General features: G+C 42.6%; 2 protein-coding genes across 2 annotated transcripts; both read right to left on the reverse strand.

Moving 5' to 3' along the window:
- Positions 1-33,884: 33,884 nt before the first annotated feature.
- On the reverse strand, positions 33,885-36,306 carry LOC121396894. The gene is made up of 2 exons (XM_041572509.1): positions 34,749-36,306; positions 33,885-34,081 (listed from the first exon to the last, which is right to left on the reverse strand). Exon 1 carries the CDS (start codon positions 36,304-36,306, stop codon positions 35,389-35,391), a length of 918 nt encoding a protein of 305 aa, XP_041428443.1. The 3' UTR covers positions 33,885-34,081; positions 34,749-35,388.
- Positions 34,552-39,578, reverse strand: LOC121396895. The gene is made up of 2 exons (XM_041572510.1): positions 38,595-39,578; positions 34,552-36,356 (listed from the first exon to the last, which is right to left on the reverse strand). The coding sequence occupies exon 1, from the start codon at positions 39,501-39,503 to the stop codon at positions 38,712-38,714; it is 792 nt and encodes a 263-aa protein (XP_041428444.1). The 5' UTR covers positions 39,504-39,578; the 3' UTR covers positions 34,552-36,356; positions 38,595-38,711.
- Positions 39,579-72,089: the final 32,511 nt, after the last annotated feature.

Genomic DNA, 72,089 nt, shown 5'->3' on the forward strand with positions numbered 1-72,089 from the left:
ACTCTTGATCATATTATTTTGTTTCTGTTCTTGCCCTGTACAGACATTACAGTATCATAGAGCCTAACTGAGCCATTGCATAGGTTTATTTCTTATGTTTGGGGAACTGTTAGCGACGTATGTAACTAGCTCTAATAGGAAAATGTGCAGCTATACAAGAGCAAGGTTAAATGCATCGTTAGATATAGAAGCATAAACAGAGCTTGAACCAAATGGTCTGCAGATGGAACATAGCCTGCCTGCAATTAGTCCTGATAATTAGATGTAGATTATGAATTTCGACAGTGTCATTGAAGAGAGCTTCAAAAATATAAACAGCGAGTAACAGCTGTCATCAGCTCGGCAAAACCCATAGGGGCAAATTCACTAAGCGCCGAAGCGCCGAACGCTAGCGTTAATTCGCTAGCGTTTGGCATTTTCGTTACTGCGCAAATTCACTAACGAACACTGGCGTAGTTTTGCTAGTGTTACTTCGCACCCTTACGCCAGGCGAATTTTCGCTAGCGACATAACTACGCAAATTCACTAACTTGCGCAGTGTACTGAACGCTACCTTTTACGCTAGACTTCCTTCGCCACCTCAGACCTGGCGAAGCGCAATAGAGTAGATAGGGATTGTTTCAAAAAAAGTCAAAATATTTTCTAAGTCCCAAAAAAACACTGGCGTGTTTTCTACATTATGGGTGATAGGCTGAAAAAGAGCGAAAAAAATTTGGGGGCTCCCCTCCTTCCCCCCTACATTTCCTGACTCATGGCAACTTACCTAGACAGTGGGCACATGTGTAGGGCAAAATAAAATTTTTATTTGATGATTTGAAGGTTTTCTTGGCATTTGTAGTGCTGATACGTATTCCTCCATTGAAATTTGAATTTGGCGCCGTATGCAAATTAGCCTTCGCTAGCGTAATTTCGCTTTACATAGCGAATCAATGCTAGCGCAACTTCGCAACCTTACGCTACCCCTGAGCACAACTTCGGATTTTAGTGAATTTGCGGAGCGCTGGCGAAACTACGCCTGGCGAAGTGCGGCGAAGCGCGGCGAAGCGCGGCGAAGTTGCGCCTGGCGAAACTACGAATGTTAGTGAATTTGCCCCATAGTGTCAAGTCCTAATTTAAATGTCCTTCATAGAATTGCCACATTTCATTCTCAGCAAATGGCTCTTTATTTTATTTTTTGTGAAGTATGTTAAATTTATTACATCCATCAAAACTAGGGCTGTATTCAGTTATCCATTTCGTTAACAAAACATTTCATCTCAGAAACGCCAGCTGATTGCACAAAATAAACCCATTTTCAGCACTTAGTTATATCATTCACTTATCTAAATCATTGCATTTGTTTGCATATGGTTTTCTGGCTCATGTTACTATAAACAGGGGGCCTTATAATGTAAATACCAGGGATGCTTGCTCTGACATGTATTGTATGTATAAAATCCCATCAATGGATATTGGTCCTCATTTATAAATCCAATGGGGGTAAGTACTGGAACCCTAGGGGTGCAAAGTGTGACCCATCCACAGAGCAATTACACGCATGGGATTTCAGTAAAACTTTTCAGCTTGTGCTGAATCTAACAAGTGGAGCCCTAGTTATCAAAGGTCAGATTTTAGTGGCTTTAGAGGTTTTTGAAACCATGACTAAGAACTTTTACCTGACAAAGTATTAGTGTTTTTTTAAAGCTTTTTTTAATAAAAAATAGAAAAACTACAATTTTTTAGAGATTTGTGGAAAAATTTACCCCATAGAGCACAATGTTGTAGGCACAACACAGTTCTGTACCTAATGCGTGCAATAGGCTCCCTTATACACTGCACTTTGTGAACTGCCTCCCTCTACTTAGATGGCTTGTTCATCTCTGAGTTAATTTTGCCTCCAATACAGATTAATTATATCTTAGTTTAGATCAAGTACAAATATGTTTTATCATAACAGAGAAATGCTAAATTATTTTTGGGTTATTTGGATTTAATGGAGTCTATGGGAATTGGCCTTTCTGTAATTCGGAGCTTTCTGTATAAAGGGTTTCCAGATAACGGATCCCATACCGGAACAGTACAGCCATATATTATAACGTGTAGAACCTAAATGTGCCTCTGACTTCCATTGCCCCGAATAATATCATTCAGGCTTCCTGTATAAGTGACCATGCATATTGACCATAGTTGGCCTAAATGTGAGCACCTAGACATGCCCAAATGATACATGTAATGTATATTAGTACATGTTTTTGATGATGTATTAGTTTTATACAGCGTCAGACTGGCGCGGTTGGGGCCCACCGGGTTCTGAACCTCGGGGGTCCCCCCACGTATGCGCAAAAGCCGGTGCACCATGCGCATGAGCGAATGGCAGACACACCGCACGCATGCACGAAAGACAGGCCCACTGCGCGCATGCGCTAATTGCGAGCACACTTCACTGCACAAATTATATATGTTTGTTCGGAGGCCAATCTAGGATCGGGGCCCACCAGGTTTTTTTCCCGCCGGCCCAGTCCGACCTTGGTTTTATATACCTTTTCTACACAGAGCATTCTAGAAGACAGATACCATATCTGTATAACATCTAATATAAAAGGGTTTTTTAAAATGCAAAAAATTATTTTATGCTTATTCTGCATAAAATTATGATTTTTTTTTTGGCATTGTACAGATTGGTATTTTATTTTATCCTTGCCATTAGAAAAAAAATAATCCCAGATGCAAAGTGAATCGAGTGTCAAATTTCGCTAACCATGAAATCATATTTGGAGCATTAAATACACAAGAAAGTGTTTTTGTTGGTTGAGGAAATGTTCCTTTTGGGACAGTATTTGCATGCTGCAAAGGTCAGGAATTGCCCTGCTGTCATTGCCTACTCCCCTGTCATTGCCTAATGTATTGCTTTAATTGCTTAAGCAAATGGAAAGTTTTCCCTTACACCCACAATTTCTGATTTCTCTCATCTCTCCTCTTTCTATTAATGTCTTCTGTAATTCTTTTCACACTCCTTTTCTACCACCTACACAAACCCCTGTTAAGCATTAATAATTCTTGTGGTGCCACTGTATTTCTGTAATTAAAGATTAATCCCCATTTTTGCAGTCCACTCCAGCAGTGTAAACACTATATACCTCGACCTCTCAGGGAATACCTACATTTATTTTAGATGAATAGTACTACAAAGCGCATTGTAGGTAGAAATGCAGTTGGTGTCATGTTTTCAAATTACCCTGTATGTAAAGTATACATGCATGAATTTTTGATGGCAGTCAGTTGTCTTGCAGAAACAAATGAATATAAGAAGATCTGCTCTACAATGGTCTGATCTCCTCCCTTGTGATACTGGTGCCTAAGTAGTTAGGTAAATACCCACTGCACAAACCCAGTAGTGATGTGCAGGTCAGGAAAAACTCAATCGCACCCGACCCTAACCCACAAAACCTTAACCCACACTGGATCCTAACCCGCAAAACCTTAAAGGGATACTGTCATGGGAAAACATGTTTTTTTCAAAACACATCAGTTAATAGTGCTGCCCCAGCACAATTCTGCGCTAAAATCCTTTTCTGAAAAAAAAACTGATTTTTTTATATTTAATTTTGAAAATCTGACATGGGGCTAGACATATTGTCAGTTTCCCAGCTGCCCCCAGCCATGTGACTTGTGCTCTGATAAACTTCAGTCACTCTTTACTGCTGTACTGCAAGTTGGAGTGATATCACCCCCTTCCTCTCCCCTCCCCCCCCCAGCAGCCTAACAAAAAAACAATGGGAAGGTGATCAGATAACAGCTCCATAACACTAGATAATATCTGCCCGGTAGATCTAAGAATAGCACTCAATAGTAAAAAGCCAACGACACCATAAAAATCATGACAGAATCCCTTTAACCTGCACTCAACCCTAACTGGAAAAATTTGCCATTGTAGGACCTGCACCAAACCCATACACTGGTCTTCTTGTTCTGTACGCTACTTCTGTGCATGCCTCTGATTCCACGAAAAGGAATATTTGGAAGCAGTGGAGGAGTGTACTTCCCCAGTCTGACCCTCACCCAACCCTAGCCTGTAATGGCAGGACAAATTTAAACCCAAATCCACCAAACCAGTGGTCAACCTGTGGATCACTGTAGGCTTCAGGTCAACCCCCACATCACTAATACCCAGCCGTGTAAAATCATAGGCTACATACTGTTGTTTCTCAGGCTCGTTGTCCTATTACAAGCTAACATGCAGTTGTTCCTAGAGACAAGGTTGATCCACCCTCATTTTTATCGCATTTCATGACATTTCCGTCCTGATCTTGGGCATACTTTATCATAACAACAGGAGAAATATTTGTAAGTGGCCAGTCCAACTAAACATCCCACAACCATAACACATGTTAAACTATTTGATGTGCAGTATAGTTTCTTTTCAGCACCTAAACTACTTGACAGAAAGAGTATTTCTTACATTTGTTACATAGTTAAGTTGGGTTGAAAAAAGACCATCAAGTTGAAAAATAAATGGATTGTTTTTTCCTTCACTCTTGAGGTGTGATCCCCCTAAACTTATAAAGAGTAATCATGACTCCTTTGTATGCAAGACAGCACTGGTAATGATGAATGTTCCTTGTCTAGCAGCACAGGTTCTGCTGCAAACTAATCACCAGTAGGTATGGAATCCCATATCCAGAACCCTATTATCCAGAAATATTTCAGTTCTGGGAAGGCCAACTCTCAAAGTCTGATTTAAGCAAATATTTTTTTTAATGATATTAACATTATATATATTTTTCTCTATAATAATAAAACAGTACCTAGTGCATGGTGGTAACTAAGCTATATGAATCAATATTGGTGGCAAAACAATCCTTTTGGGTATTTTTAATGTTTAAATGTTTTTTAGTATGGTGGTCCAAATTACGGGAAAAAAAACCCTTAACCATAAAGCCTAGGAATTCCAGATAATAGATGCAATACCTTTACAATTAAAATATTATTAGGGTTTCTAATTTTGTTTTAAAATATAGGTTTTGCATAATTTTCAGTATGTATACACAGTGCCTTGCAAATGTATTCAGACAAATTCTGCAGAAATACACAGAATCCAGGAATGAATTTCAAATTATTGCAAAGCCAAGTTTTTTTTTGTGTAGGTTTCAGATAAACCAAACCTGGAGCCTTAAATAATGTGACTTAAAGTTTTGGACAATTATAAATATGCAAATTAGGGTCCGTATTTGGTCCATTAGCTGTCTGAAATTTTTTATGGAGAATTTAGCTCACACTTGGAAAACAACAAAGGGAGTTACAAATAAACAACTTACATACAACTCACACTTACAAACAGAGGCTATTACAGTAAAATACTGTGGTTTGCTTGACCTTTATTAACATTTAGCTTTAATAAACCACCTGCAATACTATGTTAAGACAAACATTTGTCTCCATTTCCATTTAATAAGCAAATGTATATGTTTCAACTTACATACAAATTCAACATAAGAACAGACCCTATCTTGTACATAACCCGGGGACTGTCTGTATGTTGGAGACTGTATAAGCAACAGGGCCTTATCTGATAACTAACTTGTAAAATTGCAGTCTATGGGATGTGTTTTCACTTTAGATTTATTAATGTGGCAACAAAGTAAAAAAATAAATAAATGAACCACAGCTAAATTGTAATGAGGTCATTTGTATCGGTAGCAGCAAATAGTGAGCAGACTTGGCAAATAAATTAAAGTTTCCCCTTTGAAAATCTAATTATATATGAACTTTGCAAAAAAAAACATTTACCTCTAAAGGAAAGGAGCCAATGTTCTTATCTTAATGGTACTACATACTGATTATCCATACAATAGGGATAAGCTCCAATAATTACTAGGCTACCTCCAAAAGTAATTTCTTAGGGGCAGATTTATCAAGGGTCGAATTTCTAGGGTTAATAAACCCTCGAAGTAAAATCCTTTGAATTCGAATATCGAATTCGGAGGATTTTAGTGCAAATACTTCGATCGATCGTTTGAATAAAAATCAAACGCTTTTAATCGATTGATCAAAGGATTTTTATTAGATCCTAAAAAACTTAGAAAAGTGCTGGGGAAGGTCCCCATAGGCTAACATTGAACCTCGCTAGGTTTAAACTGGCGAAGTATGTAGTCTAAGTATTTTTTAAAGAGACAGTACTTCGATTATCGAATGGTCGAATAGTCAAACGATTTTTAGAAAAAACGTTCGAATCGAAGTCGAAGGTCGTAGTAGACTATTCGATGGTCGTATCCAAAAAATTACTTTGAAATTCGAACTTTTTTTCATTCAAATCCTTCACTTGAGCTTAGTAAATGTGCCCCTTAGTGTACAGAGCACTTCTCCCAGCATATGTAGTGATTCTGGTACCAATAGCAATCATTATCTGCTATGTTTACTGGCTATAACAATGTTCTAAAAAGAAATACCAAGAAAGGGAAGCGTGGTACAGAAATATTTTCCGGTGCTGTCTTTTGCATTACTGGAATATTATACTGGATCTCTGTCATGTTGGCTCTCACACAAGGAATTTAAAGCATAAAAACCAGTAGTAAGATACCAGCAGACCCGTGATTTTTTTTATAAAGCCTGCTTAACATATTAAAATGCTTTGTCAAAAAGAGGAAAAATGATGGCGCTAGTTAAAATATAATTTTTAGATACACAATGTTCTCTCTCTTATTTCAGAAGCCATCAACCAAGTTTTGCCTCTCTACATTGGCCAGTGTTAAGAATTAATTTATTTCCTTGCTTTAGAAAACTTTTTTCTCACATTTCTCCCAAAGTACTTTTCCCAGTATTTTCCAAAGATATTTTTACGGTCTATAAAACTTGTGCTGTGTAATAGGCTGCTATTGACAGTAACATGAGGAAAGGCAGTAAATATCGCACATATAGTTTAAACATAACCCTTTATTAAATATACAGCAGAGTAAGTAGATGTGTAGTGGCCAAGGCTCAATATTGCCAGTTCTACCAGTATGATACACAGGGAGAGCTGGCAAGATGCGGCTGTGGCGCAGTGTAGAATAATAGGTTCCACACAGAACTGGCCCAATAGGGGCAGACCAGGTTTGTGACTGGGGTCAGATGGAAGAGCTTTAAAATCAGCACACACGGGGCAGATTTATTATGTGGTGTACGTTTTTTTATTATGAGGGTACGTTTTTTACACTTTTGACTTCTCCTTAAATTTTATTACAAAGGTCTCATGGTGTCAAATAAAGCACACATTGGTAAATTTGTCATTTATTTTATACAGCTTTTTATACCGTTTTTTTTGGCAAATTTTGTTTTACACAGCATAATAAATATGCCCCTACAGTACATTCTAGAATTCTTTAAACCTTGGAAAAATGATCTTTGCAGCCCATATATAAACTGGTGATATGTGGGTCAGGATTTCCCTGACTCGCACCTGACCCTAACCCTACCTGAGCTTGTGCCTGCCCGCATCTGACTTCCGGTTGCTTTTATAGACCCACGCCAACCTGCCCCGCCAATGATGTCACAAAAGGGGCGGGGCGAACAGGTGCAGCATCTATAAAAGATGAACCCGTCGGCAACCAGCATATGACGGTGGCGAGCGGGGAGAGCAGGAGAAGAGCTCAATCCGCACCTGCTACCCGCAAAGAACAGTGCGAGGTCGGCCCGGACCTGCTCGACCCACGGGTCCCACGGGTTTCGGGCCGGCCCACACATCACTAACATAAACAATTTTAGAGAGAATAAGAATATATATTTACGATTAAGTATATTTATAGTAAAATGATGCGGGTTGAGTTGCTCCTTGAAATAATAGTACCAATATGGTTGTAACGGGTATGAAAAAGGCAAATTTGCTAAATCAGTTCTTTACTTCAGTGTATACAGTAGAGGAGTCAGAGTTTCCAGACTCACCTCATAGCTGCACTGTTGGTTCAGCTCAGTCAGTGGCTTCAGGATACGCTTCATAATGCTTTACTAAAAATTAATGTTTGCAAGGCACCAGGGCCAGATGGAATACACTCCTGGGCTCTAAGAGAGGCTCTATTTCTGATTTTCTCAGACTCGCTTTCATCTGGTATGGTACCTATGGATTGGATGATGCTGGTGACATTCCTATATTTAAAAAGGGATTATGATCTCAGCCTGGCAACTATAGGCCAGTAAGTTTGACATCCATGGTGGGTAAATTATTTGAAGGCTTATTAAGGGATCACATTCAAAATTTGTCTTGGTGAATGGCATTATTTGCAGTAATCAGTAGGGCTTTGTGAAGGATAGGTTATGTCAGACAAATTTTATTGCTTTTTATGATGAGGTAAGTAGGATGCTGGCAGCGGGGGGGGGAGCAGTTGATACTGATCTATTTGGCTTTTGCCAAAGCATTTGATACAGTGGCCCACAAACAGAGATGCACTTATTTGGCTAGGTTACCAAATGAGCAGATCTCTCCCCGATATACCCACCTTGAGGTGGGTGACAGACTGATTCGAAAGTGGACCCTAGGAGATTCAGACTGAGGACTGCATCAATGAACCAATGAGGTCCTTGATCTGAAGGCATTTTTAAACCAGGCCAATCGACATCTGGCCAACATTCGGCCAGATATCAATCAGGGGAAGCTCGTTGGAGGGCCCTATACACTGCCCAATAAGCTCCCGACTTAGTCTGTTGGCAGCTTATATCGGTCATGTGCATGGGGGCTTAGGGGCTTAAAGGAAAACTATACCGCTCTAACAATGTAGGGCTCTATAAAAAGATATTGCATAAAACAGCTCATGTGTAAAACCCTGCTTCATGTAAATAAACCATTTCCATAATAATATACTTTTTTAGTAGTATGTGCCATTGGGTAATCATAAATAGAAAATTGCCATTTTAAAAAATAAGGGATCATATGATTCATGGTGCACACCAAACAAATTACACTTTTTAGGTCACATGAGCCAATTAACAGACAGAGTTCTGTCTTTTGCTTCTTCCTTCTTCTTGTTACAGTTAGAGCTGTAGTATTTCTGGTCAGGTGATCTCTGAGGCAGCACACAGACCATTACAAAATGGTGGTTCAAGGCAAGAGATGCAAAAGGACAATATTTACTTAAATATAAATATACACCAGTTTGATAAGATTCTTTAATATGCCACTTAATTTGATATAAACTATCTATTGCTTAAATATTCATTTTGGGAGTGTCACTTTCTTTTAATGAAGTCGTTTGCACATGGATAGGAAACTGGCTACAGGATCAGGTACAGAGGGTAGTTGTTAATGGTACATTCTCTACTTGGAGTAAGGTTCTTAGTGGGGTCCCTCAGATTTCTGTATTGGATCCACTTTTATTTAACATGTTCATTAGTCACTTAGGGGAGGGTTTAGTAAGTAATGTATCGGCATTTGCAGATGACAAAAAACTATGCAGCCCAATTAATTCCATCCATGATGCAGCATCCTTGCAGCAGGTTATTGACAAACTGGGAGGCTATGGGGCAGACAAGATTAAATGCTGATAAATGTAAAGCTATACATACCAGGTTTTCTATCAAACAGGAAAGATGGGCAGGTGGGGGTGGAACATTTTAGATGTCAGTCAAGAACCACACCCACTCCTCTCTGCTCAGATCAGAAGCTGACATTCAGTACTGGGCCAAGTTAATCAGATTCTCATTCATGATAGTTCACCTTTAAATTGAAATGGTTCAATTTTTAATTGATTATATTTAGAAAACGTCTAATTTCAGTGTGATGAAGCTTAAATTAAATTTTCATTTCCGTGATAGTTCCCCATTAGCTTTAAGAAGGGATTGGATGACTTTTTAAGTAAGTACAGGGTTATGGAAGATAGTTCATAGTACAAGTTGATCCAGGGATTGGTCCGATTGCTAAGGATTTTTTTCCCCCTCTGATGCAACATGGAGAACCTTTTGAACATGTGAGCATCATTCAGATGTAAAAGGAGTTGGGGAGCAACACATGCATGAAAAACTTTCCTGGGGTGCCAAATAAGGGCTGTGATTGGCCATTTAGTAGCCCCTATGTGGATTGGCAACCTACATTGAGACTCTGTTTGGCAGTACATCTGGTTTTTATACAACCAAAACTTGCTCCCAAGCCTGGAATTCAAAAATAATCACCTACTTTAAGGCCACTGGGAGCAGCATCCAAGAGGTTGGAGAGCAACATGTTGCTCAAGAGCTACTGGCAGGCTATATATAAGTATAAAAGTTTGAACTTGAAGGATGTTTGTCTTGTATTAACCTATTTTACTATGTTATGATGTAAGATATGTATTCAACATAATGCAGCTAATTAGAAATAAATTGGGGAGACATCGACCTAAGATTTTAGATTGGTACCAATAAGTGTATTTTTATTTTCACAGAATTTTAAGACTAAGAATATTTTGTAAAATGTATAGATCAAAGCCAATGTATGTAGAGCATACCAAAATATAATATAAAAACACAATTGGGTCAATTTCGTAAACTGAATTATTTGTAAACTCCTTATTTCCATGCACACCAAATATGAAAATAAAACAATCATGCAAGAGTGAGAAACCCCAACTTTTCGGAACCCAGTCCTATCAAGCGGAATTCGATTCTTTATCTTTTTGTAGTTAAATAAAGCAATTTATATTTTGAATCTATATATTTTCATTTAGTCCTAAACATATCACAGTCCTCTGAAGATTTCAACTCTTTTAATATTTTAATATGTCAGCCCTAACCTTAATGGTTCAACATTGTGCACCACTTTTGACAATTTTCCCTACTGTCTCTTCCAGTGGTAGGTTCATTGTCGATTTACCCACGTTGAATTAATTTTTGCTTATAGTATTGACTTCTAGTGACACCATGAGACTCGCTATTGCAAAAGGAAGGGATTTACTGTAACACTTTTTGCTCAGGAAGGAATGCATTTAAGGTCTGACTACTCTGCATCCATTGTTATAAACTAGCTTATCTTACAATTTATCATGGTAGTGTTAATAGTTTTGCTGCATTAGCAGCTTCGCATGGTCTGTGTTTTACCTCCCTGTCCTCCTTTATAAAAAGTCCTTCTCCTGATTCTCAGGTGCATGATCACGAAAAAAAAAAAACAACTTTGACAAAACTTCTGCATTTTTTATTCTTGAGCTCTAGCATATATAAGAAAAAACATGGACTAAAAAGATGTATTTTATCAAGAAAAAAGGAAAATTGTTAGACTTGTTAATTATCAACAAGATGGAAACTCCTGACTTTTTTCAAAAACATTTCCACTGATTTCTATAGAAACTCGGCAGATTTTATTCTCCCAAGTTTTTTAATGCAACTTTTTGGAATGTTTCAATGTAATAAAAGGCAAATATTTAGGGGGCGGTCCTTAGCCATGGTGGAGACCGGACGCAGATCTTAAGAGCTCCGTGAAGGGATCCTTGCAAACCCGACTTTTAGCAACCTGCAGAGCTGATTGACGGCTATCGGGACATTATTGAGTGACTTCACGCTATGGGAAAGCGTGGTACTAGATCGCAACGCCACACCATGTCACCATTTTTACAGAAAACTCCGGGCCGTGGCGCACAGTCTAAATCCAAAGATGGCGCCGACTCTGATACTGCTCCTCAGGGCTCACCGCGCACCGACGCTTCCCCCTCGCAATCAGTGAGTATGTCTCCTTCACTCACTCCTCTACATGACTCCCCACAAAGATCCCCTTCTGACTTAGCTGTCTCGCAACACATGGAGGGCCAGTCAGTAACGCCACAAATACTGGCGGATCAGTTGGCGCACCTACAGAATGCCTTAACCTCCACCATCACACAGACTGTAGCTGCGGCTGTTAATGCGGCAATTAAGGAGGTTCAGAAAGAGGTCACCGATCTTGGGGATCGTACTGACAAACTGGAAAATTACACTGACGACATAGCACAGCGCCTGATGTATGTAGAGGAAGACAATGCTGCTCTTAAGGAGGAAGTTCTCCAACTACGTGACGTGTGAGGATCTGGAAAACAGGTCGAGGAGACAAAACTTAAGGTTCAGGGGGATTCCTGAAGAAGTCTCCCCGCCTGACATACCAGGCTATCTTAAAGATCTCTGCTCCCATATTTGCCCGGACTCGCCATCTGATATCTGGCAATTCGACAGGGCCCACAGGTCGCTAGGCCCTAAACCTTTGGCGCCGAAGCCTCCACGTGATATCATCGCCTGTTTTCAATATTTCCAGGGCAGGGAAGCCATTCTGGCGAAAACAAGAGCAACACAGATTCTGGGGTTTCGCAACCACAAAATCCAGATCTTCCAAGACCTTTCTCCAATCACTCTAGGCAAAAGAAGGGAGTTACGTCCTGTCACCCAGACGCTGAAGGAGCATGGCATACTTTACAGATGGGGTTTCCCATTTAAATTAGTTGTCACGCGAGCGGGCCAGTCCTATACCTTGCACAATCCACGGAATGGATCTCGTTTTCTGAAAGCGCTTGGCCTTTCGCTTAAGGAGGTGACATCTCCTCGCAAGGACTCCATGCCAGAGGGGCCACTACCATCTCTTGTCCCCCAGTGGACCAAAGTCCTACGGCAGGATTCCTCGCCAAGACTGGCCTTAAGCCCTTCGCCTCCTCGAGACGCCTGATCACCCTCTTCGCGGTGCTTTTCCCTACAATACTAAGAAGATGGGAACTCAATTAAGTCACGAATTAGCCTTGTGTGGATCCTTTGGAGTGGAGACTCTTCTATTTCTCTACCTACTTGGCCTGCGACGGATCCCGCAGGGCTACGGATCTTCACCCCTCATCGGAGGTATACGTTCTACCTCTCACAGGTTCTAGACTTAGTGTCAGGGCCTTAGTTTCATTGATTCTGTCAGTTGAGAATTCTATATTTGGCTATAGCCGTAAGGGTGAAAAGAGAATCATCCTTTAGTTGTTTAAAGTGCTTTACTAAGTTTCTACTTAATTGATATTTTTTTTATTTTATTATTATTTTTTTTTTTATTTTCTATGTGTTCTACTATGACAATGTTTCTTAAGTGCTGGATCCTTACCTTGTTGTTTCAATTTATTCTGCATATTGTCTTGATTTGTGACATGTTTACCCACTTCCGATTCTTTGCTTCTGGAGGATTCTGGATGTTTATTTTCCATTGGGGGGAGACAGGGGCCTCTGGTCGACTGATCCTAGGGTTCCAAAATCCTGGAAACTATGTGACAGCAGGGCTCATTTTACCCTTAGATAAGTATGGCTAAATTGGTATCCATAAATGTAAAAGGCCTTAATAGCATCCATAAGAGGTACTTGGCCTTAAAGGAACTCAAACACTTGCGAGCAGACATTGCTTTCATTCAAGAAACTCACTTCCATAGAGACAACCCCAGTAAACTTATTTCTAAACTTTATCCCAGAGCCTACTATTCCTCGGGCCCCTATAAGAAAGCAGGGGTTGCTGTCTTTGTGCATAAAGATTGCCCTTTTTTGGTCGACCAGACTCTTGCTGACCCACATGGTCATTATTTGATATTAAAAGGCAGGTATGCTGATGTACAAGTGTTATTGGTTAATGTGTATTCACCCAACAGAAAACAGATTGGTTTTTTGCGCAGAGTGATTTCCCAACAGTTTGATTCTCCATATATGATCATGGGGGGTGACTTCAATCTGACATTCTCTCAGGCGACAGATAGATCAGAGCCCTCCCCTGACCAGGCAGCTCATAATATATCCGTGTCTTTTAGGCAAATTATTCGACAGTCCCAACTTTTTGATGCTTGGCGCACTAAACACCCTACGGACAGACAATACACATTCTATTCACCCACATATAAATCACACTCACGTATTGATTACTTTTTCATTTCTTATCCTTGCCTTCGTTTACCGTATGATTCTGATATTATGCCGATCACCTGGTCAGATCATGCTCCGATAATCCTGGTTCTGGATTTAGTTAAGCCCCTACCCCGGGATACTCACTGGCGCCTCAATGAGTCAATCTTACATGACAAAGAAGTGTTTTCTTAAATAGAGGGCTACTTGAGGGAATACTTCCAAATTAATGAGGGCTCAGTTGACTCTCTGGCCACTTTATGGGAAGCTCATAAAGCTACAATACGGGGCCGCCTGATAGGTCTAACAGCACATAAAAAGAAAGTAGCTAATGCCAGTTATCTTACACTTCATAGGCAGTTGAGGGACCTAGAAACGCAACTTAACTTTGGGCGCACCGATCCCTTATTGATGAAAATTAACAAAATTCGTAAGGAATTGGCTGCCCTTCGGCAACATCAAGCTGAAAAAGCTATAATTTGGACGAGGCAGCTATTTTATGAGAAGGCCGATAAACAACACACCCTTTTGGCAAGAAAACTTAAAGACCAGCAAGTTCGGTCCAGAATTACTTCTCTTACGCTGCCCTCTGGGACGCTTACGTACAACCCAGACCAAATTGGCTCTCAGTTTCATGATTTTTATCGCAAATTATACAATCTGTCCCCTCCTACAGAGGATAAGGATCGCCACTCAGCGCTTATCGCTCAGTTTTTAGCAAACCTCAACCTTCCGGGTCTTACGGAGGTGGACCTAGAAATACTTAATAAAGACATTTCCATGGAGGAACTATCCACCACACTTAAACATATGCCCAGTGGCAAAACCCCTGGCCCGGATGGTCTGACTTACAAATACTACCAGCTTTACCAACATATTTTGTCGCCATACTTATTGCAGCTTTTTAACCGATATCTCCATGGTGACCCTATTCCCTCCTCCAATCTGACTTCCTACTTGACCCTAATACCCAAAGAAGGGAAAGACCACACGCTGTGTACAAACTACAGGCCAATAGCGCTTTTAAATTCCGACCTTAAATTGTTCACTAAAATTCTGGCAAACCACTTAGCCCCACTACTACCTAACCTTATTAACAAGGACCAAGTAGGTTTTATACTGGGTCGGCAGGCAGGGGACAACACGAGACGCACCATTGACCTGATTGAGCTGCTTCAGAGACGTAAGGAAAGCTCTTTAGTGCTTAGTTTAGACGCCGAAAAGGCATTTGATAGGCTGGACTGGACGTACCTGTTTGCCCTATTGCAACACTTAAATTTCTCAGGCCCTTACTTGGTTGCTTTGCAGAGTTTATACAGCTCCCCTTCTACTTACCTTAAACTCCCGGGGCAGTCACGCAGACCCATCCCGATCCATAATGGTACTAGACAGGGCTGTCCCCTTTCCCCCTTGCTCTATGCCCTTAGCATAGAACCTTTAGCAGCAGCTATACGTACTCATCCGGACATATGGGGAGTCTCAGTGGGCACAGCACACTACAAAATTGCCCTTTTTGCAGATGATGTCCTGCTCACATTGACTAACCCCCGTATCTCCCTCCCAAACCTTCACCAGGTTCTTGACACCTACAGCAATATTTCAGGCTATAAACTGAACATTCACAAGACGGAGGCACTGCCTCTTAATATGACTTCTGGGGTCTTGGAAGCTTTGAAGCCAAAATTTAATTACAGGTGGAGGGTGGACTCCCTATCCTATCTGGGGACACAAATTGCAGCCTCTCATAACCAACTTTTCAATCTTAATTTTAAGCCGCTTATGGAACAGATGAAGACCTCTTTTTTGAAATGGACTAGATCCACTATTTCTTGGCTTGGGAGGATAGCAGTTATAAAAATGTCCATCTTACCAAAGTACCTCTACTTGTTTGAGACACTGCCAATCCATATCTCCCCTAAAGTTCTTAGAGACATTCAAACTCTATTTCACAACTTTGTATGGTCCTATCGGGGTCACAGGGTCGCCAGATCAGTGATGATGACTGCACACTCGAGGGGTGGCCTAGGAGTCCCTAATCTTCTGAAGTATTATGAAGCTGCACAGCTGAGACAACTCTTGGTGTGGTCAAGTCTCCTGCCATATACTACTTGGGGCTGTATTGAAAGTTCTGTGGCGGATGAATGTCACCTCAATGCTCTTATATGGGACTCTGCTTCTCTTACTCGGATCTCCCCAAAAGCCTTATCAGCTACGAGACTGACTTACTCCATATGGCTCAAGGCCAGATACAAACACAAGCTGATTTCGGTTAGATCTCTGTTGGTTACTTATCTGAAAAATCCGGCATTTCAACCGGGGACTGATCCTTCCTTTCATGCTAAATGGTCTCAACTCGGACTCTTCACTGTCAGAGACCTTCTTGACCCACTAACTCGCCAGATTTTGCCCTTTCAAGTACTCAGAGACAAACATCCCCAGACCGACATTAAGTGGTTTGAGTACCTCCAAGTCCGCCACTTTCTCACGCCATACGTCTCACATGCCAAGGCAAACTCTCCCACTACTTTCGAAATAATTGCAGCTAATGGGCTTCCCCAGAAAGGCCTTATTTCCAAAATCTACAATTTATTGACAGTCTCTTAGGCATAGCTATATGGATAAGTGGGACCAAGCTCTCCCACAACCGATACCGGCTGATGACTGGCCCCTGATATGGGACAATGTCAAACGGATGGTCGTGGGTGCCCGTCAAAAGGAACAGATATACAAGGTATTGACTTGCTGGTACTATACGCCTGTAAGGCTACATAAGTTATTCCCACAATCATCACCTCTGTGCTGGAGGAACTGTGGTTCCCACGGGACTATGCTACATACTTTCTGGGGCTGTCCAATAATTCAACCGCTTTGGGGTGAGGTGGCACACCTTTTAGGCCAATTGTTGAAGCGACCCGTTGCAATGGACCCTGTGACCCTGCTTTTAGGCAAACCTCTGCCCAAGCTACGTAAATGTGGGCAAGCTTTCGTCAATCAGATTCTGACGGCCACTCGTCTGGCGATATCAGCTAAATGGAAGAGCATCACGCCACCGAGTCTTACTGAGGTACTTAATAGAGTGAATGCTAATCGAGCTTTTGAAATGGGCATAGCCCACATAACCGACAAAATGGATCGGTTTCTGAGGACTTGGGACATTTGGATACTGAGTGGATTGGCCACTTCCACCCCACAGGGTTTCCACCCTCCACCTGCCACTTAATCGGGGAAGATTAGGGTTGAACGTGTTACCTTTGTCTTTTGTCTTTATTTTTATTATGGTTTTCATATCTTTATTTGTGCTATCTTCTGCTGTTGGTTGTTTAGCTGCATTGAATGTTATATAGATGTATAACTTATGTGAAGCAAATAAAGAATAAGTTACAAAAAAAAAAAAGGCAAATATTTAAACATCAGGTATAGTTTCTCAAATATATATATTAGAAATATTTATATATTTAGAAATCATTCCCTCTGTGCTTCCCCTAATTCCATTTTCTTTTTGAATGGTGTTACAATGGGTCTCTTATAGTTCTTTTTCTTGCAGAACATATATTTCCCCTTTAAGGGAAAAGCTGTTCTAAAATATTCTCTGAAAATGAATACATTTCAAGAAATATCTGTGCTCATATGCACGCAATTCTTAGAATTCTAATAACTCTAGTACACTTGAAAAAATTATTTAGGAACCAAACCAGACAGGAACAAACATATGGGGGCACATTTACTTAGCTCGAGTGAAGGATTAGATGGAAAAAAACTTTGAATTTCGAAGGTTTTTTGGCTACTTCGACCATTGAATTGGCTACTTCGACCTTCGACTACGACTTTGACTTCGAATCGAACGATTCTAACTAAAAATCGTTCGACTATTTGACCATTCGATAGTCGAAGTACTGTCGACCACCTACTTCGCCACCTAAAACCTACCGAGCACCAATGTTAGCCTATGGGGAAGGTTCCCATAGACTTTCTAAGTATTTTTTTTGCGAAGGAAAATCGTTCGATCGATGAATTAAAATCCTTCGAATAGTTCGATTCAAACGATCTAATGGTTCGATCAAACGAATTGCGGTAAATCCTTCTACTTCGATATTCAAAGTCAAAGGATTTTACTTAGACGGTCGAATATCGAGGGTCAATTAACCCTCGATATTCAACCAATAGTAAATGTGCCCCAAAAAGACTGTATTTATAACAAGAGCAGCCACCGAGGATTTTTTTGTGTAATGGAGACTCCCACCTAGAATTTCAGCTGCATGCTTTAACATATTTTTATTTTGTTACTTTAACTGAAACCTATCTTTTAAATGCCATAAAGCGAGCTTGGCATTTGCAGCACACATGCAAAAATGAGCTAAAGGCTTTTAGATATGCTGATAATAGAAATGGGTTTCTAAATAAATCCTGAATCATAGATACAGTAACAGGTAACAGTGTATGGCCTTCAACAATAATACAGGTATATAGATATATATATATAATATATATATATATATATATATATATATATATATATATATAGACAAATACAAGATTCCTCTGCACTCAACCCATTATCAATATATTTAAGACAGCGACATTTTGTGCATACTGCTACTGAAAAATGCCTTACCCTTTAAACAAAACAGGGATTGTTTGTCCATATATTGCAATATATTTAAGCTGGCCAACTACGTCAAAGTCATCCCATATCTGGCCAGTCCTATACTCAATTTTCATCTGATTCATTAAGAATTCTATGGTTTAATTATACATTTTATAAAAGGGACGAATACGTTTTACCTGCAACTTGCTAGCTGCTTTCAAAGTAAAACTCCCAAACTTGGCTGCCCTTTTATTAGACACCAGAGGGATCACCTGACTATAGTTGGAGGGGGTGGGAGCTACAACATGGAGCTGGTCACTGCTTCTGTAGAACTATAACAAACAAGGGAAAGTTGTGCTCACCACTAGTTTTTAAAATCATTAGGCGGGGGTGCAATGAGGGTGTGACCACAAAAAACATATAGACAAATACAAGATTCCTCTGCACTCAACCCATTATCAATATATTTAAGACAGCGACATTTTGTGCATACTGCTACTGAAAAATGCCTTACCCTTTAAACAAAACAGGGATTGTTTGTCCATATATTGCAATATATTTAAGCTGGCCAACTACGTCAAAGTCATCCCATATCTGGCCAGTCCTATACTCAATTTTCATCTGATTCATTAAGAATTCTATGGTTTAATTATACATTTTATAAAAGGGACGAATACGTTTTACCTGCAACTTGCTAGCTGCTTTCAAAGTAAAACTCCCAAACTTGGCTGCCCTTTTATTAGACACCAGTGGGATCACCTGACTATAGTTGGAGGGGGTGGGAGCTACAACATGGAGCTGGTCACTGCTTCTGTATAACTATAACAAACAAGGGAAAGTTGTGCTCACCACTAGTTTTTAAAATCATTAGGCGGGGGTGCAATGAGGGTGTGACCACAAAAAACATATAGACAAATACAAGATTCCTCTGCACTCGACCCATTATCAATATATTTAAGACAGCGACATTTTGTGCATACTGCTACTGAAAAATGCCTTACCCTTTAAACAAAACAGGGATTGTTTGTCCATATATTGCAATATATTTAAGATGGCCAACTACGTCAAAGTCATCCCATATCTGGCCAGTCCTATACTCAATTTTCATCTGATTCATTAAGAATTCTATGGTTTAATTATACATTTTATAAAAGGGACGAATACGTTTTACCTGCAACTTGCTAGCTGCTTTCAAAGTAAAACTCCCAAACTTGGCTGCCCTTTTATTAGACACCAGTGGGATCACCTGACTATAGTTGGAGGGGGTGGGAGCTACAACATGGAGCTGGTCACTGCTTCTGTATAACTATAACAAACAAGGGAAAGTTGTGCTCACCACTAGTTTTTAAAATCATTAGGCGGGGGTGCAATGAGGGTGTGACCACAAAAAACATATAGACAAATACAAGATTCCTCTGCACTCAACCCATTATCAATATATTTAAGACAGCGACATTTTGTGCATACTGCTACTGAAAAATGCCTTACCCTTTAAACAAAACAGGGATTGTTTGTCCATATATTGCAATATATTTAAGCTGGCCAACTACGTCAAAGTCATCCCATATCTGGCCAGTCCTATACTCAATTTTCATCTGATTCATTAAGAATTCTATGGTTTAATTATACATTTTATAAAAGGTACGAATACGTTTTACCTGCAACTTGCTAGCTGCTTGATGATTTTAAAAACTAGTGGTGAGCACAACTTTCCCTTGTTTGTTATAGTTATACAGAAGCAGTGACCAGCTCCATGTTGTAGCTCCCACCCCCTCCAACTATAGTCAGGTGATCCCACTGGTGTCTAATAAAAGGGCAGCCAAGTTTGGGAGTTTTACTTTGAAAGCAGCTAGCAAGTTGCAGGTAAAACGTATTCGTCCCTTTTATAAAATGTATAATTAAACCATAGAATTCTTAATGAATCAGATGAAAATTGTGATTAGAGCACTACTGGTCTCACCTCAGTAACAATATCTGAGAATCCGTGGCCCAACATACATACCATCAATCACTTTTCCCCAGGAAACTGGGGACCTTTTTGTCACCATACCACATATCCCCCCCCCCCTCTGCTCAAGCCCATAGGGCTGAGCACAGTATGCCACCAATGCATGTACCCTGGAGAGAGCATCTGCATTCCCTTGCATCTTTCCAGGTCTATGTTCTACTGAGAACTTGAAATTTTGAAGGGACAAGAACCATCTGGTGACCCTGGCGTTCTTTTCCCTATTTTGGGCCATCCATTTAAGTGGGGCATGGTCAGTGACAAGTTTGAACTGCCTCCCTAACAGATAGTATCTCAAGCTCTCCAGTGCCCACTTGATGGCCAGGCACTCTCTCTCTACAATGGCATACCTGCATTCAGCGGGGGTTAGCTTCCTGCTTAGGTATGCTACTGGGTGTTCTTCCCCATTCACTACTTGTGACAGAACAGCCCCTAACCCAACTTCAGAAGCATCAGTCTGTACAAGAAACTCTTTCTTGAAGTCAGGAGCTATCAGCACAGGATATCTGCACAGGGATGCCTTCAAGTTTAGAAAGGCTTCCTCTGCCTCTGGGGTCCATGTAACTGTTCCAGCTTTACTCCCTTTTGTGAGGTCAGTAAGTGGGGCTGCTAGGGTGGCAAAATTGGGGACAAACCTCCTGTAATATCCCACTATCCCAAGAAAGGCCCTCACTTGCTTCTTGGATTTGGGCCGGGTCCACTCCTGAATTCCCTCAATTTTGGACACCTGTGGCTTGACTACCCCTCTTCCAATAACATACCCCAAATAGCGGGCCTCTTCTAACCCCATTGCACACTTTTTGGGATTTGCTGTCAGACCCGCCTTCCAGATAGAGTCAAGGACCGCTTGTACCCGGGGCAAATGACTTTCCCAGTCTGGGCTAAAGATAACCACATCGTCCAGGTAAGCTGAAGCATATCCTCGATGTGGTTTTAGAATGCGGTCCATCATTCTCTGGAACGTGGCAGGGGCCCCATGTAAGCCAAATGGTAAGCGTTTATATTGCCACTGCCCCTCAGGAGTGGAAAATGCAGTCTTCTCTTTGGCGCTTTCCGTGAGGGGTACCTGCCAATACCCCTTGGTAAGGTCTAGGGTGGTAATGTAGCGGGCCTGCCCTAGCCTTTCTATCAATTCGTCGACCCGGGGCATTGGATATGCATCAAACTTGCTGACCTCATTTAACTTTCTGAAGTCATTGCAAAATCGAATGCTACCATCCGGTTTTGGGACAAGGACAATGGGACTGGACCATTCACTATAGGACTCCTCAATTACATCCAGCTCCAACATCCTTCTAATCTCCTCTGTCACTGCCTGGCGTCGTGCCTCGGGTATCCTATAAGGTTTCACATTGACTTTAACCCCAGGTCCAGTTATAATGTCACGTTTAATAATATGTAGGGATGTAGCGAACGTCGGAAAAAAAGTTCGCGAACATATTCGCGAACTTGCGCAAAAACGCGAGCGGTTCGCGAACGGTTCGCGAACCCCATAGACTTCAATGGGAAGGCGAACTTTAACATCTAGAAAAGACATTTCTGGCCAGAAAAATGATTTTAAAGTTGTTTAAAGGGTGCAACGACCTGGACAGTGGCATGCCAGAGGGGGATCAAGGGCAAAAATGTATCTGAAAAATCTGCCTGTGTGTGCTTGGAAGAGATAGTGTAGGGGGAGAGCTGTTAGTGATTTCAGGGACAGATGATAGTAAGTTTGCTGGCTAGTAATCTGCTTGATACTGCTCTGTATTGGAGGGACAGAAGTCTGCAGGGATTTGAGGGACATTTTAGCTTAGGTAGCTTTGCTGGCTAGTAATCTACTGTTCTCTTTAAACAACTGCCATACGTTGACCTTGTAGGCATTGTTTGCCCAGTTTTTTTGGACGCAGCCACTGAAGCACAGTTGCCAGAAAAAATATGCCATATAAATGCTGAAAATAGTCATTTTTCGCCATACGTTGACCTTGTAGACATTGTTTGCCCAGTTTTTTTGGACGCAGCCACTGAAGCACAGTTGCCAGAAAAATTATGCCATATAAATGCTGAAAATATAAATTTTTTTGGTTGCAGCCACTGAAGCACAGAGGCCAGAAAAATTATGCCATATAAATGCAGAAAATATGCATTTTTTTGGTCGCAGCCACTGAAGCACAGTTGACAGAAAAATTATGCCATATAAATGCTGAAAATATAAACTTTTTTGGTTGCAGCCACTGAAGCACAGAGGCCAGAAAAATTATGCCATATAAATGCAGAAAACATGCATTTTTTTGGTCGCAGCCACTGAAGCACAGTTGACAGAAAAATTATGCCATATAAATGCTGAAAATATAAATTTTTTGGTTGCAGCCACTGAAGCACAGAGGCCAGAAAAATTATGCCATATAAATGCAGAAAATATGCATTTTTTTGGTCGCAGCCACTGAAGCACAGTTGCCAGAAAAAATATGCCATATAAATGCTGAAAATAGTCATTTTTTGCCATATACGTTGAGTCAACGTATGGCAAAAAATGACTATTTTCAGCATTTATATGGCATATTTTTTCTGGCCTCTGTGCTTCAGTGGCTGCGGCCAAAAAAACTGGGGCAAACAATGCCTACAAGGTCAACGTCGTTGACCTTGTAGGCATTGTTTGCCCAGTTTTTTTGGCCGCAGCCACTGAAGCACAGAGGCCAGAAAAAATATGCCATATAAATGCTGAAAATAGTCATTTTTTTGGTCGCAGCCACTGAAGCACAGTTGCCAGAAAAATTATGCCATATAAATGCTGAAAATATAAATTTTTTTGGTTGCAGCCACTGAAGCACAGAGGCCAGAAAAATTATGCCATATAAATGCAGAAAAATATGCATTTTTTTGGTTGCAGCCACTGAAGCACAGAGGCCAGAAAAATTATGCCATATAAATGCAGAAAATATGCATTTTTTTGGATGCAGCCACTGAAGCACAGTTGCCAGAAAAAATATGCCATATAAATGCTGAAAATAGTCATTTTTTGCCATACGTTGACCTTGTAGACATTGTTTGCCCAGTTTTTTTGGTTGCAGCCACTGAAGCACAGAGGCCAGAAAAAATTAAACCAGTAGGGTTTGCACCCTAGTTTGTAACGGTGGCGGAGGGGAGGAGGAGGACGCTAAAGGACAGCTGTGTGTGGAGTCATGAGGCTTGAAGAGAAGGACAGCTGCATAGAAGTCAGAACAAGTCTTCCGGCGTGCAGTAACCCTCCGAGATCCACCCCTCATTCATTTTAATAAAGGTCAGGTAATCGACACTTTTGTGACCTAGGCGAGTTCTCTTCTCAGTTACAATCCCTCCTGCTGCACTGAAGGTCCTTTCTGAGAGCACACTTGAGGCTGGGCAAGACAAGAGGTTCATGGCAAATTGTGACAGCTCTGGCCACAGATCAAGCCTGCGCACCCAGTAGTCCAGGGGTTCATCGCTCCTCAGAGTGTCGATATCTGCAGTTAATGCCAGGTAGTCCGCTACCTGCCGGTCGAGGCGTTCTTTGAGGGTGGATCCAGAAGGGTTGTGGCGCTGCCTTGGACAGAAAAACATTTGCATGTCTGACGTTACAGACTGGCCAAAGGGCTTTGTCCTTGCAGGTGTGCTCGTGGCAGGATTACTGGCACCTCTGCCCCTGGAATGTTGATGAGTTCCTGAAGTGACATCACCCTTAAAAGCATTGTACAACATGTTTTGCAGGCTGGTTTGTAAATGCCGCATCTTTTCGGACTTGTGGTATGTTGGTAACATTTCTGACACTTTATGCTTGTACCGAGGGTCTAGTAGCGTTGCGACCCAGTACAGGTCCTTCTCCTTAAGCCTCTTGATACGGGGGTCCTTCAACAGGCATGACAGCATGAAAGACCCCATTCTCACAAGGTTGGATGCAGAGCTATCCATCTCCGCTTCCTCATTATCAAGGACTGCATCATCCACGGTCTCCTCCCCCCAGCCACGTACAAGACCAGGGGTCCCCAAAAGGTCACCACTAGCCCCCTGGGAAGCCTGCTCCTGTTGGTCCTCCTCCTCCTCCTCCACAAAGCCACCTTCCTCCTCTGACTCCACTTCTGGCACCTCTCCCTGCGTTGCAGCAGGTGCCTGGGTTCGTTCTGGTGATTCCGACCAGAAATCGTGCGCTTCCAGCTCCTCGTCACGCTGGTCTACAGCCTCATCTGTCACTCGTCGCACGGCACGCTCCAGGAAGAAAGCGAAGGGTATTAGGTCGCTGATGGTGCCTTCGGTGCGACTGACCATATTTGTCACCTCTTCAAAAGGTCGCATGAGCCTGCAGGCATCGCGCATAAGCACCCAGTAACGGGGGAAAAAAATCCCAGCTGTGCAGATCCAGTCCTACCACCCAGTTCAAAAAGGTACTCGTTGACGGCCCTTTGTTGTTGCAGCAGACGTTCCAACATAAGGAGCGTTGAATTCCAGCGAGTCTGGCTGTCAGAAATCAAACGCCTGACTGGCATGTTGTAGCGCTGCTGAATGTCAGCAAGGCGTGCCATGGCTGTGTAGGAACGTCTGAAATGGGCCGACACCTTTCTGGACTGGGTGAGAACGTCCTGGAATCCTGGTACTTGGAGACAAAACGTTGGACTATTAAATTTAACACATGTGCCATGCAGGGCACATGTGTTAAATTGCCTAGTCTCAACGCTGCCAACAGATTGCTTCCATTGTCACACACCACTTTTCCGATCTGCAGTTGGTGTGGGGTCAGCCACCGATCGGCCTGTGACTGCAGAGATGACAGGAGTACAGATCCGGTATGGTTTTTGCTTTCCAGGCACGTCATCCCCAAGACAGCGTGACAACGGCGTACCTGGCACGTCGAATAGCCTAGGGGGAGCTGGGGGTGCACAGGTGTGGAGGAGGAGAAGGAGGACCCAGCAGCAGAGTAAGAAGAAGAAGAAGACGAGGTAGAGAGCGATGGAGGAGTAGAGGTGGTGGCAGAACCGCGTGCAATCCGTGGCGGTGACACCAACTCCACTGTTGTTGTTGAGCTACCCATTCCCTGCTTCCCAGCCATTACCAAGTTCACCCAGTGGGCAGTGTAGGTGACATACCTGCCCTGACCATGCTTGGAGGACCATGCGTCAGTAGTCATATGGACCTTTGGCCCAACACTAAGTGACAGAGATGCGGTAACTTGGCTCTGCACATGTTGGTACAGGTGTGGTATTCCCTTTTTAGAAAAAAAATTGCGGCTGGGTACCTTCCACTGCGGTGTCCCAATTGCTACAAATTTGCGGAAGGCCTCAGAGTCCACCAGCTGGTATGGTAAAAAGCTGGCGGCTAAGAGTGCAGACAAGCCAGCTGTCAGACGCCGGGCAAGGGGGTGACAGTCAGACATTGGCTTCTTACGCTCAAACATGGCCTTCACAGAAACTTGGCTGGTGGCAGATGACTGGGAATGGGAACAGGTGGTCAAGGTGGAAGGCGGAGTGGAGGGTGGTTCAGACGGGTCAAGGAGAGCAGAGGTAGAGCAGTAAGATGCTGGACCAGAAGGAGTGTGGCTTTTAGTTTGCCTGTTGCCTTTGAGGTGTTGCTCCCAAAGTGCTTTGTGCTTGCCGCTCATGTGCCTTCGCATAGAAGTTGTACCTATGTGGCTGTTGGGCTTACCAAGGCTCAGTTTCTGACTGCACTCATTGCAAATTACAATGCTTTTGTCAGAGGCACACACATTAAAAAAATCCCACACTGCTGACTTTTTGGAAGTGTGCGATCTGGCGGTAACAGTAGAAGTTGGCGGAGTTGGCGGTATTGGCGGCAATGGCGGGTGCGTTGGCCGGCTGAACACAGGTGCCGATACATGTTGTTGCCCTGCTGATCCCTGCGGGCTGTCCTCCCTGCTTCTTCTAAGTCTTATTCTCCTACTGCCTCTCTGACTCTCCGTCTCTCCATCTGAACTACCCTCCTCTTGCTCTCTTCTACTAGGCACCCACAAAACATCAATCTCCTCATCATCATTCTCCTCAGATGCATCAATTTCTTCTGACACATCACAGAAGGAAGCAGCAGCGGGGACCTCCTCCTCATCACTCATTATGTCCATCTCTATCGTGTTCTCTGCCAGAATTAAATCTGGTGTAAGGTCCTCATCTCCTTCATCTTCTTCTGGCAATAATGGTTGCGCATTACTCAGTTCAAGAAACTCATTGGAAAATAACTCCTCTGACCCCAGTGAAGAAGGGCACCGGTGGTGGAGGAAGTGTTACGTGGGGTGGCCATAGCAGTGGAGGATGAGGAGGATGTTGTGGTAAAGTTAGAAACGGTAGAGGATGGGGTGTGCTGTGTAAGCCAGTCAACTACCTCTTCAGCATTTTGGAGTTCAGGGTCATTGGCTTTTTAAAACTGGGCAATTTGCTAGGGCCACAGGATTGCATAGCAGCACGGCCCTAGCACGGCCTCTGCGTGGCGGCCTGCCTTTGCCTGGCATTATTTTTAAAAAAACAACAACAACAACAAAAACTCAGTTGGTTTTTCTGGAAACGATAATACACACAGCTAGATGGCGGGTTGAAGAAAACACTGTGCAAATAATGCCTACAAAGTCAACGTATACACTACTACAGCGGTGGATACGGATTACGTAAAATATATGAATGCTGCTTGAAAAAAAGTAACTCAAGTGGTTTTTCTAGAGACGATAATATTATCAATATTTAGACAAAATGTGAACAAGCTCACACAGCTCGATGGCGGGTTGAAGAAAACACTGTGCAAATAATGCCTACAAGGCCAACGTATACACTACTACAGCGGTGGATACGGATTACGTAAAATATATGAATGCTGCTTGAAAAAAGTGACTCCGGTGTTTTTTCTGGAGACGGTAATATTATGGATATTTAGACAGAATGGGAACAAGGTCACACAGCTCGATGGCGGGTTGAAGAAAACAGTGTGCAAATAATGCCTACAAGGCCAACGTATACACTACTACAGCGGTGGATACGGATTACGTAAAATATATGAATGCTGCTTGAAAAAAGTGACTCCGGTGTTTTTTCTGGAGACGGTAATATTATGGATATTTAGACAGAATGGGAACAAGGTCACACAGCTCGATGGCGGGTTGAAGAAAACAGTGTGCAAATAATGCCTACAAGGCCAACGTATACACTACTACAGCGGTGGATACGGATTACGTAAAATATATGAATGCTGCTTGAAAAAAGTGACTCCGGTGTTTTTTCTGGAGACGGTAATATTATGGATATTTAGACAGAATGGGAACAAGGTCACACAGCTCGATGGCGGGTTGAAGAAAACAGTGTGCAAATAATGCCTACAAGGTCAACGTATACACTACTACAGCGGTGGATACGGATTACGTAAAATATATGAATGCTGCTTGAAAAAAAGTAACTCAAGTGGTTTTTCTAGAGACGATAATATTATCAATATTTAGACAAAATGTGAACAAGCTCACACAGCTCGATGGCGGGTTGAAGAAAACACTGTGCAAATAATGCCTACAAGGCCAACGTATACACTACTACAGCGGTGGATACGGATTACGTAAAATATATGAATGCTGCTTGAAAAAAGTGACTCCGGTGTTTTTTCTGGAGACGGTAATATTATGGATATTTAGACAGAATGGGAACAAGGTCACACAGCTCGATGGCGGGTTGAAGAAAACAGTGTGCAAATAATGCCTACAAGGCCAACGTATACACTACTACAGCGGTGGATACGGATTACGTAAAATATATGAATGCTGCTTGAAAAAAGTGACTCCGGTGTTTTTTCTGAGACGGTAATATTATGGATATTTAGACAGAATGGGAACAAGGTCACACAGCTCGATGGCGGGTTGAAGAAACAGTGTGCAAATAATGCCTACAAGGTCAACGTATACACTACTACAGCGGTGGATACGGATTACGTAAAATATATGAATGCTGCTTGAAAAAAAGTAACTCAAGTGGTTTTTCTAGAGACGATAATATTATCAATATTTAGACAAAATGTGAACAAGGTCACACAGCTCGATGGCGGGTTGAAGAAAACAGTGTGCAAATAATGCCTACAAGGTCAACGTATACACTACTACAGCGGTGGATACGGATTACGTAAAATATATGAATGCTGCTTGAAAAAAGTAACTCAGTGGTTTTTCTAGAGACGATAATATTATCAATATTTAGACAAAATGTGAACAAGCTCACACAGCTCGATGGCGGGTTGAAGAAACACTGTGCAAATAATGCCTACAAGGCCAACGTATACACTACTACAGCGGTGGATACGGATTACGTAAAATATATGAATGCTGCTTGAAAAAAGTGACTCCGGTTTTTTTTCTGGAGACGTAATATTATGGATATTTAGACAGAATGGGAACAAGGTCACACGCTCGATGGCGGGTTGAAGAAAACAGTGTGCAAATAATGCCTACAAGGCCAACGTATACACTACTACAGCGGTGGATACGGATTACGTAAAATATATGAATGCTGCTTGAAAAAAGTGACTCCGGTGTTTTTTCTGGAGACGGTAATATTATGGATATTTAGACAGAATGGAACAAGGTCACACAGCTCGATGGCGGGTTGAAGAAAACAGTGTGCAAATAATGCCTACAAGGCCAACGTATACACTACTACAGCGGTGATACGGATTACGTAAAATATATGAATGCTGCTTGAAAAAAGTGACTCCGGTGTTTTTCTGGAGACGGTAATATTTATGGATATTTAGACAGAATGGAACAAGGTCACACAGCTCGATGGCGGGTTGAAGAAAACAGTGTGCAAATAATGCCCACAAGGCCAACGTATACACTACTACAGCGGTGGATACGGATTACGTAAAATATATTATGGCTGCTTGAAAAAAGTGACTCCGGTGTTTTTCTGGAGACGGTAATATTATGGATATTTAGACAGAATGTGAACAAGGTCACACAGCTCGATGGCGGGTTGAAGAAAACAGTGTGCAAATAATGCCTACAGGGCAAATAATGCCTAAAAGGTCAACTTATACACTACTAAGCGGTAGTAAATAAAAAAAAGTAAAATAAAAAAAAAATGAATATTAAAAAAAAAAATTAAGTTGGTGCTGCTGAACTACTAGGAGCAGCAGATTAGCACACCAGTCCCACTCCCCAACACTGCTAGACTAATAGCACTGGGCTCTTATAGTAGTAGTAAGTAGTAGTAGTAGTAAAACAACAAAAAAATAAATAAAAGCAGTCCTTACAAGGACTACTGTTATTGCAGCAGTCAGCAGATGAGATCAGAAGCAGGACAGCTGCCCACTGCAGCTACATACAGAGCACTGCAGTAGAAGGTAGATTACTAGCCAGCAAAGCTACCTAAGCTTAAATGTCCCTCAAACCCCTGCAGACTTCTGTCCCTCCAATAACAGAGCAGTATCAAAACGATTACTAGCCAGCAAACTTTCAACTGTCCCTGAAATCACTAACAGGCAGCAGCTCTCTCCCTACACTATCTCTTCAGCACACACAGGCAGAGTGAAAAAACGCTGCAGGGCTTCGGTTTTTATAGGGAAGGGGAGTGGTCCAGGGGAGAGCTTCCTGATTGGCTGCCATGTACCTGCTGGTCTGGGGTGAGAGGGCAAAAAAAAGCGCCAACAATGGCGAACCCAAAATGGCGAACGTCGCGCGACGTTCGCGAACTTCCGGCGAGCGCGAACACCCGATGTTCGCGCGAACAAGTTCGCCGGCGAACAGTTCGCGACATCTCTAATAATATGGTCTGAGAATATTTGTCTATTCCGTATCAGAAACTCTTTCATCTCCTGCTTCTGACTGTTAGTGAGGGTCTCAGCCACTTTCACCTCAGGCACCTGTGGGATCTTTACCTCTACAACTGCAGGACAGGCGGACAGCGATTCCCTATCCTTCTAGGGCTTAATTAAGTTAACATGGTAGAGCTGCTCTTTTTTCCGCTTGTCTGGTTGGGACACCTTATAATTAACGTCCCCTACGCGTTCTATAATCTCGTAGGGGCCTTGCCATTTGGCCAGGAACTTACTTTCCACCGTAGGAACCAGGATTAACACCCTCTCCCCAGGATGGAAAGTTCGGACACGAGCCGATCTATTATATATGCGGCTTTGAGCTTGCTGGGCCTGAAGCATATGTTCTCTCACAAGGGGCATTACCTTTGCAAGACGGTCCTGCATGTCTGCAACATGCTCTATGACACTTTTGTGTGGGGTGGCTTCAGACTCCCATGTCTCCTTTGCCACGTCCAACAGCCCTCGTGGGTGGCGGCCATACAATAACTCAAAGGGTGAAAACCCTGTAGAGGCCTGTGGGACTTCTCTAATGGCAAACATGAGATATGGAAGTAAACAATCCCAGTTCCTCCCATCTTTATCCACCACTTTTTTTAACATCCCCTTAAGGGTCTTGTTGAACTTTTCCACCAACCCGTCAGTTTGGGGATGATACACAGATGTGCGTAACTGTTTTATTTGGAGAAACCTGCACAATTCCTTCATCACCCTAGACATGAAGGGAGTCCCCTGATCTGTAAGGATCTCTTTTGGAATTCCTGTGCGGGTGAACATGTGGAACAGCTCTCGAGCTATGGTCTTTGAAGAGGTGTTCCTTAAGGGGACAGCCTCTGGATACCGAGTGGCGTAGTCCATGACTATCAAAATATACTGATGCCCCCTAGCAGATTTTATTAGTGGCCCTACCAAGTCCATGGCAATACGATCAAATGGGATTTCGATTACGGGTAAGGGAACTAATGGACTGCGAAAATGGGGCATTGGGGCCGATTTCTGACACTCGGGGCATGATTCACAATAGTTCTTTACATCTGCACGTACCCCCGGCCAAAAGAACCTCTGTAGCATTCGGTCTTTGGTTTTCTCATACGCTAGGTGGCCACCTAGTGGATGAGAATGGGCCAGATTGAGAACTGTTCTCCTATATGGCTGTGGGACCACTAGCTGTTCCACAATCTATCCTCGAACCATATCCACATGGTAAAGCAAGTCATTTTGTACAGCAAGGTGGGGAAATACACAATCTACCCCAGGATTTTTGGGGTTCCCATTTTTAACCTTGACATTTTCCAAAGCTTTAGTGAGTGTCGGGTCCCTTAGCTGGGCAGTTCCGAAGTTATCCCGGGAGACCTCTAGCTCAGGCATGCTAGGTTCCTCAATGGTCTCCACAGTTACCTCAGATTCACCAGCTAATACAGCTAAGGGAAATAACTCACTATCTTCCAACCCATCCTCGGTACCACTTACAATAACACCTGACATGGGTGGTTCAGTTTTCTCTCCCCCAGACACTCTATTGTCCTTAACAGTTTCTATAGAAGTATCCAGTTCAATACATAGTCCCTGCGGGGGTCACAAAAGTCACTAAGGCTGTGGGGTATTTCTTACAGTCCCCATGTACACACACCACTCCTACTTGACGCTGCGTTAAAGGACAGTCCTTCAGGAGCTGTGTGTTTACCATTGTGACTAAGCTACCTGTGTCTTACCAATCTGGACGACACAAGTTGGTACATCAGGATCCGCAACGAGACCTGGTCGAGCGAACAGAGACAACTTCCCCTCAGTTCCACACTCCATGGGTTCTGGATCAGCAGGGCAGTTGGCGGCAATATGTCCCCACTCTCTGCACCTCCAGCACTGGGGAGCTCCTCGGGTCTGGCGGGGGCTGTCTCCACGGGGTCTTCCTCTTATCGAGTCTAGACCTGGATTACCGGGGTCCTCTGGGCTGGGCTTTTCCACTGTAGCCGACTTCTTGGATCGGTCCACTGCAGGAGTCCTCTTCGAGGTGGGCACCGCCCGCGTAGTGAAGTCCTCAGCGGCAAGGTATCGCTCCACCAGTTCCACCAACTGGTCTGCTGTATTTGGATCGGCTTGGCTTACCCACCGGCGTAATTCAGGTGGAAGCGCTCTCCGATATCGGTCTATTGTGACTCTTTCCACAATCTGAGGCGCGGAAAGCAAGTCCGTCTGCAGCCAGCGTTTCACAAGGTTAATGAGATCATACATCTGGGAGTGGGGTGATCCCTTAACCTTAAATTCCCACCTGTGGACCCGCTGTGCCCTCACAGAGGTGGTTACTCCCAGTCTCCGCAGGATTTCAGACTTCAGCTTGTCATAGTCCCTTGCGTCCTCGGAGGACAGGTCATAAAAAGGTTTCTGGGAATCCCCCACTAGTAGTGGTGCAACAATCATTGCCCATTGCTCCCTCGACCAGGCTTGCTGCTCCGCCGTCCTCTCAAAGGTACAGAGGAAGGCCTCCACATCATCCTGCCGAGTCATTCTCCGCAGGAGGTGGCTGCCTGGGATGGAGCGTGGCACTCCGGGGACTAGGGCAGCATCCCCAGAGACCCTGGCTGTCAGTTGTTTTACCACCTCAATTTGCAGCTGCCGATCTTTCTCTGCAGCCTGCACCAGTGCAGTGATCTGGGCCTGCAACAAACGATTTGCCTCCTGCTGGGTGGCGTTAGACTGCTGCTGTAGCAACTGGCTCTCCTGGTGGGCCTTCTGTAAGGTTGCAGTGCACTGCAGCAAAGCCTTGAGGACATCCTCCATTTCACAACTTTTAAGTGTACTGTCTCTTTAAATGCCACTTATAAGCTATACAGTCCGCACAATACACACAGGAGACTTACTGTGGTTAGGCAACTTCCGCGTGTGGCAATCGCTGCCCCCACCAATTGTGGGGGTTCACTCGCTGGTAGGCTGCAAAAGAGGCGACTTCTTACACCAGGATCGATTTAAGGGCTTCCTGCCCGCGTTTATTTTCCAGCGGCTGCAGAAATTTCCCTCGCAGGGGGAAGGTAACCGAAAAACAGCAGTTCAACAGAAAAAATCCAACCTTCTGGTTCACAAAATAAATGCTGTGCTTTCTCTCTTGAAGCTGAGCAATAACAGCAGTTTGTCTCACACACACATTCAGCACTGCTGCTCAGCATCAGGTGTACTAAATAGGCCTAGGGCCTCTTGAAAACCTGGCCTACGGATTTGGGAATCCGCCCCACCCTACTCTTGCGGGTTCCCAGTAAGACCAGTCCCGGATCAACAATTACAAAAACCTTGCAGAGAGACATAGTGTTTCTCTGCTTAGAGCACTACAGGTCTCACCTCAGTAACAATATCTGAGAATCCGTGGCCCAACATACATACCATCAATCACTTTTCCCCAGGAAACTGGGGACCTTTTTGTCACCATACCACAATATATATATTATATAGAGTGGACCAATTTAAAAAGAAACTGAAGCTTTGTGTGTGTGTGTGTGTGTGTGTGTGTGTGTGTGTGTGTGTGTGTGTGTGTAGTAAGCACTAAACCAATTCTCAATTTTCAAGCTTTCTACTTAAAAATATTTATGGGTCTTTGTTTAAATAAAACATTTAACATTGCCGTGCTTGCCTGTTATTTGTTAACTGCGTGAATCATCAAATGCCATGGGAGTTGCAGACAGCATTACTTGCTTACAAAACCCCAATTACAACAACCAATCATAGACACGGACACTTGCATGGTGGAGAATGGCCGCAGCTGTTGTTTATTAAATATCATATCAATCAGAACATTAATATTGCTAATGATACTAATACCTGTTCATACATATCTTCCCAGCCAGCCTCTGCATCAGATCTCTGCAGCGGACCGCCTTAAAGCTTGACCACAAATATCCTTAAGCCCCGCCAATTTTTTTACCTAGCCAGGAGCATACCTCCACATGAAACTTCACTATAAACAACAATTAACTGCTGCGACAATATTGTTTTTTTTTTTTTTTTTTTTTTTTATTATATATGCATTCATATATTATATACCATAACAGGGTGGGTGGGTGGGATTTCCAAGACGATCCTCTCACGTCGGCTGCCGGCGAAGAATGAAGAGTGTTCGCCGGTTCGTCCTTTTATAGCCGGTCTTCGCGGCTTTTCCTGTGAAGCCACGCCCCTTTTTTGAATCGACCAATCAGAAGGCTTGGGATTGAAAATTGACCAATCGGAAGAGAGGTAAGTTTTTTCCACAGAACTACACGAGGTAAGTAAAAAATACATCAAACGGGGGGGAGCTGCCGCACTCCCATGTTAGGGGAGGTTAAGTCACTCCCCGTTCATGGGAGTTGCAGACAGCATTACTTGCTTACAAAACCCCAATTACAACAACCAATCATAGACACGGACACTTGCATGGTGGAGAATGGCCGCAGCTGTTGTTTATTAAATATCATATCAATCAGAACATTAATATTGCTAATGATACTAATACCTGTTCATACATATCTTCCCAGCCAGCCTCTGCATCAGATCTCTGCAGCGGACCGCCTTAAAGCTTGACCACAAATATCCTTAAGCCCCGCCAATTTTTTTACCTAGCCAGGAGCATACCTCCACGTCAAGGCCAATTAAACCATTACATTGGCCTTGGCCATTCCCCACACATGTAAAGCTCTTTCAATTGCACTTTGGAATCCCATGTTCAGAATGTCAAAACCGATATCTGACAAATGTACCCTGTCCGCACGATACAGGCCTTCAAAACCTTGCTCCAACTCATAGTGCCTATAAACCAAAATATTAACTGTCTTGGAAAATTTTGAGATAGCAAAATTGAGTTTTTGCGGCATCTCTCAAGGGGGTGAAAGCCTGCATCTTGAAGCCAGACTAATCTGGGCACAACTTCAGACCAAATTATCACAGTATTGGGAAAAATAAATCTGATCTGAGCAAGGTCTCTTTTTATATTACGAATTAAATCAATGTTTCTACCCTTTCCAATGTCATTTCCAGCTAAATGGATCAGAATAATTGCTGGGAAACCCCAACGAGATTTCATTTGCAAAATTATTGGTAATAAATCTGGCCATTTAAGGCCTCGAATGCCCATCCAGACAATTCTAACATCTTTAATGCCTAAATTAGTTGTGTAGGTTCGTTGTTCTGCTCTAGCTCTCGCTCTGTGGACGAAAGAGTGTCCAATAATCCAGACCAAAGGAGGAGAAACTGTAACGAAAAAAGGTAACACTTACTAAACCAGGGTAGGTCTGACATAAAGTTGATACCTAGAGGAGTTCCATCTGCCAAGCCTTTTGATGAACTCTTCTCCTAAACCCATCAATGAGGCTTGTGTGGCAGCTCCAATGCGAAAAGAATGTGTGTTATAATGGTCAGGTGGTATACCTAGCTTACTGACAGCTCCTTTGAGAATTTTCACAAATTGAAATCTTGTAAGGAAAGATCCATCACTGTGTATAAAGAAAGGGCCAGGAAGGCAGGGTCTGACTTGCTGATAATGTCTAAAAGCTAATACTGGACATATTGACTGTTCCGTGCTATTACCAAGCCAAATGGTTGTCCCTCTTCCTACTTTATCCGTTTTTGATTTTTTTAATATAATCTTTAATTTGCCCTCAACCAGATGAATGTCTTCACTCCCAATACCCCCTGGGGATCTTTTACTCTGAGAGACCGACTCACTTACCCGAAGGGCACCAAAGAACGACACAGAAAATAACAACGTAAACAACATTGTTTCAAACCGAGAATAGCATATTTGAGGTAGGACCGAAACGAGATCTTTCAACAATGATAATGTGATGGGTCTCCTAATGTCTACAGATCGTGTAATCCTACCAACACCCCGAAGAATTTGTTTAACCAAAAAGGATTTAGTTATGTCAGCCTCACCTTGAACCTTTAAAAAGAAAGATATGCCTGCTAATTTTTTAGTTATAGCTGAAAGAGAGTACTGAGCCTCAACTTGCTCCAGTACAAAAGACAATAAGACGTCACTGTCCCTTTGATAATGCTCTTTAGGAAAACTTGTTTTGAACTTCATCCACTCATTCCAGCTTGCGATGTAAGCATGCCAGGTTTTGTCTGCCAATGACATACTTAACCATTTTGAAATTCTGGCAATACTAAATTCCACAGATGTTGGGGGCATGGTGTTCCTTCTTTGTCCAAATAATTGGCGATTTCCCAGAGCTCGTTGAACTGAAATCGAGATAATGCGTCAGCCACAACATTGGTACAACCAGGGATATGCTTTGCTTGAATCAAAATGTTAAATTTAAGAGCTCGGAATACTGCCTGCCTAAGTAATCTCAGTACTGGGGGGGAGTTAGAAGATAGATTATTAACAACTTGCACCACACCCATATTATCGCAGTGCCAAACAATACGTTGTTAGCCAATTGGGGGCCCCACACTTCCAAAACAACTAACAGTGGAAAAAATTCCAGTAACACTAGATTTTTGGTAAGCTTGAGTTCTACCCAGAAAGATGGCCACGCATCCGCAATCCAATGTGTGCCAAAGATAGCACCAAACCCAGCTGAAGCCGCGGCGTCTGTATACAGATTCAAAGCTGCATTCTCGAACAATTCTCCTTGCCAATAAGAAATGCCATTGAAATTCTCTAGAAATTCCTGCCAAACAATCAGGTCATCTTTAACCACCTGAGGGATTCTTATGTGCCAGTTAGGATTATCTAGGCCAGACGTAAGTGCAATAAGTCTCCTGTTAAAAACCCGACCAATAGGAATAACCCGTGTAGCGAAATTCAGATGTCCGATCAAGGATTGTATGTGTTTTAATTTAACCTTTTTAGATTTAAAGTTGCGTTTAGAATGCTTCTCAGCTTAGCTACTTTTCCTTCGGGTAAGCGAAATTCACGATTTACAGTATCTATCTGAATACCAAGGAATTCTAAAGTTGTAGTAGGGGGTATTGTTTTTTCAACAGCTAGTGGAATGGCAAATTTCCTAGCAAACCACGTAAAAGTACTTAACAAAATTCCACATGAACTAGAATCTGCAGGACCGACAAATAGGAAATCATCTAAATAATGAATAACCCCCTTAGAACCAGTTTCCCATTGAACTACCCATTGCAAAAAGGATGCAAAGGCTTCAAAATAAAAGCAGGAAAGGGAACAGCCCATTGGGAGGCATCTGTCAAAATAGAAACTGCCTTCATAATGAAAGCCTAAAAGCTTATAACAGTCAGGGTGTATGGGCAGTAGCCTGAAAGCCGATTGAATGTCACTTTTAGCCAATAATGAACCTTGACCAAATTCTTGAATTATCGATATTGCCTGGTCGAAAGTCGTATATGAAACTGAAGATAATTCATGACCAATTCCATCATTGACAGATGCCCCCGAAGGATATGATAAATGGTGAATTAAGCGATAGCTTCCTGGCTCCTTCTTCGGTACAAGTCCTAAAGGCGAAACTCTGAAATCCTCAAATGGAGGATCATCAAACGGGCCATCAATTCTGCCCAATCTAAGCTCCTTCTCAATTTTTCCTTAACTACTTTTGGGTTTAGCTCAATTGATTTTAAATTCTTGGGAAATTATATGAGGGTTACAGGATCTGCTGATGGTATCCAAAAGCCAACTTCAAAACCCTTCTCTAAGAGGCAGGCCATCTGGCGCTTTGGATATAGCTCTAGGTATTGGCGCATTTCTGGTAACCTCACTGGGGTTATCTGACTTACTGGAGTCCCTACCACTGTGCTTTGTAGCAAATCGTTTGATGCAACGAAAGGCAGGATGGGTGCCAGCACAATGAGCACATTCATGTTTATATCTACAGTTTGCCTGAAAGCGGCAAGTTGACTCATTGAATGCCTAGCAAGCATTGTATTTCACAGGAGTCTTGTTCCCCGGTAATGGAACTAATGGCTGTTTGGGAATAAGCATTCCCATCCAAAGGTCAATATCCTTTGAACCCCAAGATATTGACTTCTGAATGGACATTTTCTGTCTGAATCTATCATCATACAAAAACCAGGAAATACCCCCATAGGCTTTATATGCTTCCAGAATAATGTCAATGTGTTTAAATAGGCCTGGACCTAATTGTGGGTGTTTTTCACACAATACATTTGAATAAATACAAAATGCCTGTAACCAATTAGTGAATGTCCTTGCCACAGGCCTGCGTCTGTCCATTTCAGGATCTGACTGCTTAACTTGCTTGCCTAAAAATTCCTTTGATGATGGCAACAGTGAGAGCATGTCAATATACTCCCCTTTTGTGATTTTTTCCTTTATGGCCTGTGGCAAGTGCAAACCCAAAGGTGTAGCATCACAGAGTATTGAATCTCTAAAAGCAGTTTCAGCTACTTGAGAAGACACAGCCCCTGTGCTTGTATGCGTTGACGCCGCACCAGGGGTTAACAAAGCTAACAAAGATTTTATGACATCAGTGGCAGCATAGTTACCAATCACTTGGATGGGTTGACTCTCCTCCTGAGGGGTAAAACCAGCAGGCTGGGGTGCGCTGTGGGTGACAGATGGTGATGTATGACCCCTGATGGCAGGTGGCAGAACCGGGTGCCCTATAGTGTTACAGCTGGAGGGCCCCGGTTCTGGGCGGCTTTGGGGCCCCTGCTGACCTGGTGCCCCTCATAGGAGCTGCCAGCTGCCGGACCTCCCCCGGACCCTGTGGAAGGAAAGGGCCCTGAAGTGTTAAAGCTCTTTTGATGGAGCGGCCCACCACTTGCAACAGCGGCGGAACTCACTCGCGATGAAGGGGGGGAAGCCGACGGCCAAACTCCTGTCTGCGGCGGGTCAGCGACGATCCTCTTCTTGGCGGAGACCGCTGACGTCATCTGGGTTCTCTTCTTCGCCGCTTGTTTCCCTCTGGTGTTCCTCTTGACGGCGACGATCCGCCTCTTTCCTGGTCCGCGTGAAGCTGGGGTGCGCTGGATGGCGACGTCAGATGCGGCTCCTGAAGATGACGCAGCTTCCTCTGACGGCGATCCTGGAGGCTCTGCAGTCGGAAGTGATGTCACCGCTGTCGTCGTCGATGATGCGAGCTGGCACTGCTGAAGGAGCGTCTGGATGTCTTCATGTCCCGCCTCCGCCTGGATCCATCGAAGGATGTCGCGAAGTCTGCCGTCGGGATTCTCTTCAGCCATTTCCAAGACGATCCTCTCACGTCGGCTGCCGGCGAAGAATGAAGAGTGTTCGCCGGTTCGTCCTTTTATAGCCGGTCTTCGCGGCTTTTCCTGTGAAGCCACGCCCCTTTTTTGAATCGACCAATCAGAAGGCTTGGGATTGAAAATTGACCAATCGGAAGAGAGGTAAGTTTTTTCCACAGAACTACACGAGGTAAGTAAAAAATACATCAAACGGGGGGGAGCTGCCGCACTCCCATGTTAGGGGAGGTTAAGTCACTCCCCGTTCATTCTCACACTATGTTATACTGCTAGAACATTTTTAGCACACATAAATATGCTTGATGGGGAACTAGAAATGCAATTATCTCAGCTGCAGTTGCCAGGACAACATTAGGAAAGTGTTGTGATAAATGAGACCAAAATACATAACAGCCTTGTTTGTTTGTTTGGAGGGGGAAATCAACTGCAACTTCTATTACACAGGATTATGCACCTTGAACAGCTTTTTATGTTTTTTTTTATTATTTTTATGAAATTGGTCTCTATATGTTTGAAAATGAGTCTATTTAGAGGCACATTTATCAAAAGTCGAATTTCGAATTCATGTGAGTTTTTAAAAACTCCCCTAAACTCCCATAAATTTGACCAATCGAAATGTATTTAAAAAAAACGAATTTTTAGAACTTTTAGAACAAATTAAATTGACCCGAAAACTCAAATCGATCAGAATTTTAAAAACTTTTCTCAGAAAACTCAAATATCAGGAAGGCTGCAAACAACTCCAAATTGATCCCTGGATCTTTCCTATTGACTCAAACGGCAATTCGGCAGGTTTTAGGTGGCGAATAGTCAAATTCAAATTCTTAAAGGGCCAGAGCATGATAAAACTCAAAAATCTAATTAGAATTGAATTTGAATAACTACCTACCGTATATACTCGAGTATAAGCCGACCCGAGTATAAGCCGAGGTACCTAATTTTACCTACGAAAACTGGGAAAACTTATTGACTCTAGTATAAGCCTAGACACAACTACAGCCCTGTCTCCCAGAAGCGCACATTCTGCCAAAGCGACCCCCCCAGCAATCAACCGGACTTCTTTGCAAAGTTGATGGTGACAGAGAATTGCCAAACGGATTACTGTGTGCATTGTCCCACTACCATGTGCAGAGGGTGCTGTTTGTTATTGCCATCACTGTTAATCTTTCGTATAACCAACAGAGGGCGCTGTGTGATATTGCAGTCACTGTTATTCTTTCATATAACCAACAGAGGGCGCTGTGTGATATTGCAGTCACTGTTAATCTTCATATAACCAACAGAGGGCACTGTGTGATATTGCAGTCACTGTTATTCTTCCATATAACCAACAGATGGCGCTGTGTGATATTGCAGTCACTGTTATTCTTTTTATATAACCAACAGAGGGTGCTGTGTGATATTGCAGTCACTGTTATTCTTTCATATAACCAACAGAGGGCGCTGTGTGATATTGCAGTCACTGTTAATCTTCATATAACCAACAGAGGGCACTGTGTGATATTGCAGTCACTGTTATTCTTCCATATAACCAACAGATGGCGCTGTGTGATATTGCAGTCACTGCTATTCTTTTTATATAACCAACAGAGGGTGCTGTGTGATATTGCAGTCACTGTTATGCTTTCATATAACCAACAGAGGGCGCACTGTTATTCTTTCATATAACCAACAGAGGGTGCTGTGTGATATTGCAGTCACTGTTATTCTTTAATATAACCAACAGAGGTTGCACTGTTATTCTTTCATACAACCAACAGATGGCGCAGTGTGATATTGCAGTCACTGTTAATCTTTCATATAACCAACAGAGGGCGCACTGTTATTCTTTCATACAACCAACAGATGGCGCTGTGTGATATTGCAGTCACTGTTATTCTGTCATATAACCAACAGATGGCGCTGTGTGGTATTGCAGTCACTGTTATTCTTTCATATAACCAACAGAGGGCATTGTGGGATATTGCAGTCTCTCCCCAAGTATACTGTTGTTATAGGAATTATTAAAAGTGACTGCAATCTCAGCTACTCGGGTCGGGTACAGCTGAACCGAGTATAAGCCGAGGTAGACTTTTTCAGCACATTTTGGATGCTGAAAAACTCGGCTTATACTCGGGTATATACGGTAGTTGAATTTGACAGTTCTGACCATAAACAAATTCAAAAATTCAAATTTTCAATTCAACCCTTGATAAATCTGCCCCACCTCATGTATTTAAATCCAAAAACATAGAAAATACACATCCTACATAGCGATTATTTATATTTTATTATTATATTCTGTAACCGGCTCTGATTTTTGTGCAGCCAATTAGCCATGCAAGACATATATTTTATGTGTTCAGTTTTAAAGGGGTTAGTTGGCAACTCTAACTGTGCCACATGTATAAAGATCAGCAGAAGGGGAAGAATACAACACAGTTGGTGCACAGGAGCCCTTTAGTTAATCTGCCATAAGCATACAGTAAGTGCAGCTCATACAAGTACAAGAAAGGCTTGTACTTGTATGAGCTGCACTTGAGTGAAAGAGAGCAATGTATTCAACATCAGACATAGGCCTGGGAGTCCAATGTGAGGAGGAACTTTTTCCAATCCTGACTATGAAGAATTTCTATGAAGATTTTTCCAGTCCTCTTTTGTGAAAGTCTGTAGTAAATTTCATCTTAATTTTGCTTAGCCTTAGAGTGCTCCCACAACCTCCTTTGTATTTTAGTAGAGTTATTCTGCAGGAAGAAGGCCAAACCTCCATTGTAGCAACTACACCCCATCCATTTTAAAAATGGTGTTGGACTTGGATATCACAACCCTGATAAAAGCTACCTCTGCAGCTGCCTCTGCTGCCTACCCTTAATTCTCGTCCTCACTTGCACAGACTAAATTGCTAATAACCCATGCTTTGGTTAGGAGACACTGTTCGCAAGAAATGCAGTCATGCAGGGAGGTGCCAGTCTGGAAATGAGACACCACATTGTCACCACATTGGGCCTAGAGGGGCCCTGCATGGGGTTCACCCTATGCATGCATTTAATTTGGAATAGTTACCTCCTGCTCTAGAGCGCGAGAAGTATATTATCTTTCTATGTTGCCTTGTCAGTTTGAAATAGGAACTGTATCATACTTACCATACATTTGGAACTGAAAAACCAATGACTAGTTGTTTGTAATGTTTCTATTGCAAGTTCTTGTTCATGAGGGTGTAAACGTGCACCTACTGTATGTTATAGGCAGTGTTTCTATATCAATAACCACTACACACATAACAGAACTCTATCTGGATAATATATAGAATAACAGTAATTTTAACTAACTAATAAGCATTACTATACACGTCCGCAGTAGAAGTCTAGTAAATAGCAAGATAGCAAAATGGTATCCATGATAACCACACTCTATCACCAAGTTGTATTATGTTTAAAATGGGTGAAAACATAAACGCAACAGTATAGTAACTGAAACTTACAATAATGAATTTTAGGAGTAAAACATAATTGAATATTTAGAGCACTGCAACATGGCATGCTAAACTACAGATGCAACACAATTCAATACTGAAAATTGTACAATGGGCGTAACAATCAACTGAAAACATGTCGATAAATCCAATGACTTTTTGTGAAGGTACACAGCCACACAGTCTTGATGTAACAAAAAAGTTTTGCAGCCTCCTATTAACATTTAACTGTAGAAGTCAACAGTATTAATACAGCCAAGTATGAGTGAGCACAGTATTAATATATTGATTAGCTGTGGCTGTAAGCTGTAGAATAAATTGCGTCCATATTCTTAGAAGTTCCAACAAGAAGATTAAGACCTGCAAGAAAAACATATAGGGGTAGATTTACTAAAGTGCAAGGTGGCGGTCGATATCAAAAATTAGAAATACCATCAGCAGGGCATCGGGAATTTACTAACAGACGTAGCGGACAATTCATTAGCGAAAGAGTAAATCGCTAGCGAACAATCGTTACTCTGAAAATTCACTAAAGCGTAAATCTATGCTAGTGAAACTTTGGCAGCTTTCGGCTGCCGAGACGCAACTTCGCATTGTAGTGAATTAGCATAGTGGTCACGAATTAACGGCTGACGAAGTGCCATGAAATGTGGCGAAGCCTTCGCATGCTGAAAGTTCACCCTTTTGTGAATTTGCCCATTAGTATTAATGTACTGAGTAGCTGAGATGATAAATAACTACAAAAGTGCACACAGTATATTAATATACTAAACAGCTGTTACATGGTTTGATAACCTGCAGTAACACAACCAATATTTATGTGCTTGGAATTTGCAACAAACTTATCTGTAGAAATGCACCCAGTATAATACTGAGTAACTGTAACATGTTAATAATACCATGCAGAAAAAACACAGCATTAATAGATGCAACAAAGGACTTATGATCTGCAAAAATGCACCTAGTATGACTATGTCAAGTAGCTGTGATAAGGCAACAATGAACTGCAGAGCATACACAGTATCAGTAGATCGCTTCTCGGCCTTTTGGCTAAGATCAAGTGTAGTACCTTTGGAACACTTGGTCCTCTGGCTGGCAAGATCAAGGAGGAGTATCTGTTCTTATGATCCTATGTGAAGAACGGAGAAACACTTGGTCCTCTGGACTAGGCTGGCAAGTGGAAGCTTGATGAAAGCTGGGTTGCTGTGCTCCCATGAGGGAGGCACCTGATTTGCTTTTGAGTCAGGGGCAATGCACATACAACTATGCCTAATCATGCTTCACTTTCTTTGCCCCGGCCATTAGGCAGGCGGGAAGTTTTTTATTTTTCCGGCTGCCAGCTGGAGCCTTACTAAAGGCAATCAATGGCCTTGCACCGCACACTCCAGCACCTTTTTTGTGTTTGGTTTGAGCACCCTGGATGGGGTCATAGTCCTTTGGCTGGACCCCAGGGAACGACACGCCCTTCGGCAGAACCCAGGGTAGACAGGACTCCCCTTAGCTTCGGCCAAGGGGAGTCCAAACGACCCCAAACCCCTTTGGGGGCGGGGATGGTGGGCCCTCCCTAGCTTTGGCGAAGGGGGACCCATCCGTTCAAGCTGTCCACGGGCGGTAGCCTGGGGCACTTGGGCAACAGAGCCCATGCCTTCGGGTAGGACTCTGAAGGATGATTCAATATGTATCCACGAATGCAGCAAATTTTACCAGTTTAGAATCTGCACCTGAATTACTGAGTCGCCAGACTGAAACACTGGAGACGAGAACATTAAACTTTAAGCTTAGATTTTGGAAAAATGATAAAAAAAATGGAAAGCAATTGAAAAAGGTTTTTATTTCTGGTGAACAATCTGAAAAAAATGAACTGTAAAAAGTGTTTGGAAGGTGAACAACCTCTTTAAGGGAGAGAATACCACAACTTCATACTCTCACAGTAAAGAACCCTTTTTCGCACTTTAAAATGGAACCTCCTTCCTCCTAATCTAAATGGATGCTCTCATGTCTCCTACAGTGACGTACTGGTGAAGAAAGCATCAGAGATTTTACTTTATGATCCCATATATATTTAGTTATATAGTTATCAAATCTCCTCTCCAGTGTAAAGAATCCCACTGACTGGTATTGCTTGCTACAGCTAAGGCAAGCTTGTCCCTCTAATACCCTACATTCAAAAAATAAGTTAAATAAATAAATAAACAGTTAGCTATAGCTATAGCAATAAACGACAGGTTCAATAAAAAATTTAAGATTCTCAAGTTAAAAATGATGATACTGAGCCCTGTGCAAGTTGGAAACAGTAAGATAGGTAGAGAGCCCCCTCTAGTGACTAAAATATGCACCATTTTTATAAACAGGAACAAATTAAATGATTGAACTAAATAATTAATTAAGAGTAGCCAGAGATAAAACTGTTGGTATTAGTGTGGAGTATTATATCTATCACCTAGTATTAATTCTGTTGCCATTGGCTGGATTTTGGCTGGATAGCTTGGAAGTCAGAACTTTCCTTTAGCTATGGCAAGTGGCTGCTGAAATAACACATGCCTCCACTAAATAACAGCTAAACACAAAATTACTGGGGCTGTCAAATATGCTGCAGTTATTACAATATCCTATTTTTATTTTTCATTTTATGTCTCCCCATTAACTTTAACCTTCCCATGTCTTTACTTTACAGTATATTACAGGGGCATCAGGGATGGAGATGTGTGGCAGCAAATACAGGTATGGGATCTGTTATCCGGAACCCTTTTGTCCATAAAGCCCCAAATTACAGGAAGGCCATCTCCCATAGACTTCATTTTAATGAAATAATTCCTTTCCCTGGGATTCTATCTAAGATATAATTAATCCTTATTGGAAGCAAAAAAATCGTATTAGGTTTACTTAATGTTTAAATAATTTTTTAGCAGACAAGGTATGGAGATTCAAATTACGGAATGACCCCTTATCCGGAAAGTCCCAAGTCTAGATCATTCCGAATAACAGGTTCCATACCTGTACATCCACATGCAACACTAATGCGCACGTATATCATCAATTGGACCTTAATTCATAATGTTTCATTTGACATGCTCAGGGTCAGACTGGGCCCAGCGAGACACCTAGCTCTCACGAGCCCTGCTGGCCCAGACCCGCTCTCTGTTTAAATCTGTCACTGCTGCCCCTGATCTCCCTCTCCTGCCCCAGACGCAGGGGGTAGGGGTTGGAAGGGGCTTGCAGCAGGGGCCCTGGGCCCACAGTCTGACCCTGGACATGCTATAGCTAATATGATCCAAACACTATTTCCTTTTTATTGAAAGTAATTGAATTGTTGTTAAGACATTATTTTAGTTAATAAAAAAAAAGCATAGAAAGAAGTAAGTGAAAGAAGAATGGATTATACTGAAGCTGGGTTCAGAATTGCCCTGTTGGTATATTTCTAGGGCCTTGTATAACTACTTAAGGTGGCCTCCTTGATCTTCTGCTCCCTATTTCCAGGGTCCACCAAGTTCCAGACAATCTCTGGCCATCCAACAGTCTTTCACCTGATTTTGTCAGTGATGTTGGGAGTTTTACTTTGAAAGCAGCTAGTAGGTTGCAGGTAAAACTTAGACCCTTTGTAAAATGTATTATGAAGCAATACAATTCTTAGTGAATCAGATGCAATTTGAATGTAGGACTGGCCAGATATGGGATGACTTTGATGTAGTTGGCCAGTTTAAATATATTGCAATATATGGACAAACAATCCCTGTTTTGTTTAAAGGGTAAGGCATTTTTTAGTATATGTGTGCACAAAATGTCTCAATGCCTAAAATATATTGATAATGGGTTGAGTGCAGAGGACCTCTTGTATTTGTCTACATGTATTTTGTGGTCACAGCCTGATTGCATCCCCGCCTAATGGTTTTTAAAAATTAGTGGTGAGCACAATTTTCCCTTGTTTGAAATGGATAGAAGGATGTTGGAAGAGATGGACTTCAGAGAGGTACTGAATAATACAAGAGACCAATAAGCAGTTCCCAACCAGTAGCTCGCAAGCAACATGTTGCTCACCAACCCCCTGGATGCTGCTCCAGGTGGCCTCAAAGCAGGTGTTGAAGTTGTGGCTTGGAGGTAAGTGTTGGAGGCAAAAAGACCATGGGGCAAATTTACCTATGGTCGAATATGAAGGGTTAATTAACCCTCGATATTCGACTTCGAATATCGAAGTCGAAGGGTTTAGCGCAAATAGTTCGATTAAATCCTTCGAATCAATCAAAAAATTGTTCCAAAGCCTATGGGGACCTTCCCCATAGGCTAATATTGACTTCGGTAGGTTTTAGGTGGCGAACTAGGGGGTCGAAGTTTTTTTTTAAAGAGACAGTACTTTGACTATCGAATGGTCGAATAGTCGACCGATTTTTAGTTTGAATCATTCGATTCTAAGTCGAAGTCATAGTCGAAGGTCGAAATAGCCCATTCGATGGTCGAAGTAGCCAAAAAAACATTCAAAATTCAAAGTTTTTTTTATTCTATTCCTTCACTCAAGCTAAGTAAATGGGCCCCCAAGTGTAATGCCAATCAGACCCACCTGTAATCTGCCAGTCCACAAAGGGACTACAATATAGCCAATCACTGTCCTTATTTTGTTTTTATTTTCATGATCCCCAACACAAAACACTTCTCTACAATGTAGGTTTTTGCAAAGAGTTTCCTAAGATCTGTCTATGCATTATTGTCTTTTGAATGCTACAATGAATACACTGGCACTGTTTCACATATGATTTGATCCAATGTGATAATTCCCCTCACATAACCCCATAGCCTTTCAGAACAATGATAAATCTCATGCTGACAAGTCGGATTAAATAGAAGGAGAGCACCGTTGCAAGAAGAATTACACAAGTCTACCCAACACATCTGTAGCTTAGAGTCACCAAGCCCAGAGAGGTAGAGGAACAGTGAAGCTGCGTTCAAGGGAAGAGTTCATTTCAACCAACTAGAGACCAGGTACCAAATAGCCCTACTGTTGATTTTGAAAGGGAATGAATGAAAGTGTGTAGGAGAACAGGGACTTGTTAAATCAAGGACCAGGGTTGTTGAAGAAGGACGGGTAGTGTTGAATGTTTACAGACAGAAAGGAAAAAGCAGTGCAGGTATTTAAAGGGACAGTATACACCAATGTATATACCATTATCAGAGTAAATACGCTGAAAAAATTATTAAAAATTATAAATTTTGGTTAAAAAAATACATTTTGTGCTTTCACACTTACAAACTTCCCTGTACTCCCCTGTTATCTATGCACTGTTACTCTTTTCATTCATGTTGCAAGAACTAGGCAGATATTGAGTAGTGGCAGTTTTTCTGTCTGCATAGATTCTTGATGTTCAGCACAAGCCCTATTCAATGACTTTGGATTAGACAAGGGAGCACATCTCACCATTAAATTATGTATTAGACACGAACATGACCTTTAGATGATATATGGACAAAATTATAGATGTAAATGTTGATTGATGGATACAATTGAGGTCCATACTATAGTTAGATAGGCTCAAAGGATGAATATAAAGGAGGACAGATGGATGATAGATATATAGATAGATAGATATGATAGAGATGATAGATAACGGAAAGATAGATAGATGATAGATAGATAGATATATAGATATGATAGTGATGATAGATAACAGATAGATAGATAGATAGATAGATGATAGATAGATAGATAGATGCAAAGGGTAGATACATTGGATTTATTATAACTGATATAATGGATAGATACATCATCTATACATGCCCAGCAAACAGATAAATGAATGCTAAATACTGTGTAGAATACTATATGCAGAGTTAATATGCACAGAAACAAGCCATATACAGATAAATGCAGTTATATCTGCCTCCCTAATTCTCTGCAGTTTGCATGGTACATTATGGTACATTACTGACACATTTTGCTTTGGGTTACCCTTTAACTTTATGTTGCAGCAATACACAGGGAAACCCCATCTGATCAAGTGCTAAGAGGGACATTTAAATTGGAGAAAGGGAAATGGCAGACCTTTAGTATCATACACTTCCACTATTGTTAATTATTCACATTAAATTAAAATACAGATGTGGGCTTGGCATTTTTGCTCTCCGCCTTTCAATTTACACTTGGTTTTCCCTCTGCTCTGTGATTCTGTGCCCAAAATTGTGTCACTGCAAGTTAAGGGATGGAGATGGCAGCTGTACAAGGAATGCTGCCTAACATATGCCTGTCCATCTCATATCACACATGGCATTTTCTCAGAGTTTAGGATTTGCTTAATGGGAAAGAGTTTGTGAAACAGGTGCAATCATGCCCTACAGATTGGGGAGGGAAAGGCATTAAATGCAATTAAAGGAATGCCGCAGAACAAAAAAAACTTTTGTAATAAATATTAAACTTACTGTCTATTCTAGTCTATAGTTTCTGCACTATTTCAGCACTCAAATAGGGGCCACTGGTTCTGGCAGCCAAAAACTATTCCTTTTCATGGTAGGTTTATAGCTACTTATTATTATTTATCTTTCTACTCAGTCTCCCTGCAAATAATATTTCAGTCTCTTATTTAAGCCACTGCCTGGATGCTAGGGTATACAGGTCCTGTTATGCAGAATTTTTGGGAATTGAGATTTGAGATATCTGTATAAGGGATCTGTCCATAATTTGGATGGCAATACCTTAAGCCGATTAAAATCATTTATACATTAAATGAATGGGCTTGTTTTGACTCCAATAAGGATTAATTATATCTTAGTTTGGATCAAGTACTATATACTATTTTATTATCAGAGAGAAAAAGATAATAATTTTTAAAAAATGTGAATTATTTGATTAAAATAGAGTGTATGGAAGACAGCCTTCCCGTAATTCGGAGCTTTCTGGATAATGGGTTTCTGAATAATGGATCCCATACTTGTACTGGACAAAAACACACCATTTTAGCCTCTCTTTCACAGTTTTCTGCAGCTATGTGTAAGATGAATTTGTTAATCAAAAAACAAAAATACACAGGGGCAACAAAAACCCTGAATTTCAGAAAATTTAATTTTTAGCTCCTTAAAGGCTGCCCTTCAGAGCATAAATTGAGGCATTATGTTTTCTGATAAAAACACAGAACAGCAATGGTTGTCATTTAAAATTATATTAAATTGTTACTGTTCTCAATTTATTCCCTTATGAAGTAAATGTAGAAGCACTAAGAACAACCCTACAGTATGTGGCTTAATATAGAAGTAAAGAAGTTAATAGCAATGAAGAGAAAGTCATTTACAAACTACAAGTCTGTGGGGACAGAAGTTGCATTTAATGAATATAAACACTATAATAAATGCTGTAAAACAGCAATCCAAACGAAAAAGATAGGAAATGAGGAGCACATTGCGGCTAAGGCTAAAGGTGGCCATACACGGGGCGATAAAAGCTGCCGACAGACCGAGTCGGCAGCTTATTGGCCCGTGTATGGGGGCCCCCTGACGGGCTTCCCCGATCGAGATCTGGCCGAAAGTCGGCCAGATCTCGATCGGATGGGGTTAAAAATCCCGTCGGATCGCGGCCGCATCTGTTCGTTGATGCGGTCCCGCGATCCGACCGCCCGTTTGCGAACGTGAAGGATCCGATCGTTGGGCCCTAGGGCCCACGATCGGATCAGCCCGATATTGCCCACCTCAAGGTGGGCATATCGGAGGGAGATCCGCTCGTTTGGCGACATCGCCAAACGAGCGGATCTGTCCGTGTATGGCCACCTTAAGACTATCCCCAAAAAGTTTTTTAAGTATATTAATAGTAAAATGACATGGGTTGAGAGTGTGGCTCCATTAAATAATGGTGCCAATATGTTTGTAACATATACAGAAAAGGCAAATGTGGGGGCACATGCAAGCAATGGCGTAAGTAGCACACACCTCAGAGAGGCTCCATACTGACCAGGCTTAAACACCCGCTAGAACCATCTCTGCAGTAGCCAGATAGCACCGGGTGGTATAGAAAATATCTGAGCCATTATTTATGGGCAAGAAATGACAGAAAGAAGCGGCAGGAATGATATCCCCACATAAGCTCCAGCTTGACTCTTCAGCTCCTGGCTCTCCCCGGCACTCTGAGAGAGACCAGGCAACCTCCTATGCCTCCACGCTGACACAAGACCAGGACCCAGTGACTGCCCAGGTACTCTCACAGAATTTAACCGCACTCCACGATAAAATCACCTCCACCATAGCAGACACTATCAGAGCAGAGCTTAGAGATTTACAGACTGAAGTGACTAAACTTGGGGAGAGAACGGACCACTTAGACCACCCAAGATGGATGAGCTTATTCAAAGGCACACCATGCTGGAGGAAGAAAATCACTTCTTAAAGTGATACTGACTCTAAAAAACTACTCTTCAAAACATTAATAAATATTAAAAGTTACCTTTGGGTCATGTTGATCGTTTTTGGCTGATAGGGCTGCTCTTTTTAGTAATTGTTACTTGAAGTTCCTAAACCTGGCTGTTTTGTCAACCTCGCTGTCCCTTTTCAGCCTGTCAGTTAAAGTTTCTAATGCTAACAGACTCCTGCTGCACAAATATGGCAGCCCCCTCAGAGAGGAACATGGGGCATCAGATATGTAATGTAAAAGGCAAAATGATAAATAACATGCACAGACAATGTTATGATAGATGTAAAAAAAGTTTAATTTCTGGTGTCTGTATCCCTTTAAGATGCAAACTGGTCTACCTAAAATCACATGCAGAGGGTGAGAGTGGTCCAAGAAGAAGTGAATACACGGGATATCAGAATATATGTACACACTTTATTCTCTTCCATAAACCCTGATCTACCTCCAGAAGCCTGGAGGTTTGAAAGAGCACATTGTGCACTAGGACCCAGGCAGATGAACTTCTCTATGCCACAGGATATCTTGGTGTGCCTACATTATTTTAAAAGTAAGGAAAGCATAACTGCTAAAATGCAGAACACCACCCACATTGAGCATCAAGACCATCGGATCCAAATTTTCAACAATTTCTCCCCTATAACACTTGCTAAATGACGGGAGTTACACATAGTAACCCAAAAACTCAAGGAACAAGGCATCTCTTTTCGCTGTGGTTACCCATTTAAACTCATTGCACTCAACTGGCAGTTAGGCAGGTTCAAAAAAAAAAGTCAAAAGGTTGAACTTGATGGACGTGTGCCTTTTTTCAACCTAACTTACTATGTTACTATGTTAAAGATAACTGCCAATTTATACTTCTAAGACTCAGCTCAAGGCTCTCAATTCCTGAAGACACTGGGTGTTGCGACCCAAGACCAGACACAGCATTCACCAAACAGACAGCCCAAAAAGCAAGAGAAACTTAAACCAACTTGGGAAAAAATTAAAGCTTGAACGCAGAAATCCCCAGATTGATCCTGCCATTCTGAGATGCACTTCAGAACATGATAACTGACTAACAACGTGTCGGGAACCTTCTGTTTGTTGTGTGTTGTTATTATTTGCTCTGTTTGTTAACCTGTTTAAAATATCCTTGGGGCTATGCACATCTCAACGGGTCCCTGGACTATGGGTCTGAATATCGGCCTAGACATCTAACTGGCCCTAGCCCAGATTACATAGCTTACTGTATCTTGCACTGACACACTAGTATGGTGAAATTACTCTGTCAACGTCAACAGTCTTAATAGCGTAAAGAAACGCTACATGGAGATAAGGGAGATACATAGACTGAAACCAGACATTCAGTGGCGTAACTAGATATTACTGGGCCCCACAGCAAATTATTTTTCAGGCCCCCAAAATGTTTAGAGGTTAACTTGTTTCTCCAATATTTATTGAAATTGTATATGAATTAGGGCCTCATGGGGCCCCTATACCTCCTGGGCCCCACTGCAGCCGCAGGGTCTGCTTCCTCTATAGTTACGCCCCTGCAGACATTGCAATGGATACTCATTGGATACTACAGGATACTCATTTCAAGGACTCAGAGAACCAGACCCTTAAAACTAACTTATACCCCAAGGTATTTCAAGCTAATAGAAACACTAAGAGCTGGTTGCTTCATTATGAACCATTGCACAGACTGGATTTTCAAGATGCCTGGCGTGTTCATCACCCTAATGACAAATCATATACATTTTTTTCAACTAAGCATTGGCTCAACTTTTTCCTAATCCCCAGAACGCTAATAACCTACCAAGCATCAGATATTATTCCGAGCCATTGGTCTGACCACACAGCTGTTATGCATGACATAGAACTAAAGGGACATACACATTGGCACCTAAATGAAACTCTATTGAATGAGCCAACTATATGCTCGGAAGTGACATTTAAGAGAAAGAAAAGAACTGACTTATAGTTGCACCTCCCCATCCCGTAATCTGATCACTCAGTGAACCAATTTAAAACATAACTTTTACTAAGTAGCTTAAAAAGGAGAATCCAGGAAAAACATTCAAATTGGGGAATGATCAGGGAGACTGAAAGGCACTCTGTGTCTATGAGTGTCAGAATGGGTCTCAGACCCGCCTCATCCGTTTACAGCCAGCTGCTGGAGTCACCTAAGGATACCCCTTCAACACCCCTTCAACACCATACAAGTTTATATGGGGTAAATCCAGCTACCCCTAACACTGGTACTTGACAATCTCTCACTCCCCCTCCGGGTATGCAAGTCTCTTTTAAAATGCATTGGGGCCTCAAACACTTTTTTACGGTATATGACCCCCTGACAAGCAAACGTTTAACCTTTACTGAAATACAGACCTACCAGCTGACCTTTTCCCTGAACATAGATACAGTATATGATGAAATGGGAAGAGAGTCTCTCTCAAGAACTGTCAATAGAAATTTGGGAAGATAAATGGGAGAGTGCTAGAAGAAATGTCTCATGTGTTAGACAGCAGGAAACTCTTTACAAAACAATGTTCTTTTGGTATCACACCCCTGAATAAACCACACAGATGGTTCCCTACAGTCTCACATCAGTGCTGGAGAGGTCGTGGGATGGTTGGAAAAATGCCACATATATAATGTGGCACAGCCCCTTAATAACCCCATTCTGGAAATCTGTAGAAACCTCTTGGGTAAAATATTCTACATAGAAATCACCTTGGACCCCCTTACCACGTTAGTTGGGAAAACATTATACTATACCCCTAAAGAAGAGCAGAGATTGCTCAACTATATCAATAGCCTGCAGGCTAGCAATTACCCACCACTGGAAAACTATATTACCAACTTGATATGACATGTGAATTGTAACCATACTTGCTTTAACTCCACTGGACCTGTACTAATCAATGGACCTTAATGCATACTATGTAATTTTTTTTTTATGCTATAAAACTGTTAAAGTCTTAATTATGATCTCATAATCTGACAATTATGATCTGGCAAGTAAAGGCCAGTAAGTTTGACATCCGTGGTGAGCAAATTACTTGTTAAGGGATCACATTCAAAATCGTGTCCTATTGAATGTAATTTTGAGCAGCAATCAGTATGGCTTTATGAAGGATAGCTCATGTCATACAAATTTGATTACTTTTTATGATGAGGTAAGTAAGATGCTGGACAATGGGGGAGCAGTAAATGTGATCTACTTGGATTTTGCCAAAGCGTTTGATACAGTGCCCCACAAACGACTGCTTTCTAAACTAAGGTTTGTTGGGCTTAATGAAGTTGTTTGCACATGGCTAGGAAACTGGCTACAGGATCGGGTACAGAACGTGGTTGTTAATGTAACATTCTCTACTTGGATTAAGGTTCTTAGTGGGGTCCCTCAGGGCTCTGTATTGAGCCCACTTTTATTTAACTTGTTCATTAATGACTTAGGGGAAGGTATTGTAAGTGTTGGCAGATGACACAAAACTATGCAGCCCAATTAATTCCATCCAGGATGCTGCATCCTTGCAGCTGGATTTTGACAAACTGGCAATCTGGGTGACTGATGAAATTCAATGAGATTCAATGTTGATAAAAGTCATGCACCTGGGATGTAAAAATATGCAAGCAACTTGTACCCTTAATGGGGCTGCACTAGGCAAATCCATAATGGAAAAGGACCTTGGAGTCCTTGTAGATAATAAATTTGGCTGTAGCAAGCAATGCCAGTCAACAGCTTCAAGGGCAAACAAGATACTGAACTGTATTAAAAGGGGCATAGATTAGTGGGAAGAGGGGGTAATTCTACTAATGTACAGAGCGCTGGTAAGGCCTCATCTAGAATATGCCGTACAGTTTTGGTCTCCAGCACTCAAGCAGACATTATTGAATTAGAGAGGGTCCAGAGAAGGGCAACTAAGCTGGTAAAAAAGCTATGAAAAATCTCAGCTATGAGAAAAGACTGGCCAAGTTGGGGTTGTTCATACTGGAGAAGAGGCGCTTAAGGGGGGATATAATAACTATGTCAAAATATATAAGGGGATGATACAATAACCTCTCTAGTCTCTAATGCTTTATTTATCAGTAAGTCTTTCTAGCTGACAAGAGGGCACCCATTCCGGTTAGAAGAAAAAAGGTTCTGTCTAAAAATTCGGAAGGGTTTATATTACAGTGAGAGCTGTGAAGATGTGGAATTCTCTCCCTAAATCAGTCATACTGGCTGATACATTAGATAGCTTTAAGAAGGGATTGGATGGCTTTTTAGCAAATAAGGGAATACAGGGTTATGAAAGATAGCTCATAAAACAAGTTAATCCAGGCACTGGTCCGATTGCCATGTTGAGTCAGAAAGGAATTTTTTCTCCCTCTGAAGCTAATTGGAGAGGTTTCAAATGGGGGTTTTTGCCTTCCTCTGGATCAACTAGCAGTTATGCAGGTTATACAGTATATAGACTTAAAAGGTTGAACTTTTTCAACCTAATGTACTATGTTACTATGTTAATATGGTATACACCCTATTGATAACCATTTTGTTGATATGTTAGAAGTACCCCTCTCTCTATATATATTGGTCATTAACAAATATTGTTATGGGTGCTGAATTTTAGAGCTAGCTTTCTGTCAGTGATATCAGAACATATACCTACTGACTTCTTGTATGGATTTTTTGACACTGAGGTTCTAAAGAATTTTATAGCTAAAGAGTAAACAGTGGAGGCTTACACAGGCCTGAATCTGTCATCAGCTCTGTCATGGAACATAGAAGAAAAAGGGTGGAAAAAAAGAGGAAACTAGCTATACAATTGTCTCTGAAAGTTTCCATTAGAAAAATAATGGAAAAAAATACATCAGGATATTTACACTGAACTTTATTATTCTGATAACATATAAATAAAGAAATATAAATATACAGTATTAAACATTTTCTGCATTGTAAAATCATAAAAATCCAAAATGTATTTTTGTGCATGACAAGCAAAGTATATAATCTGTTATTACATGAAGAGCTTGAAGGTTTTGAGACAGAGAAGATATAATTTATTGTGGCTGTTTCTTAAATCATAACCAACTAAATGAATCCCATAACATTGTTCCAACTGAATGACCATCCTGTTCCAAATGAATGACCATCCCACAGGGGACAAGTTGTTGAGATTGAAAGATATCATAATATGCTGTCAGGTTGAACAACAGAGCACTTGATTTACTGTCATATTAGATTATTTGTTTCATATCTTTATCCTTTTTCTAATGGCTAGCAAGAATTTCCTGTGCCACAATAGGTAATTATCAAACACCAGGGTGATTCATTTCATTGACTGTGCTCATAAATCTGTCTTTTGTTATTTGGTTTTACCTTGATGATATATATGTGTGGAGATAACAGAGACAAGTTGATAGACTGTATAAAATATCCAGTATTTTTGGTATTTGTAGGCATAAAGATACACAGTATTGTCAAATTTAGCAAATACTGATTATTAGAGGTAAACTGAGCAACTAGTATCCTCTAGGCAAAAGGATTTCCTCTGTGACATAACTAGTTGTTGTGGCTCAACAGTGCAAGTCCCAGAAAAACAATAGTTTTTAAATGTATTAGTCATCTTGTTTCAGGCTACCTTTCTGCAAACCCCCCAATAATTCTGATTGCCAAAACATTTCTAACATCTCAAAGATTAAGAAACCCAAAAACAAAACTATCTACAGTTCATCTACTGGAGCCAGAGTACAGAAGAATTACAATGTTTGATTAACCAAGCACAGAAAATCAATGAAATTAAGTTGCATGAAAATGAGTCTGTTATATGAAATTAATTTATTATAAAGCAAAATGTTTAAAAGTTCTCCACTTACAGATTGCTAGTTTTCCATTTAATTCATTATAGTTCATGTGATTTAGCTGAGCTCTTGGGAGGCCTTGCATAATCTGTATTGCATTGTTGGTTATGCTCATACATTTTTTTCTTCCCCTCACAGAGTAAATATGAAGACTGCTCCATTACTCTGCTCATTTGTGTGCTTCATTTTGTTGTTCTCTGAAATTAATTCAGAATATGGTGTTAAAGAGTTGGAGAGTGGATCATGGCATTCCCAGCTTCCAGTGTTGGAGGCTCGAGATGAAGAGGCCCAATATCCAGGTAAAATTCAGTTATTTATGAAGGTCAGAATGTTGGTAGCTATATGCAAGTAATGTGCCATTGACAAACACCCTCTGTAATTGCATGCTCTAAAAGGGATCACTGAGACCTGGTGGGATGAAACATGTGACTGGGCTGTGAATTTAAATGGTTACACCCTTTTTAGGAGGGCAGATGGATTAAAAACGGCGGAGTGTGTTTGTATGTAAAGCCTGAATTAAAGCCATGCACTAAAGAAATAACCATTGATGGCACTGGGGAGGGTGTAGAATCCCTCTGTAACCATTTCAACTGGGCGAAAGGTTACAAAACTAATTACCATTGGTGTATGCTACAAACTACCTCATTTGTAGAAGGGCTTCACAACTAGGTCAAGTTATTATTATGGGTGACTTCAATTATTCAGACAATGACTGAAGTAATAGGGTTGCCAAGACAAAAAAAGTTAGTAGGTTTGTAAATATGCAACTTTTTATTTCAGCTGGTTCAAGAACCTACTAGGAATTACCCTCTTTTGGATCTTGTAATAACTAATAATAATGCACTTATCTTTAGCATTTCGGTGAGCATTAAGGGAATAATATTCATAGCATGGTCTCCATTGAGATTATGTTCCTATAAAGGAATAACTAAAACACAAAATTTTAGACATGCAAACACGAAACAAAAATGGGACGTCTTTAAAATGCTGTTTAATAAATATACATGCCAGTATATTCCCCTTGTAAGCAAGGAACGTTGCTGCAAAGCAAAACCTATGTGGTTCAATAGAAGTTTTGGTTTTGAGGTGAAAAGAAGTGCTTTTAAGGCTTTCAAGTTATCTGGGACAGCCAAAATGTTTATCAGGTACAAGGAGGCCAATAAATCATGCAAAAAAGACAGACAATTGCAAATCAATATGGAAAAGGGTATTGCAGCAAGCAGTTAAAATAATTCAAAGTTATTTTTTAATATGTAAATAGTCAATAAATGAAGGAGGAAGGGTGGGACTCTTAATATCAGAGGGTGGTCAGCTGGTTGATGAGAATAGAAAAAAAGCAGAGATTCTGAGCTATTATTTTTCGTCTGTCTACTTGTATATTTGTGATCCTGCTGTTAGGAATACTGATCAGAATATTGAATCCAAGTGGTCCCAGAGTCCCCCACTTATCACTGATTAGAGTTAAGTCTAGAACAGAAGGCGGAATGTGCAAGTGATTGGAATTTACCCCAAGTGTAATGATCTATCTTGACCCCATTGAATGATAAAACCCCGAAATGTAGCCCTATTCCCATCAAACTTATCAGGGAGAAACATTTGAGAAAGGGAACAGTAGAAACAACTGGGTCAGCAGCTACCCCTGGGGAACTTGCTCTTGTAACTGCTGAACTAGAGTTTGTAGATTTTGCATTGCTTGATCCAAGGGTATATGCTATCTAGAACAGCAGTCAGAATGTGCAGGTTATTGGAATTTCTCTGGAAAACACTGAAGTGCAACTGTAGCTCTCAACAACCTCTTTAGAGTGGCAGCAGAGATCAAAGCAGACCTGAAATAGAGGTGGGTTTGAGAGCACGAGGAATCACAGCCCTGTGTATACAGTGACCACTCAATGAATTAATTAGCAGTGGTTAGTTTAACAGCATAAGACAGATAGTAAGGCAGAGAGATTCTTTATATGGGCTGGGTCATACACATGGAGTCAGAAATGCATAGTGCAAGCGATTTAGCTAAGAGCAGAAACCAGGGGACAGTGCCAGATCATACACACAATCTTAACACACAAACTGAATTATTACCTCGACTAGAATACAGGAATAGCTTTCCTCTATACTACAGAACTTGTTTCCTCAGATAATCAGCTGACAGGGGCAGGGTCTATAAAAAGGCTCCTTCTGCAGTTGATTGGAGGAAACCAGCATGTAGGTTAACCCCTATCCTTGCTGAAACCAAATCTTGACACCTTGGCCTTGTCTGTCTAAACCAGTGTAACCAGTGGCATAGCATAATACTAGATGGATCTCATCAGTAGGGTTTACCAATAATCAAATTGGTAAAAGGCTTGATTGGGCCATCTGTTCACTTCTTGAGCTCCCAAAGTATACAACTCGCACCCATCCCCTCTAAGAGTCTATTACAGCCATTATTAGTTTTGAGGTTAGTTTTCTGATACATAGCTGTATCATAGAGAGATAACATTTAGTTATTTTGTATTCAGATTATGAGTCAAATGAACAAGACAGATGGCCAACAATGGAAGAGATTTCAAGATATTCAAGGCAAAGAAGGATTCCTGGAAAGAACCGTCGATCACATGAGCTAAAAGCTGAAGATCATCTTGGACAGAGAGAGATCGTGGAGAGAGAGTCAGGGAAAGGCCAGTCCATATCAAGAACTCATCAGGCTTCTATGCCAACCTATGACAGAGAGGTTTTGAAAAGACACCTGGAAAATGCTCTATATGATCTTTTGTCATCCACAGCCCGACTTCCTACTAAAACAAGTAACACAGAAGGCCTTAGGTCACTGGCTAAAAGTGTAAATGCGAATCGTGCACCCAGGAGTGTGGATATTGCCTCCAGTTCGATGGGATCAAGCCATGGTATGGATAGTCAGATGACGCAGCATAGCGCCCAAGAGAGTGAGGGATAGGACAAGGATTTGTTTGAAGGGTTTATAACATTAATCAGTTTGTTATAATTACAGACTAAGGATGTGGCCTAACCATTGTTTTATTTTTTTAAAAGCATGTCTTGAGTTCTAGGCCTTTGGCAAAGAACCTCATTGTATAATACAACCTGTAGAATCAAATATGTGGCCTGTAGCACAAGTATACTCAAGTGTTATTTTTCTGTATTGATGTATTAGCAACCTATTCCACAGAACTGGAGAATTTACTGTATATATCATTCACATCATTCACCCTGCTTGCAATTAATGGTCCAACATGTATGGTCAATTTTATCAGTACCCAAGTAACCTGACTGTGTTTGGAGTGTGGGAAGAGGCTGATATCACAGCTAGGAGCCAAGCCCTGCAAGGCAGAAATGCTAATCATTGTGCCACCAACTCTTAACAAATTTACCACAGGAGAAAATTTTCTTCCAAAAAGACTATCAGACCAGTCCACCACACTAACATCTCACACAAATAGCCTTTCTTGCAACTTCACTCAAAGCAATGAATTTGGCCATTGCTGTCCAACTGCTGTGGTACCAAGGGGTCTACATGGAGGGCCGATAATGGAAGCTAGGCTTGACCACTCCAGTTTTTGAACCATAACCACTTTAAACCACACGCATGTTATCATAAGCACTTTTAAAAATATACAGTATGCACATGTTACTATAGGTATCCCAATACCTAGAACAATCCCCAAGGCCCCCATATTGGCTCAGTCTTCAGCTTATAACAGCCACCTTTTGCTTCTGGAGGAGCCCTCCACTACTTGGGTGCCACCAGGTCTTAATGTTAGAGAACCAGGCAACCGCACTTAGTACAGGAATGGAAAACAAGAAGCGTGGTCGAGGGGCAGGCTGAGTCGGGAGCAGTCAATACAAATATAAGAGACGTAAGAGTAGTCGGGGTCACAGGCCAGCTCAAAACACTCGATATCGAAGTACAGAGCAGGATCCAAAAGTACAGTCAAAGTACAGGCAAGGGTCAGGACAGGCAGCAGAAATACAGGAACAGGTACAGGCAAGGTCAAACATGGCTGAAACAACAAGAAATTGCACCCAGGAACTACCAAAAATAGACCTACGTTGGGCAGAGAATAACTGCCCAAATCCCCTTTAAATTTTCAAATTTTGCATCAAGGCACGATGATGTCACATTGCCAGCCGTGTGTAGGCTCATCTCTTATGGCTATTTAAACCAGCTGCTTAGGTCTGTAATATGCAACCCTGAAAATTTGTCCCGATGAAGTGAGTATTTGATAAAATGTGCTGTGTACTGCAGCAATATTGTCTGATGAGGGAGTTTAACTCTGCAAGTACAATTTATTGAATACTGTACCAGGCAATGCACCCTTTTTTTTAAATTTGTAGATTTTTGCTTGTTTTGACTAACCTTTGAGGTGGCAACGCCTACTGGCTTGAAGTAGCTGAGATGAAGAACTTGAACTATTAGGCTAGTGCCACAGGGGGGCTGTAATCGTCCTGCTGAAATGGTCAGGTTGTAAATCAGCCCCTCCTCGGGCATTAGCCTCCTCTCCTGCCTGCACCTGGAGCAGTTGTGTAGGCTAGGGTGCAGGCACATGTGGCTGATTTTGTTGAAGAAATACAAGAGTTTGGATTCTCTTGCCGAAATCAGACGCACCCGAGCTGACACAATGGTTCTGGGTGCAGGCAGGAGAGGAGGCAATGCCCAGATAAAGGCAGATTTCAGCCCTGTGTGGCACTTGCCTTACATTGGAACTCCTACATTTGTTAAGAAATACGTGTTTAATTAGAGCAAATTACTCCTTAATGTTTGTGTATAACCTGGAAGCATCCCCATTTGTGTTGGTACATACTTAAAAAATATAAGGCAGCATTAGACAGAACAGAATTATTATGCATTTGAATTGGTTGGTACTTTTGTAGATGTCCTCCCCCTCCTTAAGGCTAATTCAAGAGAAGACTGTTTCTCGGACTGCATATAAGCAAGAAACAGGGTCGGATTGGGGTGTCCGAGGCTGCCACCTACACCAGTCATGAGCTCTACCAGAGACCATACCTCCCCCCCGTATATGTTTTGTTCTTCCATTAAGGATTATTGGAGGAGTTCAGGGGGAGCATCCAGAGTGTCCGACAGGGAGCAGATTTGGGGTCGGTGGGGCCCAGTGGGTTTTTTCGCAGTGTCCCTCTGGCCCAGTCCAACCCTGGAGAGAAACAGCCCCTCTGTTCACATTTGCTCCTTTCTGTGCCTGCATCCAGAGCTGCTGTGTTAGCCCAGGTGCAGATATACTGAGCTGATATTGGCGCCAAAATGCACACTTGCACATTTGGGGGCCAAAATTCACTCTGTATCTCTGCACCCAAGCCAAAACTGTGGCTCCTGATGCAGACACGGATCAGAGCAGATGTAAGCAGATGTGCTGTTTCTTGGCCTTCACAACAGCCTGGTCTGCCATAAGGAGACAAAACACCATCCTTCTCCTTGTATACTGAATTATCTTTACTCAATTGTGGTGGCAAATTGTTAGCATTGCTGCCTTGAGGAGTGGAGATCCAAGTTTGATTCCAACCTGTCTACAAGAACTGTGTATGTTCTTTCTATATGGGCCCTCTGCAAGTAGCTTTCCAGGGGGTTCAAAAACACACAGGGGTTAATTGATACCTGATATATGTTGGCGCTATATAAATAAAGAATAACAGTATTACTGAACTAGCATCCCTTGCATTCAAATGACAGACATCAGTCACTGGGACTTTTTTAAAGCAACAGTATTGGCCTCTCCCAATCCTGGGCAAGCAATAAAATGTATGAGCCCTATTGGCCAATTTGGTTTTTGTTTGTATCTGCACAACCTGTAGAATTCTGCATGAAAAATAAAGTGATACATGGAATCTAGTCATACATGGATTTAAACTTGGTATTCTAAAACAATTTACAAATATCCTTTTTACTGAGTTTTGTACTTGGTTTGTGCTTTAATATTTGTTACAGTCTCCTTTCTTTGCTATTTTAGAAAATATAGAACACAGATATAGCATGTGTAGCTTTGTTACGTGCATATAGCCTATAAAAAAAGTGTGATAAAAATGGTTCACTTGTACATTAACCCATTTTGTGCCACCAATCAAGCAACCTGCACTTCACCATTAAATAGCACAAAACCTAGACAGGGTCGGACTGGGCAGTGGGACGCTGGTGAAAAAACTGGTGGGTCCCTAGTCCTCGTAGGCTCAGGCCCCCTCCACATGACAGACAGAGCTTTCGCTCCATGCTGACCCCCCTGCTCGAAGGTACACTCTAGCAGGGAGGGGGTAAAAGAGGAGGATTTGTGCCGGGGCCTGCGGGGGTAGCGGAGGGGGGGTCAGAGGCCCCATTGCCCCCCCTGGGTCAGGGGCCCCATTGCCCCCCCTGTCCAACGCTGACCCCGGCAACAAAATCTATGGGACTTTATTGTCAGCGACTTATGACAAGACCTCAACAGTGTCAATATTTAAATACTGTTTAGATTAAATTGTGAAACATGCATGTATGTTGGTTGGATGTTTATGCACTGTAATAGTAAAGTATTAGTCAATGAAAATAAAGTCTCAGAGTTTATTTTATCATCCAGAACAGCTACTTCTCCATACATTATAGACACGGGAAGGCCTATTTATCAAAGGTCGGATTTTAGTGGTTTTAGAGGTTTTGAATTCTAGGTTTTAGCTGGAGTATTTTTGTTGATAATAAATCCAGAAAAAGTTACACTTTTTTTCTTTTGGCGTCAGAAAGCCTGATCAGAAAAATGAGTGGCTTAATAAAGCGGCCCCAGAGTTTGACTGTACCTGGCTCTCAGCAGGGCCGGAACTAGGGGTAGGCAGAAGAGGCAGCTGCCTAGGGCGCAACGATTAGGGGGCGCTGGGCAGCTACCTCTTCTGCCTACCCCCAGACTGGACTCACCTGCGCCCCAAACGTTACTGCGCATCAGCGCCGTCACTGCGCATGTGCACCAGCGCTGTTACTGCGCATGCGCACCAGCGACGTTACTGCGCATGCGCACCAGCACCGGTGACGGGGGAAGGGAGGGGGCGAGCTGGCAGCTGGGCTGCCTTGGGCGCCCGGCTTGCCTGGCCCGCCTCTGGCTCTCAGTAAATAAGACTTGTGGAAATGTTTGTTAGATACTGTCAATGTATACACTATGGGTACCCAACCTGCAGCCCTCCATATACTGTATATAGAAAATGTATGCAGGCAGCGGAGCTCACTGGGGCCATCTTTAGCCGCTTCGGTAATCTCAGTAAGGAAGCTCCGCATCGGCACAAAATTAGCAAATCGCCGGAAGAAGACAGAAGTGGCTAAAGATACAAGAGGTAATTACTGGCTATGGGGTATTTACTTGTGTTAACTCCCGTGTGGGGGGGGAGCAGGGAGGGGGGACTATGGAGGGTAGTGGGTAGGGTTTTTTTTTTATTAGACAGGGGGTTTAGTTCTCCTATATAACCTGCCTAACTGCTATTTGATCCTGAGGAAGGAAAAAACCCCATTTGAAGCCTCTCCAATTTGCCTCAGAGGGGGTAAAAATTCCTTCCTGACTCCAAGATGGCAGTCGGAGGTTAGAGAGGTTATTGTGTGATCCCCTTATATATTTTGACATAGTTATTATCCTCCCTTAAGCACCTCTTCTGCAGTATGAACAACCCCAACTTGGCTAGTCTTTCCTCATAGCTAAGATTTTACATACATTTTACCAGCTTAGTTGCCTTTCTCTGGACCCTCTCTGTTTGAGCACTGGAGACCAAAACTGTATGGCATATTCTAGATGTAGCCTTACCAGTGTTCTGTACAGTGGAAGAATAACTGTTGTCATGCATTCTACAGCAACCAACATTGGCAGTAGAATGGGATGTACCAAAGGATGCCACCTTTTCAGCAAATCCTCCTTTGCTGAGCTATTCCGATTAAAGGGGTGGTTCACCTTTGAATTAACTTTTAGTATGTTTTAGAATGGCCAATCCTAAGCAACCTTTCAATTGGTTTTCATTATTTATTTTTTATAGTTTTTAGGGATGCACCGTATCCACTATTTTGGATTTGGCCGAACCCCCGAATCCTTTGAGAAAGATTTGGCCGAATACCAAACCGAATCCGAAGGGGAAAACATTTTTTACTTCCTTGTTTTCTGACATAAAGTCATGCGATTTCCCTCCCCAGCCCTAATTTGCATATGCAAATTAGGGTTTGCATTCGGTTCGGCTGGGCAGAAGGATTCGGCCATATCCGAATACTGCTGTAAAAGGCCGAATCCTGGCCGAATCCCAAACCAAATCCTGGATACGGTGCATCCCTAATAGTTTTATAGTTATTTGCCTTTTTGTTCTGACTCTTTGCAGCTTTCAAATGGACGTCGCTGACCCCTTCCAAAAAGCAAATGCTCTATAAGGCTGCAAATGTATTGTTATTGCTCATTTTTATTACTTATTCCATATTCCAGTTTCTTATTCAAATCAGTGATTATTTGCTAGGGTAATTATCTCCCCCCCCCACATACAAGTTTTAAAAAAACCACTGTGGCCAGGGCAAACAAAGGCATTGGTGTTCAGTGGAAACTTTAGTGGCTTTTGTTCTTTTTGGCTGTTTTTGTTTCAGCTCCCGCTCGGGTTCAGCTCCAATCTTGCTCCACTTCCCTGGCCCAAAATGGAGCAGACCACTCGGCATTTCCCCAAATGGCCACTCCGGGCCTGCTCAGGTCTCATTGCCAACAGTCCAAACCTCAATAATGCTCTTGTGGCTGTCCATTATCTAGGGGGAAAACCTTTCCAAAAGAGAAGAGGCTGTTATAATAGCAAAGTGAAGGCCATCTTGGTTTCAGAATGAGATGTTGGACAGTATCTTTGTCCATACAGCAAAGCTGACATAAGTAAATCTTTTGGAATTAAAAAAAGAAGAAGAATGTAACTAAAATTCCAGAAGTCTTGTTATAATGGTTTAGAACAGTGCTGTCCAACTGGCGGCCCGAACCCCCTTGTGTGGCACCCCACATGAAAGTCTGTTTGCTGTGACTGTTTACCTTGTGTAAGATTTAAAAGTTATTAATATTGGGATTAACACCTCAAATTCAGACAGTAAACTCCTACATTGTTCACAACATTAATCCCCCCTGCATAGTTCACACCTGTAACACCTCTATTGTTCACACCCTAAAGCCCTGTACTGTTCACACCTCATACCCAGACTGAAAGTGCCCACATTGTTTACCTGGTCACACCTCATTACAAACTGCTGGAGGGGCACCAGCATTTTGTCTCTGTATGTAGTACCATATGAACTATTCGTCTTAGAGTGGTCCTGATAGGTTTTCCTGTCCCTGTTTTCTGCCTTCTCTATGCTCCCTGTATGTGCCATACTCTGCCTTCCCTGTGCTCCCTGTGTGTACCACACTATACCTGCCCTATGTTCCTTGTGTGTGTGTGTGAGTGAGTGAGTGTCATACTCTACCTGCCCTATGCTCCCTGTGTGTGTACCATACTCTGCCTGCCCTATGCTCCTTCTGTGTGCCAGACTCTGCCTTCCCTGTACTCTCTGTGTGTGCCTTACTCTGCCTGTCCTATGTTCCTTGTGTGTGACAGGATCTGCCTTCCCTGTGCTTCCTGTGGGTACCATATTCTGCCTGGCTTATGTTCCTTGTGTGTGCCATACTCTGCCTGCCCTACTCTGCCCATTGGACATAAGCCTCATAGCAGTTTGTTCTGGGGGTTTGTTAGCATTTGGAAATTGTTATTAGGGGCCCCTAAGGTGTTTAACTATGTGCTGGGGTGGGTGTGTGCTGAGCTGTGCTATCCACAAGGAAGAAGGAGGTATATGGATTTAAGGGTATGTCTTAATATGACTTAACTTTTTCCACAATATCCCTGCAGTGAGCACCAACCATTTGGGTTTTTTGTGTGCTACCATTAAAGGAAAACTAAATCCGCCCAATAAGAAAAGCCCCATCTAGTACCCTAGATAATGCCCCCTGCCTCCCCGCACAGTTCATTATTCCAGAAAGTGTCCCTGAACAGCATGTTTACTTATTTATGCAGAGTAGTGCAGCAGAGCTCATGGGCGTCATTTTTAGGATCTTCGGTCTACTTCTGTAAGGGACCGCCGTATTTTGCACATGCGCAGTTGGAGCAGTCCAGTATTTGTACCAATTGCGCATGCGCCAAAAAGTTAAGAGAATTTCCAAAGGGATGGAAGAGGATCCCAAGAAGACCGAAGATCCGGAAGATGGTGCCCATGAGATCCGCTCGCTACTGTGAATAAATAAGTGAGCATGCCGTTCAGGGACACTTTCTGGACTAATAAACTATGCATGGAGGAAGCAGGGAGTGGGGGGGGAGTATCTAGGGTAGTAGATGAGGCTTTTATTATTGGGGGGTTTAGTTCTCCTTTAAGGGGATATGGTCTTGTGATAACATGGGTGTGGTTTAAAGTGGGTGTGGTTTATAACAGGGCGTGGTTAACACTGGCTTCTATTATCGGCCCTCCAAAAGGTTGGCCAGAAAAATTCAGGCCCTCGGTACCATAGGTAAAGTTGGACAGCACTGGTTTAGAAGTTTGTTTAGAAAGGAGGCTGAATATGTCTCAATATTTTTATAACTGGCTTCAGCATTTTTTTTCACTGTTAAACATTCTTAAAATTTGGAGGCCCTCACATTGCATTGGGACCGGCATTTATGACTTATATTTCCCTTTTTCCCTGTAACGATAGTAACTTACCCTGGTGGTCCAGTGGCTTTCCCTGGTGGTCTAGTGGCTGGCGGGGATGCCATGCGCGCCTCCGGCGGGGACACCCACCGCATACGTCCTATCTCCTTCAGTGCCAGTTTTCCTATGGCGCGCATGGCTGCGCACTTCCGGGTTTATGTGCTGGCATGATGACGTCATTGCGCATTGGTGCGAGATTCAAAGTATTTAAAGGGGCTTTGTAATTAAACACATGCCTTGTTGTTAGGTTCAATTAGTTTGTTCCTGGAGCTATTCTCTGTATCCTGACCCTTGCCTGCCTGTTTATTCTGACCTCTCCAAGCTGATCCTTGCCTGTCTGATTATTCTACGCTCTCCAATCCTGATTCCGGCCTGTCTGACTATTCTAACTCTGCTTGTGCTGGCCCAGCCTGCCTGTTCCACGCTGTGTTGTCGGGCCTGCCTTCCAAGTTGTGTTCTTCCATCCAGTATCCTTTACTCGCCCCGAACCTGTAGCTTTGCTCCTCTATAATTAGCAGCATCCAATTAGCCAAGGGCTCCTCCCGAGGTGAAAGGCAGCTGTTAAAGGCAGAAGCAAGAGCCGAGACCAGGGAGCCTAGCACTGGTTCTGGATTTAGGGTGCCGAATGTGACAATCCCATTTTAATTTTCCTTCCTACTCCGTGTGAAGCAACACAAAACTATTTTATGATATTTGCCATCACTTTATTGACCTTACACAATGTATGTGCATTTTTTGTATATGAAAAACCATAATAAAAGCAGAAAGCATGGAATAGGAAAAAATTATTTTGTTCAGCAAATCCTTATAACCTAATTTGAATCAAAGCATTAGGGTTTAAGCAAGTTGATGCTGCATCCAGCCATTGCAGTGACTTGTCTGCACCACTGCCTGGGAGTCTGCCCCATACAGGGTCTGACTGGGCCAGTGGAGCACCAGGAAAAAGCCCAAGGGGGTGTAGCCCTTGAGACAGCAACCCTGGTGGGCCCCAAACCCCCTGTCCATAGACTAATCTGGGGGGGGCTTGGAGCACAAACTGTTATTTACAGCTTAAACGGCAGTTAGGGCGAGATTGGGAGAACGCAAAGAAGCCCAGCAAGGTACAAGGAAAACTCCCAGTGAGTGGGCCCAGGTGTCAGTGGGCCCCACTGCTCCAATAAAGAGGTTGAGTGAGGACAGGAGGAAAACTAATGGGCCCATGATCTAAGGTTTTCTGGTGGACCCCTGGCATCCCAGTCATCTAAAACCAGTTTCCTGTTACATACTATTTCAGTTTTAGAGTTCACCCCACCAGTTTACTGTTGCAAGGGCATTGCCTGCAGAGCTGATCCATAAGTGCCAGGGTGAGAACAGGAAATGTATAAGGCATAAGATTCCTCTGGAGAACAGCTGCCACATAAAATGCTGGATCTATGTCAAGACCGCCGGGAGCGCGAGGAGTCGCGTCCGCTCCCGGCGGCGAAGAATCCAAGATGGCGGCGCCCAGGCAACCCACGTGGGTTCCGACGCCGGCGCAGTTACGCCAGCACGGCGCGCCGGTCGCAGGCGCGCTGACGCTAGCGCAAGGGCGCCAAATTCAAAGATAAAAGAACGCCTGAGGCGCCAAGATGGCGCCCGAAAATAGGATCCTGTTCCCTTAGAGATTCCTGGGTTCCCTTGCTGTTTCCCCTGCTTATAATCTGCCTGATTCCTTGGTGTGACCCCTTGCCTGGACCTGGACTTCGCTGATACTCTGCCTGCCATAGACCCCCTGCCTGGCCCTGGACTTTGTTTGTATTCCGCCTGCCTTTTGACCTGTGCTTGGATTTTGATTATTCTCTTGCCTTACCCCTGGATACCACGACCCTGATCCCTCCTGAGGGGCTTCCTCCTAGATCCGGACTACTCCCCAGAGGGGGCTCCCAGCTCCCTGACATTATTTTCGGGCCATGGATCCTTCTGAGGAAGCCACACCTGATGTCGGACGAGCGCTCCGCGGACTGGCATCCCGCATGGAGGACTACGAAAACCAGCAGGTTCGCATTGGGCAAGCACTCGATGTCCTGCTTGCTCGAGTGCCTTCTGCGCCCTCCGCTGCTCCACCTACTGGAAATCCCCCCATGGCGGCAGCCTCTACGAACGCAAGCTACCCGACAGGTGAGCCTCGCATTCCACCTCCCCTTCGCTTCAGTGGGGACCCACAAGCCTGCAGGGGATTTGCCACACAGTGCCAAATTCAATTTGAGTTCCAACCCACACAGTTTCCAAGTGAGCGTTCCAAGGTGGGGTATGTGATGTCTCGATTGGAAGGCAAGCCACTGGAGTGGGCAACGTCTCTTTGGGAGAAGAATTCCCCGGTGACTTATGCTGTTAAAGACTTTCTCCAAGCTTTTCGCATAGTCTTTGATGCTCCAGGTCGGGTCACGAACGCCCCTGCCCGTCTCTTGCAGCTCCGGCAGGGAAGCCGCAGTGTCAATGAGTACGCTATAGACTTCCGAACACTGATGGCGGAGACTTCCTGGTGTGATGACGCTTACAAGGCCGTATACTACCAAGGCCTATCCATCCGCATCAAAGATGATCTCGTCTCCAGAGAGACTCCTGACACCCTGGAAGGACTGATCGCTCTATCTATTAAGGTGGACACCCGCCTCAGAGAACACCAGGTGGAGAGAGAGCGCAGCAGACGATTTTCTCCCATGTTGGCCCCTCGCTTTCAAAGGCCGATTCTGCAAGCACCCGCTGTCCCTGTGACTCATGTGTCCACGTCTCCCCTGGAGGAACCTATGCAAGTAGGAAAAGCTCGCCTCTCCGAGCAGGAAAGACTCCGAAGACGAATGGCAGGTCTCTGTTTGTACTGTGGTGGGCATTCCCATTTTGCCAACGCCTGTCCTGCCAAAGCCAAGAGTTTTGTACCCCGAGGTATGTCTCAGGTTTCTCATGTAGGGGGCATCACTCGAGGGCCTCAGGAGAAGTATCAAGAAAATTCACGCAGACTTCTCCTTCCTTTGCAGATTCACCTGGCAAGTAAGTCTATCTTCGAAAGGGCCTTCCTCGACTCCGGAGCGGATGGCAATTTCATGGACGCCTTCTTTGCCGAACGCATGAAGATTCCCCTGCTCCCATTGTCTTCACCCCTGCGAATTACCGCCATAGATGACAAACCCCTGGAGTTTGAATTCGTCACAATGTTCACGGCGGAACTATCTGTACAAGTTGGGGCGCTGCATCAAGAAAAACTTTCATTCTTCATCATCCCCTGTCCTTCTACTCCAGTAATATTGGGTCTTCCGTGGTTACGTCTGCATAACCCCACCATAGACTGGTCCACTGGGCAGATCTCTCGTTGGAGTTTATTTTGCCTGCAACATTGCCTTCCACCAAAACCCCTCGAGAAGGTGAATGTCTCCACTGCGGAACTAAAGACTTTGCCCTCCACTTACAAGGGATTTTCCGATGTGTTTTGTAAAAAGTCTGCAGAGTTCCTTCCCCCACATCGCTCCTACGACTGTCCGGTTGAACTCCTGCCAGGAGCCATGCCCCCCAGAGGGCGCACTTACCCTCTCTCTCCTGCAGAGACTACCGCTATGAAGGTGGGACACCCACCGCATGCGTCCTATCTCCTTCAGTGCCAGTTTTCCTATGGCGCGCATGGCTGCGCACTTCCGGGTTTATGTGCTGGCATGATGACGTCATTGCGCATTGGTGCGAGATTCAAAGTATTTAAAGGGGCTTTGTAATTAAACACATGCCTTGTTGTTAGGTTCAATTAGTTTGTTCCTGGAGCTATTCTCTGTATCCTGACCCTTGCCTGCCTGTTTATTCTGACCTCTCCAAGCTGATCCTTGCCTGTCTGATTATTCTACGCTCTCCAATCCTGATTCCGGCCTGTCTGACTATTCTAACTCTGCTTGTGCTGGCCCAGCCTGCCTGTTCCACGCTGTGTTGTCGGGCCTGCCTTCCAAGTTGTGTTCTTCCATCCAGTATCCTTTACTCGCCCCGAACCTGTAGCTTTGCTCCTCTATAATTAGCAGCATCCAATTAGCCAAGGGCTCCTCCCGAGGTGAAAGGCAGCTGTTAAAGGCAGAAGCAAGAGCCGAGACCAGGGAGCCTAGCACTGGTTCTGGATTTAGGGTGCCGAATGTGACAATCCCATTTTAATTTTCCTTCCTACTCCGTGTGAAGCAACACAAAACTATTTTATGATATTTGCCATCACTTTATTGACCTTACACAATGTATGTGCATTTTTTGTATATGAAAAACCATAATAAAAGCAGAAAGCATGGAATAGGAAAAATTATTTTGTTCAGCAAATCCTTATAACCTAATTTGAATCAAAGCATTAGGGTTTAAGCAAGTTGATGCTGCATCCAGCCATTGCAGTGACTTGTCTGCACCACTGCCTGGGAGTCTGCCCCATACAGGGTCTGACTGGGCCAGTGGAGCACCAGGAAAAAGCCCAAGGGGGTGTAGCCC

The sequence above is a fragment of the Xenopus laevis genome, chromosome 8L (genome assembly GCF_017654675.1).
Source record: "Xenopus laevis strain J_2021 chromosome 8L, Xenopus_laevis_v10.1, whole genome shotgun sequence".
In the NCBI taxonomy this organism is placed as follows: domain Eukaryota; kingdom Metazoa; phylum Chordata; class Amphibia; order Anura; family Pipidae; genus Xenopus; species Xenopus laevis.

What these genes read in the sequence shown, in the direction of transcription:
- LOC121396894 (XM_041572509.1), bottom strand. Translation starts at nt 36,306, where the DNA reads ATGCCCCCAACATCTGTGGAATTTAGTATTGCCAGAATTTCAAAATGG.
- LOC121396895 (XM_041572510.1), bottom strand. Translation starts at nt 39,503, where the DNA reads ATGTATTTTTTACTTACCTCGTGTAGTTCTGTGGAAAAAACTTACCTC.